Genomic DNA, 72,089 nt, shown 5'->3' with positions numbered 1-72,089 from the left:
CCTGTTTCTTTTACTCTCATTAGTATTTTCTGCCACTTTTTAGATCCAGAAGGGAAAGTGGTAGTAGGTGATGTTTTTGATCATTGTATATTAGAAACTCTGGTTATTGTTCACATATGAGACCTACTTTTGTTGTATGAGGGACAACCCACTGGCTAACTGGGAGTCAGATCCAACTCCTGTTGAAGTAATTGGTTATCTTTCCATTGGCTTCATTGAGTTGGGTCAAGCGCTTACTATAGAAGAGGAGGGAAAGGGGCAGTGGGAAATACGTTAATACATTGGTGATAGCCTATTCTCTGTGTGGTTATGTCTAAATGAAGAAAATAGGTAGTTAACTAACATGTTTTTAAAAGACAGATATAGACAGAGTTTAAAAACCTTAAAACATGTTAGCTGATCATAGGCAAGCCCTTGGAGGTTTGAATTTATATTGGTGAAAACATGTTGGCTAATACACTTTTTAGCATGACTTACTTTTAGCCTAGATAAGGCCTATGAGTGCTGCTTTCTCATCTTTTCTGTTTACTGTTGCTTCTTTATTCTGTTTAAATGAAGCTTAAATTGCTGTATCCATACCACCAGTTTGCTCTGCTAAATCACCCCCTCTGGATATGTTCTCTGAAAGGAACACATTACTTTGGGAAGTGTTGTTTCATTGTGGTAATAAACAGCAAATTTCCCTCCAAGAGCAAAAGATGGGCTAAGTGGCATTGATAGGGAACTTTTAAAACTTGCAGTTGTCTTCTATGCCTGGGGTTCTTATTAGGTATTCAAACAGAATTCCCTGGGACACTCCCAACCCCTTAAAAAAAGCAAACTGGGGAAAAAACAGTAGGCACCATGATATTTTGCCTCATGGACTTGTTCTGGCATTTCAAAATGGAGATGCCACTCCATGGCATTTGGCAAATTTTAAATTCTGAACAGCAAACCTGAAATTGCAGCCAAGATGATGAGTATTAATAACAATTCAGGGCAGAAGTTAAATTTCCCCCCTTGTTTTCTGAGTGGCATTGAAGGACTGATACAGCAAACCACAGATGCTAAACTTTTAGCTGTTGCTATGTCTTTCCTGAAGTAGATCAATGAAAGTTAAGTAAATCCTATAATAGTAATTTCCTCACCTAATTTCCTCATCTAGAATGGGGGGATCTTTTTTTTTTTTTTTTTTTTTTGCCTTTTCAGGATAATAAATCAGTTGAGTGTGCCATTCTAGGAAATGCTTATTTCCTATGGGGTTACTTATATCCTCTAGATTACATATATTTTCCCTCTCCTCTCCTTTTACCTGAGGCTGAAAGTATCATGCAGGCTGGGTAAGAAGAAAGGGATATTTATTCTGTGCCTGTAACCATCACATCCACATGTCATAGCTTGACAGATGAACTTCCATTTAAAAATAATCCTTGCAGTTTGAGCCAAGATATGCTTATTTGTAGGGCTGTCAAGCGATTAAAACAATTAATTGCGATTAATTGCACAATTTTAAAAAAATAATTGTTTAATCGTATTGTTAAATAGAATACCGTTTATTTAAATATTTTGGATGTTTTCCACATTTTCAAATACATTTATTTCAATTACAACACAGAATACAAAGTGTACAGTGCTCACTCTATATTTATTCTTGATTACAAGTATTTGCATTGTAAAAAAACAAAATAAATAGTATTTTTCAATTCACCTAGTAAAAGTACTGTAGTGCAATCTCTTTATCATGAAAGTCGAAGTACAAATGTAGAATGATGTATCAAAAAACCTGGATTCAAAAATAAAATAATATACAGTTTTAGAGCCTGCGGGTCCACTCACTCCTACTTCTTGTTCAGCCCATCGCTCAGACAAACAAGTTTGTTTACATTTGCAGGAGATGCTGCTGCCTGCTTCTTGTTTACAAGGTCACCTGAAAGTGAGAATGGGCATTCTCATGGCACTATTGTAGCTGGTGTTGCAAGATATTTATGTTCCAGATGCTTTAAAGACATATGTTCCCTTCATGCTTCAGCCACCATTCCAGGGGACATGGGTCCATGCTGATCACGGGTTCTGCTTGATAACAATCCAAAGTAATGCGGACCGATGCATGTTCAGTTTCATTACCTAAATCGGATGCCGCCAGCAGAAAGTAGATTTTCTTTTTTGGTGGTTTGGGTTCTGTAGTTTGCGCATCGGAGTGTTGCTCTTTTTAAGACTTCTGAAAGCATGCGCCACACCTCGTCCCTCTCAGATTTTGGAAGGCACTTCAAATTCTTAAACCTTGGATCGAGTGCTGTAGCTTTAGAAATCTCACATTGGTAACTTCTTTGTGTTTTGCGAAATCTGCTGTGAAAGTGTTCTTAACATGAACAACATGTGTGGGTCATCACCAAGACTGCTATAACATGAAGTATATGGCAGAATACGGGTAACATGGAGGAGGGGATATAAAATTCTTGCCCAAGGAGTTCAATCACAAATTTAATTAATGCATTAATTTTTTTAATGAGCTTCATAAGCATGGAAGCATGTCCTCTGGAATGGTGGCCGAAGCATGGAGGGGCATACGAATGTTTCATATATCTGGCAATGCAGGCTACAAAGGTGCCATGCAAATGCCTCGTTCTCACTTTCTGGTGACATTGTAAATAAGAAGCGGGCAGCATTATCTCCTGTAAATGTAAACAAACTTGTCTGTCTGAGCAAGTGGCTGAACAAGAAGTAGGACGGAGTAGACTTTGTTTTGTTTTTGAGTGCAGTTATGTAACAAAAAAAATCTACATTTGTAAGTTGCACTTTCATGATAAAGAGATTACACTACAGTACTTTTGAGGTGGACTGAAAAATACTATTTCTTGTTTCATTATTACAGTGCAAATATTTATAATGAAAAATAATATACACTTTGATTTCAATTACAACACAGAATACAATATATATGAAAATGTAGAAAAACACCCAAAATATTTATTAAATTTCAATGGGTAGTCTATTGTTTAGCCATGCAATTAAAACTGCGATTAATCACGATTAATTTTTTTAAGTTAAGCACATGAGTTAACTGCGATTAATTGGCAGCCCTACTTATTTTCATTGTGATAATGCTGCCTGGGTTTGGTACACTTTTTAAAAATAAATTTAGGCAAGTGATGTTTTCAAGTGTCTCAAATACTTTTGTCAACTTTTTTTTTTTCTTCTCTCTCCTTCCAGTATAGTGGAGATGTTCAGCAGGAGTATCCCTTTGTGACTGTATGGTTTAATGGGAGGAAAGGGGGAAATGTCTGTTTCGTACCACCATTCACCTGCAGGGGAGCATATCCTGATCAGGAGGTGAACCCATTCAGACAGTCTATGTTCTCGAAAGTTGCTGTAGTCGATTCCCTTCCCTCTTTGATCCTCGCTCTCTCGGTATGACACAATGATTAGAACCTTTGGAGCTCAAAGTTCTGAAGCAGCATGCTGCCTGATCAGTGGATGCTTTGGGTCTCCTTAAACTTATGATAACATGAGCTACCTTAGATGGATGGGAATAGAGCACTTTCCCTTAGTGTGGTGCAGGACCTAGATTCCAAACTAAGCAGTGTTCTGTAATCCCTAAAATAGGTAGGTTGATTAGACAGAAACTGGAGAGTGAATCTCCAAAAGACTGGATGTAATGGTACTCCACACCTGGAGAAAGATTGAAATCAAGATAAACTCCTAATTCGTCAAAGTCTTTGTGCCCACTGGAGTTCTTGGTAGTTTATAGCATTGCTGAGATCTCAACTCTAGCAATCTAAGTATTTAAATACCTTATTTTTAAAGTTATTTTTAGGTTAATAAAAAATTAACTTATTTTTGAAGGGGCAGGTTCTACTTCTTTTAAACACCTTCAATGCCTTGATTTTTCTCTTCGTACAAGAAGGCCTTCTGGATGGTACCACCCTCATCCAGTCTCTAAGAAGTCAGGTGTAGTGTACATGCCAGTTTTGGTTCATTTAAAGTCAGATTGGCCTGGTTACTTTGATTACTCCAGGTTGCAGTCTGGACACGACTTCCCTATCAGACCAGACACATATGCTCTCTTCTGGCTTCCTCATCATGTGCATTGCAGCAGGTAGCATTTGGCATGAGATCAGAAATCAACACTTGATGTGGACACAGCTGCTTACTCTAGACAGCAAAAGGAGGTGCCAGAGAGGTCAAGTAAGGTTACCCTTGTTTGATTAACTAACCAGCAAAGACCGGTGGGAAGATTGGCATGGACAGGGCATACACAGAATGATCCATTACATAGCTTGTAGAGGACTTTGTTGTACTTTTTCAGAGACAGCTGAGAGGAGAGAGGACTGGCAGGACCTCTTATTCTGCAAAATAACCACGGTTAGATGTGACAATCATGTTAAGTCCTTGACTGGTGGCAGAGCCAAAATACAATACACCAACAAATTTAGGAACAGTGTCTTAATCGTGGTATCTGTCAACATAAACTACTCTTGGAGTCAGCCTCGTCATACCCTCGTTACAAACCATGGGAAAAAGCTGTAGTGTAGACGATTCTTTTGTCTTTATATAGCACCTGACACGATGAAGGCCCTTAATAAGAAACATTAATAATTGCTTGTTGCAATACACTACTTAAAAACATAATTAAAATGAAAGGCAAAACACTCAGGAAGCTTATGCCTAATGGGAAATGTGTTTGGACTATTATTGCAATGACAACAAAAGTCTAATATTAAATTGCCATTTAACTTCTTGCTCCATTTCAAATTAAATTCCTGAGCCTAAACATTTGTATTACTTATTGTTTGATGCTTTCTATAATTGGTGCTGCTAAAATCTGAACACTGGTGTTTGCTTTAAAATGGCTACACAATGCATCTAATCTAGAGTAGTTTGAATGTAAGTGACATCAATATACAAATGCCATTTGGTAACTTGGCATCAGATGCCTTCTTCCAGCTTAGTAAAAGTTGTAAGGACTATGATTAAGTGTTGACATTTCTATTCCTCATTTGCTGTTTTCTTCTGAGGAATCTCAGTGCGGTTATCCCAGTGTTATTTGGCTATGCTGACCCATAGGGCTTTCTTAACCTTTTTGTAACTTAACTGCCAATCACGAGGCTGGATATAATTACTCTTTGATGATGAAGTAGACCTTTTTTTCCAACTTTGAAGGCCAAAAGATAGCCTTAGGTGTTTAGTTAACTGCTTGAACTTTTCTAATTGGTACAAACTATCACCCAACAGCTTTGCTATTTTAAATTTATGCACTTTTATACTAATGTTATTCACTGATATATGATATCAGTATATGAGCACTGAAGCTCAATAAGATTGTGAGACATCCCTTGAGGCCATAGAACCAAAATTATATAGTAATAAATAACTTGGTATCAATGCATTTAAAGTTTGTGATGCATTGGCCAATTTAATGCTTAAAATTGGATTCTGCTGTGTTCCTTTTAAAATGCCACTGAAGTGTTATCACTTTCACCTTACCAGTTCATATGAAAACGTATTAGGGAGCTCTCTGTTAACTCCACAGTTGCAAGATAGACTTGAAATACAGAAAATGTCACAAAAAGATTAATCTTTGCTATAGAACTATAAGTGGTTTTTATTTAAATGATGCCTTCACTTAAATATTGACTTTTTTCAGTCCTATAATACATACTTCATTTAGTTAATGACAGTAAATATGTAATTATTGATTAAAATAGGTGGAATGAAGAAGGATCACAGGCTAGTAATTTTCTGCTGCAGGAGGTGAAGCAGAGATGTTAATAGAAAATAAATGTCAAGGCAAAGGCTAGGTATTTATTTTTCAGTTCAAGAGACATTGATCCTGTGACAACATTCTATTTCAGTGACTTTATTTTTATTACACCGAATGATTGATCTGTAGATGTAATATGAACATGGTACATTGTGATACTTTTTATTGGATCAACACATGCCAGTAAGTTAGAGTATACAAAAATGATCTTTGTATAATATACCTATTCTTTTTGAATAGTAGTGAAATGCATTTTTACAGAAGCTTTATTCTACCTTTCTTCCTTTGCTAAACTCTGATTAACATAGAAAATAGACTTATGTGATTCAGCAATTGGAGATTATTTTACCCACAGCAGTTTTGAAGTATGATTACTTGTATTAATCAAGCATACTATATTCTTAAAAGAGGGAGGCTTTTCTTATGGTTCGTGCACTGGACTGGGACTCAGGAGATATGATTTCAGTTCCCTGCCACAGGCTTCATGTGTAACATGTGTATCATAATCATTCTGTGTTTCCATTTTCTGTTTGTAAAATGAGGATCCCACCCGCTTTTTATGTAGCCTCCTTAGCCTCTGATACTGCAGGTGTCCGGAGCCCCATAGGCTTCAACGTGGCACTGCAAGGGCTCAGGAATCTGCGTATGTGGAGAGTTGCAAGATTGCGAATCAATCTTGAATTCTAGTCAAGCGAATCATGCACAGATAAAGGCAGAACAGGAGTACCTGTGGCACCTTAGAGACTAACAAATTTATTTGAGCATAAGCTTTCGTGGGCTCCAGCCCACTTCATCGGATGCGTAGAATGGAACATATAATAATATTGATATACATATAGATCTATATACACACACATACAGAGAATCATGAAAAGGTGGGAGTTGCCATATAAACTGTAAGAGGCTAATTAATTAAGAAGAGCTATTAATTAATTAATTTCCTCAGCAGGAGGAAAAATAACTTTTGTAGTGATAATCAAGATAGCCCATTAAGACAGTTGACAAGAAGGTGTGAGGATACTTAACATGGGGAAATAGATTCAATATGTGTAATGACCCAGCCACTCCCAGTCTCTGTTCAAACCCGAGTTAATGGTATCTAGTTGGCATATCAATTCAAGCTCAGAAGTTTCTCCTTGGTGTCTGTTTCTGAAACTTTTCTGTTGCAAAATTGCCACCTTTAAATCTGTTACTGAGTGGCCAGAGAGGTTGAAGTGTTCTACCAGTTTTTGAATGTTATGATTCCTGATGTCAGATTTGTGTCCATTTATTCTTCTGCTGAGAGACTGTCCATTTGGCCAATGTACATGGCAGAGGGGCATTGCTGGCACATGATGACATATATCACATTGGTAGATGTGCAGGTGAATAAAGAAAAGGAGTACTTGTGGCACCTTAGAGACTAACCAATTTATTTGAGCATAAGCTTTTGTGAGCTAGGAATCATAACATTCAAAAACTGAATAGCTCACTTATGCTCAAATTGGTTAGTCTCTAAGGTGCCACAAGTACTCCTTTTCTTTTTGCAAATACAGACTAACACGGCTGTTACTCTGAAACCTGTGCAGGTGAATGAGCCCCTGATGGCGTGGTTAACATGATTAGGTCCTATGATGGTGTCACTTGAATAAATATGTGGACAGAGTTGGTATTGGGCTTTGTTGCAAGGATAGGTTCCTGGGTTCATGTCTTTGTTGTGTGGTGTGTGGTTGCTGGAGAGTATTTGCTTTAGGCTGGGGGGCTGTCTGTAAGCAAGGACTGGTATGTCTCCTAAGATCTGTGAGAGTGAGGGATCATTTTTCAGGATAGGTTGTAGATCTTTGATGATGTGCTGGAGAGGTTTTAGTTGGGGGCTGAAGGTGACAGCTAGTGGCGTTCTGTTATTTTCTTTGTTGGGCCTGTCCTAAAGTAGGTGACTTCTGGGTACTCTTCTGGCTCTGTTGGTCTGTTTTTTCACTTCAGCAGGTGGGTATTGTAGTTCTAAGAATGCTTGATAGAGCTCTTGTAGGTGTTTGTCCCTGTCTGAGGGATTGGAGCAAATGCGGTTGTATCTTAAAGCTTGGCTGTAGACAATGGATCGTGTGGTGTGTCCTGGATGGAAGCTGGAGTCATGTAGGTAAGTATAGCGGTCAGTAGGTTTCGGGTATAGGGTGGTGTTCAGGTGACCATCGCTTATTAGTACAGTAGTGTCCAGAAAATGGACTGCTTGTGTGGATTTGTCTCGGCTGAGGTTGATGGTGGGATGGAAATTGTTGAAATCATGATGGAATTCCTCAAGGGCTTCTTTTCCATGGGTCCAGATGATGTCATCAACGTAATGCAAGTAGAATAGGGGCGTTAGGGGACGAGAGCTGAGGAAGCATTGTTCTAAGTCAGCCATAAAAACGTTGACCTACTGTGGGGCCATGCAGGTACCCATAGCAGTGCCGCTGACTTGACGGTATATATTGTCCCCAAATGTGAAATAGTTGTGGGTGAGGACAAAGTCCCAAAGGGCAGCCACCAGGTTTGCCGTGACATTATCAGGGATACTATTTGTGATGGCTTGTAGTCCATCTTTGTGTGGAATGCTGGTGTAGAGGGCTTCTACATCCATAGTGGCCAGGATGGTGTTTTCAGGAGATCACCGATGGATTGTAGTTTCCTCAGGAAGTCACTGGTGTCTTGAAGATAGCTGGGAGTGCTGGTAGCATACGGCCTGAGGAGAGTGTCTACATAGCCAGACAATCCTGCTATCAGGGTGACCATGCCTGAGATGATGGGGCGTCCAGGATTTCCAGGTTTATGGATTTTGGGTAACAGATAAAATACCCTTGGTTAGGGTTCTAGGGGTGTGTCTGTGCGGATTTGTTCTTGTGCTTTTTCAGGTAGTTTCTTGAGCAGATGGTGTAGTTTCTTTTGGTAACGCTCAGTGGGATCAGAGGGTAATGGCTTGTAGAATGTGGTGTTGGAGAGCTGCCCAGCAGCTTCTTGTTCATATCCCGACCTATTCATGATGACAGCACCTCCATTGTCAGCCTTTTTGATTATTGATGTCGGAGTTGTTTCTGAGGCTGTGGTTGGCATTGTGTTCTGCCTGGGGCAAGTGATGCTGCTTTTCCACAATTTCAGCCTGTGCACGTCTGCGGAAGCACTCTATGTAGAAGTCCAGTCTGTTGTTTTGACCTTCAGGGGGAGTCCACGCAACATTCTGCTTTTTGTAGTGTTGGTAGAAAGGATTCTGTGGGTTAGTATGTTGTTCAGAGGTGTGTTGGAAATATTCCTTGAGTCGGAGACGTTGAAACTAGGATTCTAGGTCACCACAGAACTGTATCATGTTTGTTGGTCTGGAGGGACAAAAGGAGAGGCCCCAAGATAGGACAGACTCTTCTGCCGGGCTGAGAGTATATCTAGAAAGATTAACAATTTTGTTGGGTGGGTTAAGGGAACTACTGTTGTGGCTCCTTGTGGCATGTAGCAGTTTAGATAGTTTAGTGTCCTTTTTTCTTTGTGGAGAAGCAAAGTTTGTGTTGTAAATGGCTTGTCTAGTTTTTGTGAAATCTATCCATGAGGAAGTTTGTGTGGAAGGTGGGTTATTTTTTTTTATGAGAGTATCCAGTTTTGAGAGCTCATTCTTCATCTTTCCCTGTTTGCTGTATAGGATGTTGATCAGGTGGCTTTGCCGTTTCTTTGAGAGTGTGTGGCACAATCTCTCAGCATAGTCTGTGTGGTATGTAGATTGTAATGGATTTTTTTTTACTTTTCATCCTTTTGGTATGGTGTCTATCTGTTTCCATTTGGAAAGGAAGATGATGTCTGTCTGTATCTGTACGAGTTTTTTCATGAAGTTGATGGATTTCCATTCCATATGGCTAAATTCAGTGCCTTGCATAATGACAGGTTTTAGAGTAGCAGCCGTGTTAGTCTGTATCCGCAAAAAGAACAGGAGTACTTGTGGCACCTTAAAGACTAACAAATTTATTTGAGCATAAGCTTTCGTGGGCTACAGCCCACTTCATCAGATGCATCACCTTTTCATGATTCTGTGTGTGTGTGTGTGGAGCAGGCGGGCAGTGCAGGTGGTGGGAGCGCGGCAGACGCGGGCAGAGGACTCGGGAGGAGCACCAGGTGGCCACGCACCCAGCCGGGGAGAAGTGGCACTTTGAAGGGGAAGCTGCCGCTTCTTTCCGGCTGCAAGGCTGCTCCTGCTCTAGCACATCTACCAATGTGATTATATGCCATCATGTGCCAGCAATGCCCCTCTGCCTAAATTTGGCCTCCAGGGCCTCTTTCCTATCCTTCCCTATGTCATTGGAACCTACGTGTACCACGACCACCCGCTCCTCCCCTGCACTACACACACATCTATCTAGATGTCTCGAGAGATCCGCAACCTTCGCACCAGGCAGGCAAGTCGTATATATAAAAAGGCAATATATACAAAGCACTTATAGAAATAGGATTTTAAGTCGGTCTACACTCATGTCTATCTTCCCTTAAGTCTTAGGGCAAGTCTACACTTAAAACACTGCATCGCCACAGCTGTGCCTTTGTGGCCCTTTAATGAAGATGTTCTTAACTGATGGGAGAGAGCTCTTTCATTGGCGTAGATAATCCACCTCCCTGAGCGGCAGTAGCTATGTTGGTGGGAGCTCTCCTGCAGACCTAGCACTATCTATATGAAGGCTTAGGTCAGCATAACTACTTAACTCGGGGGTGTGGATTTTTCACACCCCTAAGTGATGTCATTATACTGATATAAGTCTGTTGTGTAGACCAGACCTTACTGTTCCTTGATGGTACATAGGCAAGCCTAACTTATTCAGAATTCCCCACTCCCCATATTTCTGTTTTGTTCCCTCCAACCTACTCATTCTCCCACCCCACCGCCCACCCTTGAGTGTTTTAAAAAGAGTTTTTTGATCTATAGTGTGGGACTTTTCCTGTCTTGATTCTTAACCCACTTCTCAGTAAATACATGAGTTGTTAACTTGAGCCATATTTTCCTTTTCTGCTTGTTTTGCCCAGTGGTCCCTTATTAAACTAAGCAAATATATTCATACAGTAAACATCCCAATAAATACAGCAGTCAAAGTATTACAGAGCAACTCCACTTCTGCTACAATATAATCATTTCATTAAAGGTTAATGAAAGTAAAAACCATAAACTGAGTTAATATTAGTTAGCTACTGTTTAAAAAGAAAGAGAGAGGCAGATGGGTCTGTAAATATTAGTTTAGACCATTATTTACATGCTATATTGAAGTTTTCACACAGTGCCAAAGTTGTGAAAAAATCACTTCTGTTGGCAGAATGTGGAAAATCACTTGGAGACACTTTTGTTCATGAACAGTGTCAAAGTGCATGTCAAATCAGTCACTTTTCTCCATGACACAGGATTAAAAATGGAAAAAGCATCCCTGTTCCTGCTTTAATCATTGATATAAATAAATTGTTATGCCTTTTGAATAAAGAGATTAGCAGAGGGACAAGCCAAGGTTTGGAAATGACTGTACCTGGAACTGTACAAGTTGAAGGATTGTGACAGAGAGAAGTGATGGTTCAGATGTTTTCTGGATAGAAATAGACCTTAGAACAATGGAATTAAATTGTGGTTACAAATAATAATAAACATAGTTTGTATTAAATCTAATACAGTGGTTTAATGTGGCCAGACATCTGTAACAGTGATAGCTTCCTTCTCTAAACTGAGCTCCAAGTAAGGAAAGAAGTTTAGTGAAAGGTCAGTGTCTTCTACAACAGTGGCATGGATCGTGGAGTAGTTCATTAGCTCTTACTCATTGCACTGAAAACAGGATCCCATTTATATCAATATCTGGTCTATAGGTCATACTTTTTTTGTATTGGCAGATAAAAGCTAATTAAACACTTCTTTGAGTTCTGTGGAAGAAGGCAGAACTCTTTGTGTCTATACACGCTGCGCTACACGATACATTAGGACTCCTTGGCAGTCATTAATCTGTGTCCAGATGCTGACTTGTTTGCACGATATATCACAGCACATACATAATTAAATATGGAAAGGAGATGAAGCCAGAAGTTATCACTTCTGTGCAACCAACAATTCTTGGTCTCCCCCACCCCCACTTAATCTTTTACAGCTCTAGATAAATATCTAATACTCAAAAGAAAAATAATTTTATATGCAATTTGTTACACCTCTTTCTAACTGATTGCAATACCCACAGCTGCTACAGAGGCATAAGTTCACAGCTTCTGGAGCAATACTACTGTTGGGTCAAATGGTGTTTCACAGGTCGTAAGATTCTGTGTTCATACAAGTGGAGGGAAATCATGACTCCTGGTCTCCCAATGAATTATAAAGCCTGTATTAAGTATCTTAGTCCTGGAGAATTTCAGGAGCTTCCATTCATGTGACTTTAGAAGATATTTGTGGTAGATGATGGATTTAATCAGGCAGGATCTGAAATTTGCACGTGATACGCCAAATATATTGACTTTAAAATTCTTTTCTATTGGTGTGTGTGTGTGTGTGTGTGTTTTAAATTGAGCATTCTGGTTTCATTAATTGCACACTATCTGTTTGAAGCTAGGTGTAAATGAACTAGAACTAAGAAACATGTTCAAACTTGTACAAAAAGTATAGGTCATCTTGATTGGGGAGATTATGTCAATACAAATGTTTGAATTTATTTCTACATAACAGGAAACTTTCATTTTCTGTGCTCCCAATCGTTCTGTGTTTAGCAATATAACTGTTCTTGATCTTGTTTTCTGTGCAGTGCATTTTTAAGACTCTGTCTGTTGTTGGCAGCTGCTATTGTGTGTTCGAGTCAGATGCACCCCATTACAGAGAGATCACGTTGTGCTCTCTCATGGAGACTTTTGTTCTTGGTTGGTTTTCCCCTAAATCCAAAACAAATAAATTTAGATTGTAAGCATAGTAGAGGTGCAGGTTGCTGCACACAACCCTACTGGGTTCAACTAACAGTTTGACTAGCTACGGCCTCAGCTATGGAGCAAATTCTTCCCAACCATCTGTGGTCAATGGAAACATTTAAGCCAAAATGTCAAACTTCTTATTAGCAAAAGTGATCATATATATTGAATTCAGTGAAGAGAGATGAGTTTCTTAAAAGAATATGAAATTTAACAAGTTTCAGCTGCTAATCTAGAGTTCCTTGTGGGACGATAAAACAAATACCCCTGTGCCCCTCCCCAAAATCCCCCCCGATCATTGTGGTTGTCTGTAGGAAGGAGCTCCACATTTTCCTACTTAGTTCCAGATTTGTCCCACTATGGATGGTATCAGTGACAGGAGCATGACTGAGCTTCACAAAGTGTCGAAGGTGACTACAATCCCATTTCTTAGAGCCTGTGTCAGTGGAGTCCTTCCTCATGCACCAGTCTGGATTGGCACTCACTGACAGACAAGTTACTCTCTTCAACTGCCATGAAATCTTGACTCCACTCAATCAAGCATGCTCATTATATAGCGCATGCTTGCTCTAGTGTGAGCTGTCCAAGAATATGACCAGTCCCTTTCCCTACAGTTTAGTGGAGGAAAGGGGTGGGAGTGGTGGTGAGTAAAATAGCTTGCAACGGCTCTGTGAATATAGAACAACATCACATAAACATAAATCCTCTTCCAGATCCAGCGCAGCTTGAACTTTGACACATATCTGAGGACCAAGAAGTTTAATCCACCACCTGCCTACCTAATTACTATTATTAGTAATGGGAGTAACATAGTATGTAAATGGATTACCACACTGGACATATGAGATTTGAGCAAACCATTCCTATGACTCATTTAATTGGTGTGATTTCATGCCCCTGAGTCCTGTCAAACTCTGGAAACTAGCAAAGCTATACAAAACCGTGTTCACAAACTGTTATGATGCAGTCACTTGAATTGGATGTCTTTACTTGAAACTGGGCCCAGCCTCTTGATGAAGCCAAGTTTTGAGTGTGCATTGAACCCCCTAAACTGTAAAATTTCACCTGTTTTTTCTGCTTTGTAACTAAAGTTTGTTTGCAGCTTTATTATGTATGAATACCAATGGTGGCCTAGATTCTTTTACTTAGTTTGGTCTTTTTAGGTATATATGGACTAGAACATGTTTTGAAACAACTTTCAAAAAAGCTAGTTTATACCTTGGTTATATTTTCTGTAACGATTCCAGAATGCTGAAGGATTTGGGAGCTCTCTGGCTGATAAGCCTTCTCTCTCCTTCTTTTTTTGGCTTTGGACAGTGCTGTTGTCTTCTAAAAGCAAATGCACACACATTGTCTGGATTATTTGACAGTGCATCTGCTCTTTTCAGTTCCTGCAAATATTTATATAAATCTTAATGATTCCCTGTTCACTGTAAGATTCTACTTGTTTGCTAATCCTGATTACATTTCTCTCTCTTTTATGTCTTTCAGTTCAGGGTATGAAAACATAAATAGGGAAGACAAACACTGAACATTTCAGATAGATTCTTCCATCTGTTTCATTTTGGCTAATGCCTGAGAAAAACATCAGCTAATGTTTATGGGCTCCAACACCTTAGAGAAATACTTAAAAGGCCTAATCAAACCCTCTTTCTGTTACTTCTGTCTTGAGTTAGTCATCAGATGGGACAGAACTGTCCTGACTGTGAAGCAGCTATCTTTTACTAAGCACTCATTGTTCACAGTATTCAAGCTTTGCTATAATGCAGCTGTCATCAGATTATTCTGAGTTTTTAGTTTTGGAAATTATAAAGTTCAAAGTCTGCTTGGACTATCTTCCTTTTGCTATTGCAGTATATCTCCTCCCTCCCTGCCCCCCCACCCCGCCGCCGCCCTTTTTACCATGTACAGTGCCAAAGTGCTTTGAACTGGAAACTATAGTGGTGATGAAAAGCCGCTATACTACAGCTATAAGCTTCTCCACAGAGATGCCCCTTAGTGTGCATTCTTACCCACACCAGCACTTTTAACTAATTAAGTTTTATGAATGCTGTCTTTAAAACCTGAGATCTTATCTTTGTCATGCTGTGGGAGGGGGTGAGAAAGGTCCAGACCACATCACTTTAAAAAATGCTCTTGAAGTGTGTACTTTATGTTTAACAAGAGTAGGTCTTCAGTAGTGGATATCAGATGCTATTGAATTTCTGTTCCTGAAGCTTTATGAAATTATGTTCAAAAGAACTTGAATTAAATTGAAACAGATGTGTCAGTCTTTAATTACGGTGTAACAAGTCCTGCAACTGTAGGCTTCTTATCAAACAGTGCACTCCAGCCTTTATATGGTAACAGGTCATGCAATTTCTAAATAATCAAAACACAACGTTCTGCTTTATACATGCCACTTTAGGTTTCCAATTGGGTTTAATTCATGCAGGCTATAATGTGTAATTAGTGTCATGTTGTTGCCTTTGATGCCCTCTGAAGTCTAGAGAATATAAAGTTTATGCTCTGTTCTGAATCTGAAGTAGTAGCCAAAATCCATTTCCGGAAGGGACAAATATCCAATTCAATGAGACAGTATTATCCAGGGGGTGAGGCACTGGAGTGGAAGCTAGATTACCTCTGTTCTATTCCAGGTTCTGCCAAGGAATTGATATTTGTTCCTCAGCAAGCCGCTCCTGTGCTTATTTTATACACAGGGAAACTGGGGTATGACAGGAGTGGAGTGCAATGTAATACTATGAATAATGAGATGTAACAATTTTATGAATTGTGTATATGACCTGGCCAATGAGTGGAGGTTACTCTATACCAGAATTATAGGATTTCCCTGAGTGAATGCCTTGATCTAGCGAGAGAGGGCTCTGCAAGGAACAAACAGGGAAGCAACACAATGACTTCCCACATAAGAATATCTAGGTAGACACTTGAAAGAGAGTGGGGGCTTCAAAGATCTTGTATCTAGTTTCCAACACACTGTAAGCCTTGCTTTGCCTGATTGGGGAGCTGACAGATCAAAAGCGCTATAGCTAGCATCCTGATTTCTGGGAAGATGGCAGTGGGAAGTGGGAGAATGGGCTGAGTTGTCAAGGTGTTGTCAGTAAGGTCTAACAGAGAGACAAGCTGACAGAGGCTCCACAGAGGGAGTCTAAAGGAATTGGGCCTTTCAAGATCCCAGGAATGGTATGCGTTGGGGAAAAGCTAAATGTACGTATGGTGCATGGTGTTTTTAAGGTATTTTGTCTCTGAAATGCTTTAATGTTAAGTATGTTGCTTTAAGGAGGTTTTCATCACTGATTATCTTTCATTGCCCCAGAGGGAATAGCACTGTGGGGTCTGTGCTGAAATCGGACCTGCTGAGGTAACTGGTTATTGCCCCAGGACTGCAGCCAGCGCCCAGTCTGAGTGGGAGAATTGCATGATACTGCTCTAGGCCTGAGACTTGTGGATGGGATGTACACAATGAGACCATGAGAGTCTGTATGAATCTGATTTATGATGGCTAGCATTTACTCAAGTGTTTTATACAGGTATTTGTTTTACTAAACTTGGGAAATAATTTGTTACCATTTAACTTCCATTGTTTCCCTTCAAAACCTTTTGGGCAGATATTAAATTGTGTTTCTTGTGATCTCCGATGTCCTGACTGATGAATACATAGATTTGCAATGGCCAGGACAGCCGTTAGAGGACTAATTACCCTCTTTGTAATCGCACAACCATAACTTCTGTTCAGATGTTGCAATGATGTGATTTAGGCTCGGTCAAGATTAACCTTCGGAAGAAGCGTGGGACAGCAGTCACAAGTCATAGCATGACTCTTTCTTTCATTTATGTTGTTGGTGTGTATTACCAACTTTGATTCAGAGAGCCAGAGTCCATGTAAACTGAGTTCCACTGAAGTCAATAGAAGTATAACTGACACAAACTAAGAATCTGACCCAGTGTGTCTTGGAGTTGTGTTCGAGGGAACTGTTGATTTTAAACACAACGTTTCCCTAGTGAAGACAAAACCCTGTAAGATGTGATAATTTGAATCTCAGGTACCCATGCCTACCTTTGAACACTGGTGTCTTATTCCTTCCACTGTAAATAAGCAGTTTTTTCAGTGGGTTAATATATTTCCATCTGGAAGGTGTAGAACGGGGTGGCAAAGGACATCTCGCTGTTTGAGTGGCAGCTCTAGCAGCCTATGCTGCTCCTAGGTTGGCATCTCATCTTCAGGGACTGTATGAGCTTTGAACTGGAATTTTGTTAGGCGTCTTGTGTGACTTGGTATGTGTTCCCAGGTGATGGAGTCAGAAGAATGCATGAGAATCTTGATTTCATTTGAACAATCTAAGTAAATGTCTAGCTTTTTTTAACTGTGGAGAAAAGCTTGCAGATGTGATCCAACTGTGTACCCTGAAGTCTCGGAAACCAGAAGGGAAAGAAGGAATCCTGAATTTATTTAATATCTCATGATTTGGGGAGAGGGTCCTGATGCATATTTTTCAAATGTTTTGGGTGAGAAAACTGGTTTTGTTATGCTGCTACCTACATGTAGAAACAGTCTATCTTCCCTCCCCCCCCCCCAGTTAGTGACATAATTCTGATGGGCAATGCTCTAGCAGTATTTGAGTGGTTTTGCTTTTAAAAATCCTATGAATGAAAAATGGAACAGAAGCGGAGAAAGATAGTGCTGTACCTTTTATTGCTCTTCCTAACAAATCAGAAAAGTAGCGTCGACAAATTTTGTGAAATCAAACTCTGATGAGTGAATTCATTCTAATACTCTGGTTGGCTCAAGTTGCTAGAGCATAGAAAGGAACAAAAAAGGATTCAAATCTGTTTAAAGAAACAAACCAAAGTATAAACATACTCCTACAATAAATATATCTTACAATATCCTGTAAACGCCTTTAGTGTTCCTGAAGTTAAAGTTCTTTCATTTCATCAGTTCTTTCACATTTTTCATGGTCCTGTAGCTGAAAAACATTCTTTTGTTAACATAACCTCAGTGCTAAAGTAAACCATGCACAAAGCCCCTCGTTTTACTGTAGCTCAGGCAACAAACCCAGAACACACTAGCACTGATTTACCATGGTTCTAATCAGCATTTTGCACATGGAAAACTCACCATGTGTCTCAGAACCCTTTGACACTCATCTCTTTCTAATACAACTGCCTGTTTCTCCCTCTGCTAGTTTCAGAATAAACGCCTTGTCAAAAAAAGAATTAGATTTTGACAGCTTTTTTCCTATGGTTAATTGAGGTGATAGATACACTTGACATTTATCTAACCGCAGAAAAGTAGATTAAGACCTATTTTTCTACATGCATTCTCTGTATTAGAGGAGGTCACTTTCTGGGGTCTTTTTAATATGCCTGTGCAATTAATAGTGGTGATAATTCCGCTTCATATCACAGCGTCTTTAAAGTTCTCTTTCAAACTGACAGATAAAACTCTCTCTTCTGTATATAGGGCTTGAATTTGACTAATCTTTTTCAAGTTCGCCCTCCAGGCCTTCCCCTTCTCACAGTCCTGAAAATTAATACTGGATGAAAAATACAAAAGATAGTGTGTTAACTCACTCACTTCAAAGAAAATGGGAAAAAGTCATATTTCAGATTTATTTAATTATTCCCACTAAATTTTTGAGGGCATTCCCCTGAATTGTAACTCTTACAGTAATGCAATTAGAACGTTCCATGTGCTAAATGTCCCTTCATATTGTGTAGTGGTTTCTGTTCCTTACAATGCAGAGTGGCTCTCTTGACTTTCTAAGAAGTTACAGTATGAGTGCTACAGTTCAGATACACTCAGCTTATGTAATATAGTTATATAATTTCCTAAATACAATTAATGCATTTTTATAAGAGGAAATTATTCATTTATACAGAAAACCTTTATAAGCAGAACTGTTAAAAGATCAAAGCCAACAAACTGCCCTTTCAAGCCCTCAGAGAATGCAAAAGTCCTCTAGGTCTCAAAATTACGCAAATAAATCTTCGGGTTAAGCAGACCAGAACCTGCTATGTGGCTGATATTAATATTTTAAACTCCACTTTAATATACAGTCTTATAGTTTCTTTCTAGAGAACTGTTTTTTTAATGAAAAAATGACATTTAATTCTAAGATGGGTGTTGTATACTTTCCAGTTTTCAAGTTCTGACTTCAATAACGTTCTCCACTTTTGAATTCTATTTTATTCTTGTTGGTGTCTTTCATTTTGGTCCGGTGAAAGAGCCTGTACATTTTAGGATGTTGAAGTGTGCTTCCCCTAGGATATCCTGTCTTCAGAGAGTGTAGACAAATTGTGTGGTTCTTTAGTTCACTGTGTAACAATCAATGTCACAGCATGCAGTGTCCAAAGAGCTCGGATTTTTGGGTATTGTTTTTTTGAAAGGACCACTCAGTGCAACAAAAATAAATCTATTAAGATTGCAGGTTGGGAACTTGCTGTTTGATTTAGCTGTGTCACAAGAGTGTTTGTAAGGGCAGTGTGGAGCATGGCTGTCCCATAACGCTGTGGGTAACCTAGTTGTGGGTAACCTATCGTGACCACTTTACTACAGAGGGTATGACTTTTATAAATGCAGTTCAAATTTGTTCTAGTTTCCAAGGGTTTGTAATGCACCCATTTGTTTATATTGAAAACTTGTTTTTGGTAAATGAGAAATTTTGGCAGCCGTTTCAAACATTTTCAATTTGGGGGCGGAAAAAAACTGCTGTGTGTGGACCGGTTCCTGCCTGTTTGGAGTAGGAGGCAAATACCTCCTCAGCACTCTCCTGTACCCACTTCTATAGATGCTCTGTGTGGAGAGGAGATGGCCAAGGGTTGGAACGCACATTTAACCACCCCATTCCCCGGCTCTGTACAGAAGTTCTTCAGACTGTAATACTCTGCCGGAGGCTCTAATTTTACATTTAAAAACGGGTCGAGACTTTAATGTTGCTAAGTCTTAGACTCTAAGGACAAGTATCTGACTTTCACAATGCAGATTGTAACACCTATATTTGATGACTGATATCACTCAAAGTACTGTAATGTTTTCCCACATGAAACATATTTAATTGTTGTCGCACTGTATGTGACCAGTCACAATAAGAGAGCAACAAGCATTGGAGAGACAAGGATTTCAGCATCAATACGTTGTCACCCAAACTTTTTTCTTTTATCTTTCATTGTTTAACTACTGTTAACTTAATTTTGCCTGTCATGTGGAGTTTATAATCCTTCTTCGTTAAGGCCTGGAGGCAAGGAAACACTTTAGGTGTATGCTTAGATTCATTCCTATTCAGGATGGCACTGAAACACATGTGTAAGTCCCTCTGATTTGAAAACTACTTAAGCACATGCTTAATTCTGAACATGTGCTTAACTGCTTTCTTGAACTGAGGCCTTCAATTATGTCTTGTATTAAGACCTGATCCTGCCAACCATTAGCATTGAGTATAGGGCCTGCTATTATGAGTAGTCCCATTGAAGTCAAACTCTTATTGGTTCCATGTCTCAGGTCCAAAGTGGTTTTTTAACATGAAATGGGATGATAGTTAAGCTTATGCTCAAATAAATTTGTTAGCCTCTAAGGTGCCACAAGTACTCCTTTTCTCTCCGCAATAGACACTGTACTGTGTAGTAAGTGCTGGCAGGATTGGCCTCAGAGGTGGTGTCTTCACTAGAACTGCTGCAGCTCTTCAAGGTAGACACACATTACAGCAACAGGAGGGGTTCCCATGTTGCTGTAAGCAATCCACCTTCCTGACAGGTGGTAGGGAGGTCAACGGAAGAATTCTAGCTGGTGCTCTCTACACTGGGGCTTAGGTTGGCTTAACTATGTTGTTCGGGAGTGGATTTTTCACATCCCTGAGCAGCATAGCTGGGTTGATCTATCTTATTCCAGAACAAACTCCGCTTAACTCACTTTGAAGAGAACAAGGCCTTCATGACCCATAATAAGAGCTTCCACACATGGCATTATTCAAGAACAGCTATTCTGCTTCAAATTCACATACAACCTTAATTAGTATTAACTTTCAAGTGGAATCAAGTCTTAACTTGAATTCATCCTGTCTTGCTAGCAAACTATCATCCCATTTCATGCTCTCAAAAGAGCATCTGACCTGAGAGATGAAACTAACAGGAGTTTGCCACTTAGCTGCTGGTCCCTGTTTCCATGGAAATGGAACTTCAAATCAGGGATAATATATGAAGATGTTAAAATATAGATGTCATCTTTTTTAAAAAAAAAAAACAAAACAAAACAAAAAAAAACCCTCATGTTTTTTATGGAGAAAGGGGACTGGATCAGCAATTCTGTTCAGCAGTTGATGGACTGCTGGCAGTCAGTGGCTGAGACTGAGAGCTCTCATGGCGAGATTTCAGTTGTTGTCTGCCTGCTAAAACCCCGGAAGAGATGGCTTCATTATAATAATAAAGGAAACCCATATTGAACAATGATTTGCAAGAACAAAATAAATTGTTTTAATACCATTCATTAACATATGCTGACATATTTTGTAATAAATGCATTTACCCGCTTGTAATTTAGTTACAACACACATCCACACTTCTGAAGGCATTTGGGCATACATTTTATGTACTTTGGTGCATCTGACCCATGAAGGGTAGTGGTTCTCAACCAGTGGACCGGGGCCCCCTGGGCAGCCATGAACAGGTTTCAGGGGTCTGCCAAGCAAGGCCAGTGTTACTCACTGGGGCCCAGGGCAAAAAGCCGAAGCCCCACTATGTGGGGCTGAAGCCCAGGGTCCTGAACCCTGCCATCTGGGGCTGAAGTTGAAGCCTGAGCAACTTAGCTTTGCAGGGCCCACTGTGGTGTGGGGCCCTGGGCAATAGCCTTGCTTGCTACCCCCTCACACCAGCTCTGGTTTTTATATGCAGAAAACAGTTGTGGCACAGCTGGGCTATGGAGTTCTTATACCATGCTGGGGAGAAGGGAGGGCTCAGAAAGAAAAAGGTTGAGAACCCCTGATATAGGGTATATGATGGGAAAAGCAGGAGTGGCAGCAAGGGGAGAAAAGGAGTGTGAATTTCCATTCTAGAAGAACTACTAGAGTTTCTACCTAACTTGTATTTTGGAGACTTCCACGCACACCTAACATACTAAGCAACTCTAAGCAAGGGCAGAATCAGCAGTTGTACAAAGCGGTGGTGTCATCTGTCTTTTCACTACTCCCAGAAACCAGTGACTACATGGGTAAGGAATGTCCTTTACCAAATTCAGCCAGGATGATCATGATCGCTATCCCTCCCTGCTGGTACTCAGTGGTTTGAGCATTGGCCTGCTAAACCCATGGTTCTGAGTTCTATCCTTGAGGGGGCCATTTAGGGATCTGGGGCAAAAATTGGGGATTGGTCTTGCTTTGAGCAGGAGGTTGGACTAGATGACCTCCTGAGGTCCTTTCCAACCGTGATATTCTATGAGACAGTGCTGGTTCTCAGATCTAATGACTGACTGTCTGAATTAAATATCCAATTAAATTGTCTTTTCACCCATATGTGAAATCCCCAAAACAAGAACAGATTTTCAATCCAGATCTACCTTCCTTGCACCTCATGACATGGATGCTGGCTGGTTAACATCTGAGGTACAAAACACCTTTACCCACAGTATAGAAGACTGTACTCTACTCAGCCAAGTGGAGAAGATTCACTGTCTGGGCTCAAGATCATCCATAGTCTCCATTTAACATCTAGGTATCTGACACCATTTAATAGTCTTTCTTAAGAGAACTTTGGACTAGCCGTGAACTCCCTTGAGAGGGTCCACCTAGTAGCAATCTTACTTTCCACCCTCCAATTTAGGGGTATTCCACTTTTCACATCCTAAGACACCCAGGCCCTTCATGTATTTATATCTCCTAGTCAGAGAGCCTCCCCCTCCATGGGATCTCAACATTTTACCAACAAATTTAATGGATCCATGCTTTGAACTTCATGTTGTCTGTTCCATCCATCAAAAACAGCCTTTTTGGTAGCAATAACATCTGTCGGAAGGTTAGGGGAGATAGAAGATCTTGTGGCAGAAACTCCACATACGGTTTTTCATAAAGACAGAGTAACCCTGAGACCTCACCCGAAGTTCTTCGCGAAGGTAGTCCATGTCAACCAAGTAATATGTCTACCTGTTTTCTTTATGAAACCACGTTCTAGCAAAGGGGAGGTTAAACTTCACACCTTAGATGTTCTTAGGGTATTCTCCTTCTATCTCAACAGGACTAAGCAATTAGGGCATCTCCCAGATGATTTGTATTTTACAGGAATATGCCATACCTTTCATCCTGTCAATGCAAATACTTTCTAACTGGATTTCTACATGAATTATGTTGTGCTATGAAATAGCCAACTTAGACTTGCCATTGAAAGAGGCCACTCCATGAGATCTCAAGCAGCTTCTTTAAGAAACGTTCCAAATACTAGAGATGTAAGGCAGCTATTGGGGATCAGTGCATATGTTTACTGAGCACTTCTCCATAGCAGAACCATCAAGATTTGAGGCTCATTTTGGTAGGGCTGTCCTACAATCATCATTTAGGTAGACTTCTTGCATCCACCTCTGGTGATTGTGAGTAATCAACAGTGGGATATATATGGATAAGCGCTCAAAAACAGTTACTGACAATGACTGTAGTCATCCATGATAATTATCAATGTTCCTGTATTTTCACTCCATGCATCTGATGAAGTGGGTTCTAACACATGAAATCTTATGCCCAAATAAATTTGTTAGTTTCTAAGGTGCCACAAGGACTTATTTTTGTAGTTGTCAACATATTCCACAACCCACCCTCCTTCCTTGCTACTGTGGAGTCCCATAACGCCTGAGTTCGGTGTTGGTTAATGAATTTATAATGGCTGGGATTGCTCCACCTTTGAAGCACAAGGGCACTCAGCACAGGAGTAGCCCCAGAGGGCACTGCTGTCCAAAGGAATCCAAACTTGAGTGCATATGGTGCACATGCACCATCAGTGGAATATATGTGGGCAACACATCTCAAAGAACTATTCTTATTGTATGGTAAGAAACACTTTTTTTCCCTCCTGTGTGTGTGTGTGTGTCGGACAGATGTCCATCCCATCATGAGTCATTAAATAATGAGTGAAATATTAAAAAAACCCTGGTCCAGTTCTATTGCATCACCAAAGGGATGGAAAGAAGCTGGATCTGGCCATCTGAAAATTCCCTTGCTGTTGCAGGAGCTCTCAGGTGCTGCATATCTGGTCACAGCTAGACAAGTGGGGTGTGGCCAGAGCCTGTTGCATGTTGGCTATGCTCCTCTATCATATGGTCCCTTGGAGATCATTGCCAACTGGCATAAATTAGTCCAGATTGATTCTGTAGGATTAACCGAATGAAGCCAGCCTCTGCTATGACTTTCTGAACATGAAGTATACTATTTAGGAGATGAATTTAGCAGCCTTAAGGCTGCTGTGTACACTATGTACATGACCCTGAAGCTCCTTGAAATGAAATTGAAGGGGATCAGAGGGAAACTCTGTATAGAGAGTTTGGGAAGGAGCTGAGAGGGATCAGAAGTATAATGGTTCTTCTTGTATTCAGCAGCATAGAATGGCTGCAAGAGAGCTGGAGCCTTCGTATGAGCTTAAAGGTTGTTATTTCTGAAGAGGTGGATTTGGCAAATGAAGAGATTTCAGAAACAAGAGATGCTCTGATGAAAGAGCTAGGAGAGAAGGAAAATAGGAAGCTAAGGCTTGTAGGCATTTTAGTTGCCCACAACTGATTTGTCAAAAGTAATAGTAGTAGGATTTGTGGCCAAACCGAGATGAAAGATTGAAACTCTTAATGTTGAGCGCTCATAAAGGTCCTATCTTGCTCCTATACAAGTCCATCTGTCACCGTTACAGGGAAAATTACACCATCGACTCTCTCTCATCCCTCTCAGGTGATGAGCCTGGCTTCCTTCATCTGATTCTAGGTGGAACTGTGTAAGCCACTGTGTAAGCTGAATCTCTGGGTTGCAGCCCCCTTATTTTCCAACCTAAAGCAGCGAGGTTGTTGAAGAAACTGAGTTACTTGAAAACAAAGTATTGTTTGTTCAATCGCCCATCGGTACAGAACACAGAGGACAAAAAGAGTAGAGGTCTATGTACGTGTTTCCCTTTACCTAACCCTTAATCTCTCCCTGCAAACATGTACGTTTCCATTTAGCCAATCACTTCGATCTCTGGGTTGTGAGAAGCAGACTGCCCTTGCCTGCAGTGTGTCCTGGCCAGCCCGTGAGCTCTCTGAGCAGCCCCTCCACCCACTCTTCCTTAGACCAGCATCTTTAATGTTTAGGTTACCCTTTGATCCAAGGGTTAACCTTAGGGTATGTCTACATAGAGGTTTTAGTTCCAGCTCAGGTAAACAAACCAACACTTGCTGTGATTGAGCTAGTGTACTAAAAATAGCAGCACAGCTACTGTAGCACTAACAGCCGGAGAGGCTAGCCACCCAAATATGTACCTTGGGTTTCAGAAGGGATCGTATTCAGGCCGGCTAGTTCGTCCCACCACTTGTGCCACTGCAGCTACACGGCTAATTTTAGCTTGTTAGTTTGATCAGAGCTAGTGAGGGTATGTCTATCCAAACTGGAAATTACATTGGCCAGCTCCATTGTAGACATACTCCTCTGTCATTGTCTCGACTTTGTTGCTTGGTTTGTTTAACAACCCCTTTGACTTAACTTTATGCCTTCAAGCAGGAAAATACCACACAAGTAACCTGATGGGCATATGATATTTCCCCTGCACCCCCCCCCCCCCAGAAAAAAGACACCCAACTTCCTTATCTCTATGCCATCTACGGCAATACTCCCATTAATTTAATTATTTCCTTGGTCTAGTTTGAATCAGGAGGCGTTAGTTTTTAAAGTTACTGGAGCACCATCATGCAGTTAAAAAATAAAATAAAGTGAGGTCTGACTGTTGTGGTGGGAGACAGCCATCTCTTTATTTTTAATCTCTGTTCTCAGGGCCTTTAATTCCAAAAGAAGTTAGAATAAAATGACCTTTAACTTCCTGCCTCAGTTTCCCCATTTGTAAAATTAAGGCTACCTCTCATAGGTGGTGTGAGAATTAATATTTGTAAAGGGACTTCAAGACAGTTATACAAACAACCAACTTTGAGGGAGATTTTAATATCCCAGTCTAGTAATAACAGTAATACCTTGCTCTTCTGAGGATGACAGAGTGCTCCACAAACACTACGCCTCTGCCAGGCAGATATATAATATTATCCCACTTTCACACCTGGATAAATTGAGGCACAGAGTACTGAAGTGACTTGGTCGAGGACACATGGTAAGTCTGTAGCAAAGTCTCGAATCACGGCTTCCAGGCCCAGATTAACCAATGTTTGCTTGGTGCACTAGCCCAGGGAGGGGATTGGAATGTTGAGCCAGCGTGGTACCAGTGAGTGGACAGGAAGGGCCTGGGGGGATAATGGAGGATGTTGGGGGTGGGGCTGCAGGGGGTGGGATGTGTATCAGGGCTCCTGAGATATGTGAGGGAGCTGTCAGGATAAGTGGGGCTAATGGAGGGTTGGGAGGGGCATTTGGTGGTCTGTGTGGCATGGGCTAGGGGCATTCTGGTGTCTAGTTAACTGACGGCCGAGGCCACCCAAATTCTTATCAAAATGTAACATCTATGTATTTAGGACAGGGTAAATGTTAGTAGCACACTTTCTTCTGGAAGAGTGGTTGATGAATTTCCTACATTGGCTAAACACTCTGCAATGCTTGGGACTGCAGTGCCATCTTTCTTGTTTATTAAGGCATGCTGACAGATAAAGTAATGAAAGGCATAAAATCTTTATTGAAAAGCTCCATAATTTGATCACAAACAGCAGAATGTCTTTGAATAGCTTAGAAAGACAAGGTAACAGTGACTGATTTGAGAGCCTGAAGTGTGTGACTGACAGTTATTTTAGGGAGTTAGTTTACTGCATCACAGCTTGTGCTCTGATATCACTGATATGCTCAATTTAGGTTTTATTAGGATGATCATGTGAAGTGTATCAGCGTGGTGGTGATCATAAATGATAAATTAAGCAGATACAGCAAAGACAGCCATGCTTTAAAATTATTTTTGTAAAATTACTACCATTGATCAATAACCAAAAATAGATGGGTAGGTTTTTTGTTTGTTTGCTTTTTTTAAGGCCTGGAGGGACTACCAGGGTCATCTAGTCTGACCTCCTGCATAACTCAAGCTATAAAACTTCACCCAGAAATTCTTACATCAGGGCCAATAACTTGTGACTGAAATAGATTGTGCCTTTTAGAAATTATAATCCCTGTCCCACCTTGGTGTCTGTTGGCAGGGTGAATAATCAATGTGAGCTAATATTTTGTAGAATAGCTTTTGCTTTGCATATCTTGCAAGTTTCTTATTGGAAGTGTGATGATTTGGAGAATAGATACAATTCATTAATTTGGTGGGAGATTATGAACTCTGTGTGTATCTTTATCAGACTGCAAACTCCATTTTGAAAGCACAGCCCTTTTTGCCGCCTTTTTCCTTTCACCTCTGCACTGGACTGACATTCCCGGGGGTAGTGGCACATAGCTAACAACTGTTTTTTAAATTGAAGTGGTTCACTGTTCAAATATGAACATCCTAGATAATAAATGGTATCCCTTGCAGAAGAACTGGTTTGTAGTGGAGAGACCACCAGGTGATGAAATCACCTGGTTAGAGGTCTGGGATCACCTGAGGAGGCTGATCAGGGAGTAGAAAGTTATAAAAGGTCAGAAGCTGATCTATTTGGGGTCTTTGGCTGTTTTCACCAGCTCAGACCAAGGAAAGCCACTTCAGGAGCCTGATGAGGCAGGAGTCTGGGGAGACCCTCACTACCTTAACACAGAGGTGGCTCTCCAAGGAGAGGGCAAGCTAGAGTGAGGGGCACTGCGTTCAGGTTGTGTGTTTTTCTAAACCATCTGTTCTCTCTCATGCTATTGAGTAAAGAGGAAAGATGTTTTAGAATCCTATGCAAAGACTGTGTTTATACCCATCATGTACCCTTAAAGAATTATCTGTGGACCTAGAGCACCCATGTGGCTGGAGTTCTGGGACGGGGAGGTCAGAACTTGTGATCCAACTCTCTAGTCACTGGAACCAAGGTCTCCACTTTCAGGAGATGGTGCCAGAAAGAAGATCTGAACCTCTAAGAGCATGCCTAGGACCCTAGCTAGGATAGTACCTGGAGTCCATTCAGACTTTGGAGGCTTAAGGAGCATTGGGATTCAGTCCTTGGATTCCCTCACAGCAGTCTGAGACTCCAAGAGGGGGCATGTAAGCAGATATGTGACAGCAAACAAGTGCAGATAGATGCCACACAGAACTGTGTACTTGCTGTCTTGCTTTCTAAAGTGGATCAACAGCCAAGAGTATCTTCCTTGTGAGGATGCTGCAGCCTCTGTAGTTCAGGAAACCAGAGTGAGACCAGGGATATAAAGTCTTTAAAACCAGAGCTCTCTTTATTAGATACTTAACAAGATGGCTCCAATGATCTCTGAGCAGTCAGACCCAGTGTGTGTCTGCATCATGTGTGAGACCCCCCCCTTAAAATTACATATGATAAATTTTGAAGAGACAATACCACAATATGCTCCACTTGCCCAGGGTCAGCTCACTGTTTCCGTGGTGAATGCCAGTGGGGCTCATGCTGCATTGTCCTGCTCATGACTTGCAGAATGACAGCATGTCTCAGGCACTGAGTCCGGTCTCCTAACTGGCAGTTCCTAAAGGACCAGGACCTTTATGAGTTCTGGGTGTTCATCCAGAAAAGCAAGACATGGTTTATTTCACTTAGATGGAGGTGCCTGTGCTGGTCAGTTCTGTCCACCACAACTTCCTGGAAACTTCCAGACCTCTGCCAAAGCTTTCATCACATAGAGCAGCGTTTCCCAAACTATGTTCCGCGGAACACTGATGTTCTGCACGATGTGAATAGGTGTTCCATGAAAGAATCTAGAATTTAATTTTGACTCTTGCACTTGATTTTTGTACTACTTTATACACACTTTCCAGTTAGAAATGGTTAGTTCAAGTTATTTTAAATTTGTATTTTTGCTTTTGTTTTATAAAATAAAATATATTTGAGCATAAATAACACAATTTTTTATTAGAAAACCAAATGACTACAAAATATTATAAGTGTTCCGTAATAAGCTAAAAAGTGTTCCGTGGCCAAAAAAGTTTGGGAAACGCTGACAGAGGCTGCCTCCATAGTCTCTTGTCATGAGCTGCCTCCACTTCATGGGGCCTGCTCACAAAAAAAAGAGGCCTAGCACTCCTGCATCACCTGGGTCACAGTTCTGAACACCTCTCTGGAAAAATTAGCCATCCCCTCTGGACTGGGTCTAGTAAGCCAGCTGTCCCAGAAACCATCATTAGATGCAAATGCCAACATCCCAAGAACAGTAGAATGCTTTGAGCACTAGCTGGCAGTTATTAAAAATCTAGGTTGTGATCATGAAGTTGCTGCACAAAATGTAGGTTTTCTGGGAGCAGAGAAGAAAGATGGGATTTCTTTTGTCCTAGCCAGCCAGCTGCTACTCTAACTAGTCTGAATTTTTTTTAAGCAAAACTGTTTATTTCAGAAATTGATATTGTCATTTTAATAACCCGAGTCTTTTGCAACTTAATTCCCTGTGCCTGATTATGAATTCCTACTTCAAAAACAAGTTACTCAAGCTAGTCACGTCCACTGGGCTACTTTGAGGGGAATGCAGGCCTCTATGTTCCAGGATCCTATGTTCCTGAGTGAAGTACAGCCACTGCCCCAATCTTGGGTCTCTAGGCACACTCTGAGTGCACACAATGGGAGCAGCTGGAAGCGGCGCGGGCCGAGGGACGTACTGGCTGCTGCTTCCAGCAGCTCCCATTGGCCTGGAGCGGCGAACCGTGGCCACTGGGAGCCGCGATTGGCCGAACCTGCAGACGCGGCAGGTAAACAAACCAGCCCGGCCCACCAGGGGCTTTCCCCGCACAAGCAGTGCAATAAGTTTTGGGAATCACTGCCCTCGCCCTTGGGCACAATGGTGACCCTTCAGACTCCTCTGCACTTAAATACACCATCTTCCAGCACCCCTCTCTGAAGGTGTGAAGCTTCTGGTTTACCGCTCAACTCTTTAGAGACATGCAGTAGTTGGAAACATTTAATACATAGAGACACACTTTGCCCTTACTTTCTTTTTTTCCATACATGGTGGTATTAAGACGGACCATTCATCTCCCAAATATTTCTTCATTCCATTTAACTGAGACTGTCTCCTTAATATCTGTTTGACCCAGGCAAAAAAAACCAAAATGGAAAACCTCCCACTTAGACTCTCTTATACTCCTGGAATTTCAGGGACACTATTAAATTTACGCAGGTTATAACTACTTCCGTCCTCAAATTGGAGAATCTTTCTTTCTCTGTGTTGGCAGATCAAGGTTTTGAGCTCCGCATAGTGCTGACCAACAATTTTCCAGGCCTTTTTTAACAGAAAATTGGGGTTTTGACCAAAATTGTATTGTGCATGGAAAATGTCTCTGAATTTTTATTTGAAAACCTAAAAATGTGTTCTAATTTTCATCAAGGTCTCCTGCCTCACTAACAGTATAAAGATTCTACTGCTCTCTAGCAGATACTTGTATACAATAGAACTTATTTTTCAACTCGTGTCAAGGTTCCTCCCCCACTCTGAACTCTAGGGTACAGATGTGGGGACCTGCATGAAAACCCTCCTAAGCTTATCTTTACCAGCTTAGGTCAAAACTTCCCCAAGGTACAAAATATTACCCCCGTTATCCTTGGACTGGCCGCTACCACCACCAAACTAATACTGGTTACTGGGGAAGAGCTGTTTGGACTCGTCCTTCCCCCCAAAATACTTCCCAAAACCTTGCACCCCACTTCCTGGACAAGGTTTGGTAAAAAGCCTCACCAATTTGCCTAGGTGACTACAGACCCAGACCCTTGGATCTTAAGAACACTGAACAATCCTCCCAACACTTGCACCCCCCCTTTCCTGGGAAATGTTGGATAAAAAGCCTCACCAATTTGCATAGGTGACCACAGACCCAAACCCTTGGATCTGAGAACAATGAAAAAGCATTCAGTGTTTCACAAGAAGACTTTTAATAAAAAATAGAAGTAAATAGAAATAAAGAAATCCCCCCTGTAAAATCAGGATGGTAGATACCTTACAGGGTAATTAGATTCAAAAACATAGAGAACCCCTCTAGGCAAAACCTTAAGTTACAAAAAAGCTACACAGACAGAAATAGTTATTCTATTCAGCACAATTCTTTTCTCAGCCATTTAAAGAAATCATAATCTAACACATACCTAGCTAGATTACTTACTAAAAGTTCTAAGACTCCATTCCTGTTCTGTCCCTGGCCAAGACGACTACAGACAGACACAGACCCTTTGTTTCTCTCCCTCCTCCCAGCTTTTGAAAGTATCTTGTCTCCTCATTGGTCATTTTGGTCAGGTGCCAGCGAGGTTACCTTTAGCTTCTTAACCCTTTACAGGTGAGAGGAGCTTTCCCCTGGCCAGGAGGGATTTCAAAGGGGTTTACCCTTCCCTTTATATTTATGACACGCCCCCCAAATCTCAGCTAGGGTGAAACACTGGCTGGGATTTCTTCCTGGAGCTCTAGGAAAACAGAGTTAATACGACACATGCATCTCTAAATATACTACCAAGTACATAAAGACTAACAATATTTTCCACATCTCAAGGACTATTTTAACCAGTTGATTCTGGGAAACTTTCACGGGAGAGTGCATCAGCCACTTTGTTAGAAGCTCCTGAGATGTGTTGGATGTCGAAATCAAAATCTTGGAGAGCTAAACTCCACCGAAGAAGTTTTTTGTTAGTTTCTTTGACGGTGTGAAGCCACTTTAGTGCAGCATGGTCGGTTTGCAGGTGGAAACGCCGTCCCCAAACATATGGGCGTAGCTTTTCCAGAGCGTAGACAATGGCATAACATTCTTTTTCAGGGACTGACCAGTTGCTTTCCCTCTCAGACAGTTTTTTGCTGAGAAACACTACAGGGTGGAATTCTTGATCAGGTCCTTTCTGCATTAAAACTGCTCCCACACCACGCTCGGATGCATCTGTGGTTACTAGGAACGGTTTGTCAAAGTCTGGGGCCCTTAGTACAGGGTCAGACATGAGTGTCGCTTTAAGCTTGTTAAAGGCCTTCTGACACTTTCCGGTCCACTGAACAGCATTTGGCTGTTTCTTTTTGGTTAGGTCTGTCAGTGGGGCAGCGATTTGGCTGTAGTGCGGTACAAATCGTCTGTAATAACCGGCCAAGCCTAAGAAGGATTGAACCTGTTTCTTTGACTTTGGGACAGGCCACTTTTGGATAGCATCCACTTTGGCCTGTAGGGGGCTGATAGTTCCTTGACCCACCTGGTGTCCAAGGTAAGTCACTCTGTTTAGGCCTATTTGACACTTCTTAGCCTTAACAGTTAGTCCTGCCTCCCTTATGCGCTCAAGGACTTTTTGTAGATGTTCCAGGTGGTCTGCCCAGGAATCCGAAAATATGGCCACGTCGTCAAGGTAGGCGACTGCATATTCTCCTAATCCCGCTAGGAGACCATCTACAAGTCTTTGGAAAGTGGCGGGTGCATTTCGCAGCCCGAAAGGGAGTACATTAAATTCATACAGCCCGAGATGTGTGATGAAGGCTGACCTTTCCTTGGCAGATTCATCTAGCGGTACCTGCCAGTACCCCTTGGTTAAGTCCAAGGTAGAGATGAACTGGGCCCGTCCCAGTTTCTCTAATAGTTCATCTGTGCGTGGCATTGGATAGTTGTCTGGGCGAGTTACAGCATTTAGCTTACGGTAGTCCACGCAAAAACGTATTTCCCCATCTGGTTTGGGAACTAGAACCACTGGAGATGCCCATGCACTTTCAGAGGGGCGGATTACACCCATCTGTAACATATCCTGGATCTCCCGTTCTATAGCAGTTTTAGCTTGAGGAGACACCCGGTAAGGGTGGACCCTAATTGGGTGAGTATTACCTGTGTCAATGGAGTGGTATGCCCGTTCAGTCAGTCCTGGGGTGGCTGAGAACGTTGGCGCGTAGCTAGTGCACAGCTCCTGGATCTGCTGTCACTGCATACGCCCAAGGGTCATGGAGAGGTTCACCTCTTCCACACCACCAGCACATTTCCCTTCGTAATAGACACCTTCAGGCCACTCAGCGTCGTCTCCTCCCTGGGCTGTAAACTGACAAACCTTTAATTCTCTGGAATAAAAGGGCTTTAGAGAATTAATATGATACACCTTAGGCTTTCGGTTGGAGGTGGGGAATGCTATGAGATAATTAACAGCTCCCAGGCGCTCCTGGACCACGAATGGCCCTTCCCACGATGCTTCCATTTTATGGGCCTGGAGCGCCTTTAAGACCATGACCTGGTCTCCTACTTTGAAGGAACGCTCTCTGGCATGTTTATCATACCAGGCTTTTTGCTCTTTTTGAGCATCCTGTAAGTTTTCTCTAGCAAGGGCTAAAGAGGTTCGGAGGGTGTTTTGTAGGTTGGTTACAAAGTCCAGAATGTTAGTTCCTGGAGAAGGTGTAAATCCCTCCCATTGCTGCTTCACCAACTGCAATGGCCCCTTAACCTCACGGCCATATACAAGTTCAAATGGGGAAAACCCTAAACTGGGATGTGGTACAGCTCTGTAGGCAAAGAGCAACTGCTGCAATACTAGGTCCCAATCATTGGAGTGCTCATTTACGAATTTACATATCATGGCCCCCAAAGTTCCATTAAACTTCTCCACCATGCCATTTGTTTGATGATGGTAAGGAGTGGCAACCAAGTGATTTACCCCATGAGCTTCCCAAAGGTTTTTCATAGTTCCTGCCAGGAAATTAGTCCCTGCATCTGTGAGGATGTCGGAGGGCCAACCTACCCTGGCAAAAATGTCTGCTAGTGCCTGGCACACACTTTTAGCCCTGGTGTTGCTTAGAGCTACTGCTTCCGGCCATCGGGTGGCAAAATCCATGAAAGTCAGTATGTACTGCTTTCCTCTGGGTGTCTTTTTCGGAAAAGGACCCAGAATATCCACAGCTACTCGCTGAAATGGAACTTCAATGATGGGGAGTGGCTGGAGAGGAACTTTGACCTGGTCTTGGGGTTTTCCCACTCTTTGGCACACCTCACAAGACTGGACATAGGTAGAAACATCCTTGCCCATTCCCTCCCAGTGGAATGACCCCCCCAAACGGTCTTTGGTCCTGTTCACCCCAGCATGGCCACTAGAGTGATCATGGGCTAAGCTCAAGAGCTTGGCCCGGTATTTAGTTGGAACTACCAACTGTCTCTGAGGATGCCAGTCTTCCTGGTGTCCCCCAGAAAGAGTTTCCTTGTATAAAAGTCCTCTTTCTACAACAAACCTGGATCGATTAGAAGAGCTGAGAGGCGGTGGGTTGCTCCGTGCCGCCGTCCACGCTCTCTGGAGGCTTTCATCTGCTTCCTGTTCGGTCTGGAACTGTTCCCTTGATGCTGGAGACATCAGTTCCTCATTGGATTGGGGACATAGGCTTGGTCCCTCTGGAAGCGATATAGGGGATGGAGCTGTTTCTGTTGACTGTGAACCGCTCTCCGCTGGTGTACTATGTTGGGATTCAGGCTCCGGCTGAGCCTCTTGTGTAGGGTTATCGGCTGCTGCCAGTTCAGGTTCGGTGGGGCCCTCTGGTGTTGAGGTTGCAAGTACTGGATTCAGTGCTGGCACGGGGTCTGGTGTTGGTTGTTTGGCTGGTTCCGGTTCTGGGACTGGTTCCGTCTGGGTCTCTGGGACTGGATCCACTACTGCTGTTGCAGACATTGGCCTGGGGTCCGGGTCCATCACCTCTGACCGGGCCCTGATAGAAGTTTCCGGAACAGAGCTAGGCCCCACGGCTTGTTTAGCCTGGCTGCGGGTGACCGTTCCCACCCTCTTGGCCTGCTTCACGTGATTGGCCAAGTCTTCCCCCAACAGCATGGGGATGGGATAATCATCATAGACTGCAAAAGTCCACATTCCTGACCAGCCCTTGTACTGGACAGGCAACTTGGCTGTAGGCAAATTGAAAGAGTTGGACTTGAAGGGTTGAATCGTCACTTGGATCTCTGGGTTGATTAAATTGGGGTCCACTAAGGAAGCATGGATAGCTGACACTTGTGCTCCGGTGTCCCTCCACGCGGTGACCTTCTTCCCGCCCACACTCACAGTTTCCCTCCGCTCCAAGGGTATCTGGGAGGTATCTGGGCCTGTGGACCTCTGGTGTGATTCCGGTGCAATGAACTGTAATCTGTTGGGGTTCTTGGGGCAGTTGGCCTTTACATGCCCCAGCTCGTTACATTTAAAACATCGTCCAGCTGACGTGTCACCGGGGCGAGGTGGGTTGCTGGAGAACGGGGTGGTGGGACGATAAGGGGTCTGGAGGGTTCTTTGGGAGGTAGGTGGGGCTTTGGGCGGCCACCGGTAATAGGGTGTGGTCTGGGGTGGTCCCTTCTGGTCTCCGCTCCAACTGCGACCAGTTTTCTTCTTCTCTGCCACCTCCACCCATCTGGCTCCAATCTCTCCTGCCTCGATTACAGTTTTGGGTTTCCCATCGAGGATGTATCTTTCTATTTCCTCAGGAACACCCTCTAAGAATTGTTCCATTTGCATTAGGAAGGGCAAATTTACTGGAGATTCAACACTTGCTCCTGATATCCAGGCATCCCAATGTTTCACAATGTGGTAGGCATGTCGGGTAAATGACATGTCTGGTTTCCACCTTAGGGCTCGGAACCTCCGACGAGACTGCTCGGGTGTTATCCCCATTCTGACTCTCGCCTTGGATTTAAACAGTTCATACTTGTTCATATGTTCTTTAGGCATTTCAGCTGCCACCTCAGCTAAGGGTCCACTGAGCTGCGGCCTCAGCTCTACCATGTATTGGTCAGTAGAGATGTTGTACCCAAGGCAGGCCCTTTCGAAGTTTTCTAAGAAGGCCTCAGTATCATCACCTGCCTTGTAGGTGGGGAACTTTCTGGGATGGGAAGTGGTACCTGGAGAAGGATTGCTAGGGTTTGTTGGTATATTCTGCTGGGCCTTTATCCTCTCCATCTCCTCCACATGCTTCCTTGCCTCCATTTCCCTCTTGTGGGCAGCCTCCTGTACCTCCTTCTCCAGCCGCATGAGTTCTATCTGTCTTTCATGTTCCCTTTGTTTTTCCTCAGCCTGAAATTTGGCTAATTCCAGCCGTAGTCGAGCCGAGGATTTGGCCATTCTAACCTCTCTGTTTTTAACTAACTTTACACCCGAGGTTTAGAAATAAACAAACAAAACTTGGCTGTAAAATTTTGCTGTGCTGGAATAGAATACCTATTCTCTGATAGTGATTGTCAGCCTACAGAAAAAGACAATTCCCTTGTCTCTGCTCTGGGCCCAAATTAAAGCAAAAAACCTCCAACTACTTGGAAACCTGCTTACCCAGCCCAAAGAAAAAAAAAATTTCTTTTCAAACCTGTGCTCCTTGTAAAACAAAAAAAAATCAAAATCCTAAAAAAAACCCTGCCACTTTTGTCTCCAGGCAAATGGGTAGAGCACACACCCCCTATTTACTTTTAGGAAGAAAAGAAAAAAAAAACCCTCTGGGTTGGAAGACTGTGAATTTCCCTGCAGGAGTTAAGTACCCTGCCTCCAGGCAAAGAAAACCTGCAATTCACAAGATAATCCCCTTTTGTCTCTGCTTGGCCACAAAGCAGAGAGAAACCAAGCTGCTTTCAGTTTCAAAGCTGCTTTCTGGACTTCCTAAAAATTCCTTTTTAAAATCTGTATTTCTAGTTCAAAAAATCTCAACTGGATCTCAAAATGATTTCAGGTTAATCCCACCACTGTGCCACCATGTCACGGTTCCTCCCCCACTCTGAACTCTAGGGTACAGATGTGGGGACCTGCATGAAAACCCTCCTAAGCTTATCTTTACCAGCTTAGGTCAAAACTTCCCCAAGGTACAAAATATTACCCCCGTTATCCTTGGACTGGCCGCTACCACCACCAAACTAATACTGGTTACTGGGGAAGAGCTGTTTGGACTCGTCCTTCCCCCCAAAATACTTCCCAAAACCTTGCACCCCACTTCCTGGACAAGGTTTGGTAAAAAGCCTCACCAATTTGCCTAGGTGACTACAGACCCAGACCCTTGGATCTTAAGAACACTGAACAATCCTCCCAACACTTGCACCCCCCCTTTCCTGGGAAATGTTGGATAAAAAGCCTCACCAATTTGCATAGGTGACCACAGACCCAAACCCTTGGATCTGAGAACAATGAAAAAGCATTCAGTGTTTTACAAGAAGACTTTTAATAAAAAATAGAAGTAAATAGAAATAAAGAAATCCCCCCTGTAAAATCAGGATGGTAGATACCTTACAGGGTAATTAGATTCAAAAACATAGAGAACCCCTCTAGGCAAAACCTTAAGTTACAAAAAAGATACACAGACAGAAATAGTTATTCTATTCAGCACAATTCTTTTCTCAGCCATTTAAAGAAATCATAATCTAACACATACCTAGCTAGATTACTTACTAAAAGTTCTAAGACTCCATTCCTGTTCTGTCCCTGGCCAAGACGACTACAGACAGACACAGACCCTTTGTTTCTCTCCCTCCTCCCAGCTTTTGAAAGTATCTTGTCTCCTCATTGGTCATTTTGGTCAGGTGCCAGCGAGGTTACCTTTAGCTTCTTAACCCTTTACAGGTGAGAGGAGCTTTCCCCTGGCCAGGAGGGATTTCAAAGGGGTTTACCCTTCCCTTTATATTTATGACAACTCGCATAGAAAATTTCATACCTACAACTACATTGAAAACTGAGCAGAAGATTCAGAAGGTAGCTGTTTTGTTGAAGGCACTGGACTGGGACCCAGAAGGTCCAGGGTGTTTTCCTGCATCTGCCACAAATAGAGCTGGTCAGGAACTGGAATTACAGTTCTGCAGGAAATTGACATTTGTGGGGTGAGGAATTGTTCCCGTCCAGATAAATTGAATAATGTCAAAACCTCTTGTTTCAAATTTTATTATACTCAAATAGTAAATTTCATATAGACATTATATATAAACATAGTATATTATTAAATTACTATTTCAATATAATATAGTTTGAAATGATTTCTCTTCCTATTGAAAAAATCATTGAAATTGATTCCCACAAAATGTTTTGATTCAACAAAACTGCATTTTTTGACAAAACTTCTGTCAATTTTTTTTTTTTTTGGGATCACCTCAGGCATTGGTGCACCGTAGTCCTTCCTATGCTTTATATGTGGACCACAATAGTTAAATCCCCTGATGGTTCCGATACTTAATCCAATCCAGATTATTGGGGTTAGTACAGGGGTAAGTGAGTGGGGTTTAGTGTCCTGTGATATACTGGAGGTCAGAATAGTTGACCTGCTGGTTCCTGCTGACCTTAAACTCCTATGACTCCAGTTACAAACCCTAAATAAGTCATGTTAGGCAAGTCAATGTCTGTGTGCCTTGGTTTTGCGTGTGTCAAATGACTACCATGATACTTTCCAATCCCAAAAGTGTGTTGAGGGTGAATTCATTAATGTTTTGTATGGCACCTGGATATTGTGCCAGTGAGTCCCATAGAAAAGCTACAGTGAGAAAATACTTCACTAGTGCAGTTTTTGGATGTTGTGCAGTAAATAAGGCATGGCACCTCATGCTGTATGATGATGTTAAATAATATTGGACAGCAATCTCATTCACTGACCAATATTCATCTTGAACACCAAGACAAAGATCCTGAAGAAAAAGGAATGTGATAACTTAATAAGACGGTCATAATGGGTTTGAATTAAGGCCGTGCAGTCTTAACTTTTTTCCATTTCCTAACTTTCGAGTGTTAGATTAGAGATGAGTGAATAATCTGATTTTCCCCACCCCCAGTTTGCTGGCTATTCTGAAAAATTGAAGGTGCGGGAGGAGGATTAGTTTCAGGTGAACACAAAAATGAACTCTGAAATCTTCAGTGAGTTGAAAGTTTGTTTGTTTGTTTTTTTTAAAAAGTCTGGTTGAACAAAATGTTTCATTTGACCCGAAACAAAATATTTCATGTCCATTTTAAGCACTTTTTAAGTGTTTGCATTAATAACATTGAAGGAAATGCCAAAAGGAATTACAAATAAAAAAATAAATGTTCAATTTGTTCATTTTTTTCTTTATAAACAATTAAGTAAAACTGACACAAATTCAGGAAATGTTTCATAGTCACTGAATTTTCATTTGTTGCTAAAAGACGTTTCAGCCAAAAAATGTCACCTAGCTCCACACTCGAAATTGCAGATTTTAATACTCTCTTTTAAAGTGGCTCTTCAAATTTTATTTATTTATTTGCTTCATTTAGGAAAAATAAAATGAAGAAACAAATTCTACCATGCTCAAATACTTTTTATCTGGTAGAATTATTATTAAATGAGCAGAGTGTCCCTTGGAACCAACCAGGGCGGAAGCAAGGTGCTTCAGGATATTAAGGAGAAAGGAAACCCAATCAGTTTCGTTTACCTTAGGGGATGACAAAATTAATGTTTATAGTAAACAATTTAAAACATGGATTTTTTTAGTAATATTAAAAAAAAAAAAAGCCAATGGGCCAAAGTCGGGTATGAAGTAAGCACATGACTTCCTATGGACTTCAAAGGTAGTTATGCATGAACCAGGTCCAAATTTGGTCCATAGTTGGTCTGTAATTGTGTTGTTCTCTTCTAACTTTTTGGTTAAAGCCCCATATGCTGCCTTTAAAAGTACTCCATAAATGTACAATGTTTGATACCAGCCATATAAAACATGTGATGGACTGTTTTGTGTTGTGGAGCTACTTTTCATATATCTTTCCTTCTCTGTAGGAAAGGAAAAGGCAAAAGAGAAATTTTATGTGTCAGTCTCAAAAGGAAGACTTTACATAAAATAAAGTAGTTAATTAAAACCTATTTTTTCTGCTGCCATCTAGAGGAGATGGATTATTTAATATCCTACTTAAAAGCACAGGAAATATCCATTATAAAACAGGCCAGCTATCTTCAAAAAACCCTTGATCATCAAGTACCAGTTGAAGAGCTGTAAGTGGCCTGTAGGCAATGCTATGCCTCCATGCAGTCACTGAGCTGTAGTAAACTGTACTGTCCTGGGATTTGAGCAGTCTGCATGTTAACAGGAGCTCACTCCCTTCTGTTTTGATGTTTTTGTGGTTTCGTGATTGGTACCAATTTCCTGCAGCCAAAACATAAATTTGTCATAACTTTAGGCCTGTGAAAACTAATTGAAATAAATCAGCCATGACCACTCAGGGCCAATTGTGACAGTTAGAAAGGGGTAATGGAACATTATAATTAGCTGCCTTTATACGGGTGCTCACCTGAAATTTCTGCACAGATTTGGGCACACTGGATTGCTTAAGTAAGTATTTGCACGCAAACTAGTGATATTTGATCCACCTCAGTGTCAAGTGCCTCCATAACTTAAATTTTTAAAGAAGCTGAGAGTCTCAAGTGGATTTCAGTCAGCAGTTGGATTCAGATTTTATTATCAGCAATGGGTCTATAATAAGCATGAACTGTCCTCTCAGATTAGCTATGCCTCAGCAGCTACCCGCTCCACTTCTCCCTCCTCCCCCTACCTTTTGCTGAAAATGGAAGAGGCCTTTTGCAGGCTTTGACTTGCTATTCAAGCTGGCTGCTAGGAGTCTCGATTGAACAAGGAAATACATGTGCCTGTCTTCACACAATATGATCAGTCTCTTACGCCTGACATTTCCCCCCCTCCTGGGACTGTAAATACTAACTAACAGTGGGTGTAGCGATAAATAGGCAAACATGAAATTTAGCTGAACGATTGAGCTCTTCCATTAAAAATCCGTGGTATTTGTTCCATAAATATCAGCATGAACCGTAATAAGGGGTTTTAACTATAAAACCCCTTCCTTACACAGTTGCATATATTCAATTTGTTTAGCAAAAATTACACTTTTTAGCACACAATTTCATCTGCTTTAGTCTTAATGGAGAATTTAACAGCTTAGAACTAGACTGGCATGTAGAATTTTAAATGACTCATTTAATAGTCCAAAACCCATTTTCTTTGTCTAGATGTATTTTATCTTCCGGAAGGTTAATTACTCCCATGATTAATCTCTGGTGAACAGTCAGGAGCTTATTTTTAATTATCTGTTATGTGCATTATCAACTTTTTACACTGCTCTTAAAGTATACCCACTAAACACTAAAATTAACAATTGGTATAATCAAAACTGATAAAAGCAGAAACAATATCCAGCTTCCGCAACAACTGTAACAGCAGTGACACGCTGAGTTCCATAATGACAGAATCTATACCAAGATTCTGAGCCATTGCATGGTATAGGAGAACTTGATGTTGCTGAGGCAGTGAAATCCCTTTAAAATGATTAAATCAATAAATCTTTGGGAAAATGGGGGAGTCTCCAAATGTCTTAATGCACTACATAGCAAATGACAGAAATTCTGATTTGAAATGGTATCTGTGTATCAAACATAATTTAGAACTTAGCCTAATTTTTGTAAGAATTTTTTTTTAATAGCAAATTGTGATTCACTGAATATAAAGGGAAGTGTCTCGGCTTAAGTGGATGATCATAAAGATCCTTCATTAGAGAGGTAGCTATCATCAAAACCCTGCCTTTTCAAGCTTCAGCTTGGTGAGAGCATACTGGGTAAAACTACAGATGTCCTCCAGGTGGTATATTATTTCTGGAACTTTTTAAGGTCATTATGTAAAAAGAAAAATGTTGAGAACAAATATGTGGTAGTCTGATATCACTGTGCCATAAAACTTCTTTATGTAACACGAGTGGATATAATTTAAAGATGTTATCACTCATTTTGCCTCTGTGGGTTTCAATAGTTTGCAGTATGTAAATGGTAAATTAGTAAATGTGGATCAGACTAAATTAAGAGATGCTGAATTGTTTTCATTTCAGCTAACTAACTCGTAAGGCGTTAAAGGTATTTTTCACTTAGAAAAACAAATCATAGTTTATGGAAAAGAAGTCTACAAGGAAAAACCATATTATCTAGAATGTAGGTTTATGCTAAATTACACATTTTTTTAATATGTGAGATAAAGATTTTCAACAGTTGATTAGTGGCTTCTGGGTTTTCAGTTCCAGACATCTTAGAAGCCTGATTTTCAAAAAGTGCTCAGTACCCACTCTAAAAATCAGACTTCTGTGAAGGGGGTACCAAGTATCAAGAGTTAGTTCTGAAAATCTCTGCCTGGAAGAGATATTGTAGATGTTCACCCTGTTTCCCATTGATTAAACATTTAACCACAAATTATATTTACAAGGTCCTTCCTTCCCTCTTCCCCCCACCCCCCAAAAAAAATCCGCACCAACAAAACAGTATATTCTGAAAAAGCAAGATATATATTGGTTTTATTTTAAAGCAGATGCTAAGTAAAGAAAGCTCAAAAGCTTAGAAACAAGAACAACAAGGAAGAAAGCAACATTGGAATGTCATCTTTTAAAAGCATAACAGAAACCAAACAAAAACCCCCATGAAATGGTATATTTCATCTGCATATTAAGACAGTTTAAACAATGAAAAGTCATGAGGCCTATACAATATTGGGAAAGCTTTGTATGTGGCTTTGATACAATTATTGGTGTTTTAAAATGTATTTGCTGCCAAGACATTCTGTATAGTACACTAAAGAACTATTAGTCATTTATCACCCTAACGCTCTTGCTACTACATAGCTCATATGTCTGCTAGGCTCAGATGGAAAGCTCTAGATCTGAATGTGGATATAAATCCCGTTCCATTCATTTTGATTTTGTTCTTTTGAGCCTTTATTTTACTATTAAAAATACATGACTAGGAAGCTGCTGTTTCATCCTACAAACTAGAATAAGCCTTTTTTATTTTAATTTCCAAATTAGCCAGTATTTCTTTTTTTGTTATTTTGTGTATGTTAATGGTCCTTAAGTGTGTGGGTTTTTTGGAAAAGCAAGGCAGGCAAATACTTTAGAGCTCCATGCCTGTCTTGCTGAACTCTCCCTGGTTTACTGCATTATTAAATATTACATAAATTATTCAATGTCCTTTATATCAAAACATACTTCTTGCAAACAGACCCAGCTGAACAAATGGGTATGAAGTAAAACCCCCAGCTAGAAATGAAGTGGCATTTTCCCCCCTCTTCCCTATGAAGAGCCACCTCTCCTTTATTAACATCCCTGAAACACTGGAAGAAAAAAAATGGTGACAGAACTACAAGAACCATTCACTTTGTGTGATGTTAAAACACCTCCTTTGCCAGCCAGCATCCAATACAGTTCATTACATTCACTGGAATTATAAGTATAGGACGGAAGGACTGCATGCCACTTTGTCGCCGGACTTGTCAAGTGTCTTAATTGCCTCAAGCAGATGAGGTTTCCCTGTATTTTCATCTTTTGGCAGGAATACATCATTTAATACATAAGGAGCCTAGCTAGCTAAGAAGCAGCAGGAGAATCTGCTGTAAGGTGGAGAAACGGTTCCTTGGTAGAAGAGGGTGATGCAACACAGTAAATAATCTGTCCATAGATGTATGCATGTTTGAATCACATTAACATGTTAAAACCAGAGAATAAATATTGCGTGCACTTTGTCTATTCTCCTTGGTCCCAATCCTGCAAACATATAGGCATTTGAGCAACTTTACTCACTTGAGCGGTCCCATCAGTTTCACAAGGATTACTCTTCTGAGTAAAGTTCTTCTTGTGTGCAAATATTGGCTGGTTCAGGCCCTACAACGTTGCTCGTATCTAAGAGGATTTTGGAATGGGGGGGGGGAAGTAGAGAATAGAATTCAAGTGCTTTTAATGGTGTGTGTGTGTGTGTGTGTGTGGACAAAAAGGGAAGGTTCCTTGTCTGAGCACTTGTGCTGAATATTGCGTGGTCCGATTAGCCATGCTGCACTGAGCAGTTTAAGGAGGTCTGGGAACGTTGCAATATTTACCTCTCCTCCATCTTTCCATCCCCTCCCAATCCCTCTGCACCTCCTCCTTCCCAAGCAACAGCGAGGAGATGAACTAAAGAGCAGGGAAATAAGGAACCAAGGATGAATAGTGGCCCTTAAGTCTAGAAATGAGGATTTCTGAATGCATTATTGAGCTTTGTGCATCTGTGTTTTTCCATTTAAAATAATTGGAAATATGTGCGGGAATTGGCGGGTCCGGGGGACAAGGGTTATTCTCTAGGTTTTAATATTGGATTTTGGTTTTTGTTATATTAGCTCTTTACATACGAAATAGACTGGTGGTTGAAAATTCTGATGTCTGATATGCAAAGAGCTGGAAAAGGAAGTCTCAGCTTATTAAAATTCTCTAGTGTCCCTTTTTTCCTTTACAACAAAGGTGTCTATTTTAGAAAGGGCTAATCTGTGATCTTTGTGGAAAGTATTTTATATTTTGTCTGCTCTGTAGTGTGACAATCTGAATTGTGCTATAGTTTCAAACACACTTTTATAGATGTTGTGTTTTTGCTCGAGGGAGCGGAGGGCTGATTTTAAAAATAGCTGAAAATATGCAGGGTACTCCACCACCAGTGAACCTGTGTAAACTGCCAAAAGATGACATTTGCGATCAACAACATTTATATTTGTGGCAACAGAAGATGTAAATGAGGTATTGTCAAAACATTAAATATTGTGCTGCTGTTCAACATATTAAAAAATAAAAATGACTGGTAAACAGTCATCTTTCTTTTTTAAACATACTATTTATTTCCTTAACTATAGTTACTCTTATCAACAGACATTAAATAATAGAAACGTTTGCCTTTGTAAATAATGTTTAATTGCGGTAATGTCCACAGGTTGTGATCAGGAATGGGCCCCCATATGGCAGGCAGTGTACAAACACAGATGAAATCATAATTTGGCAGACAGTGTATAAACACACAGGAAAGTTTACAATCTTCAAGTTTTAAGTTCTGTTGATTTATCCTGTAACTATCTAATCCTAACCACAGTTTGAATATACTATCGTTTCAATTAGCAGTTTAAGGGCTTTACAAAATCGTTGTGATTTGGAGTAATTTCCAGCAGAATACCACATGAAAGCTATTAATGATTCACATTCATTTCCATGTGCTATCAATACTAGATTTAATGTAAAACAATAACACAGCAAAAAGAATGGGGTTTGGGTGGGTAAGATTTTCAAAAATAAGCATCTAAAATAGCTCCAGAATATGGATTTAGGAGCTTAAATAAGTGGCCTGATTTTCATAAGTGCAGAACAGTGGGAGATGTTCAATGCTGAGCGTTTGTGAAAATAGGCCACTTATTCTGTGCTGCTTAAATGTGGGTTTAAGAGCCAAATTTGAGGCACTTATTTCTAAAAGTCTTGATCTCAATGAATTTTGTTGATTCAGTTTTAGTACTGCAGTAATCTCAGATCAATATAGGCCTGACCCTACATTCTGTGGTTACCCCAAACTCACGTTTATTCCAGGTGATTTCCCACTAATTACAGTTTGGCTTTGTATTACATCAGTGGGGCAAGTTAAGGGAACAATCCTAGGTAGAGGGTAAGACTTTCAACAATCAGGAGTAAGTAAATTCCATTTTCAAATTTGTGCTCTGGAGCAGAATACCTCATCTAAAACAGTATAAATCTGGAGTAACCCCAAATGAAATGGGAAAGGGCCACTCACAGATGACCCAGGATCCTTGAGGTTTGGGGTGGTTACCATAACCTTTGCTGTGGTCAGGGGGAAACCCTAAATCCCAACAGGACACAGTGGTAGGATCTGGCCCAATTTATGTGTTATCACCTTAACATGACATTATTTTGTTAGTTTTTTAACCAATGAATATAAGCCACACACAAAGCTTCTTCGATTATTTCCAGGCACTTCAATTCCATTTGGAATTCTTTTGCTTAGGGAGATAGATCTGTGGAGTGAGGAGGAGAGTCTGGTTTCTGCAACATCAAAGGTCAAGAAATGTATGCTAGACGTTTTTTATTTAATTGCACCAGGTCCTCAGTTAAAATCTTTCAGATCACATTGTCTTCTAGCTAAAGGGCATCTGAAAAAATTAAATTTCTGTTCTTTACTTTTCTAAGTTAAAAACAACATAATTGATTGATTTGCTCACTGACTGAACTGCTTCCAAAAATGGGTTGATTTGAACAAGTTATTAATCATTTGCAATTAGGGGATTATAATGGAAATGCTGGAATATATTTTTAATATCCTTAAAATATTACCAAATGTTGCTGTACCCAAAATATTAGTGTGTTTTTTTTAATCCCAAATTTTCACTGTGTACATTTACAGTGAAGCTTCTATTGATTTATTTTTAAAACAAAAAACATGTCCAGGCTTCCATGATAAAAACAATAGTTTAAAACTATTTCACCAAATCATGGGGCATATTTTTTTTCATTGTATCTTGTGGTAGTTGCACAAATGTAAGTACAGAATTTATCCTCTATTTTCTAAGTGTGAAAACAGGGGAATCTGGGAGGTTTTTTTTAATAAGAGATGATATAGAGTTGAACCAGACCTTAGCAATACGTTTGTGCATGTTAGTTAATTAAATCAGCAAAAGTAACAAGTTAATCTAATGATTGTGCTTTTATAGTATATTAACAAATAACCCAATCCTGCAAGTGTTCCATGCTCAAAACATTTGACTTAATGGAGATTGTGCATAAAAAGTGCTTGAAGGATTGTATCCAATAATCGGTATGTGACATTAATAATTGTACTTCTACATAACCGTATACTCAATATGCTGAAATATACATGTAGTAATTCTTTTAGCTTCAACAATGATTTAGAAGTCCCTACAAAAACTCTAAGTGCCCTAACAATTAATTAGATTTAAAATCTTGGGGCTCCATTCCTGCAAGTTGTTCTGCGTGTGCAAGCCCCTTGCGCCCACACTGAATAACTTGCAGTATGAAGTCCATAATAAACACACAGCAGCATAAAAATGATCACGTAGAGGAAAAATTGTTACAACATTCTATTTAAATTCTGTATCTTAAAAAAAATCACTGATGTACTATTTATGCTCATCAAAACAAGCTAATATATAATGGAGTATTAATTTGTTAGGCTCCATTTGGCAGAGGGAATAAATCTCATGTATTTTTCTAGTGCTTACGGATTTCAGATTTTTGCAGCTTAAATAGTTCTCAATTTTTCCACACGTTTCTTAAGTCCATTAATTTTGCATTGTCAGCATTTTAGGAGTAACTGCAGTTGTGGTTCAAGGAAAGTATGTTCAAAATTTTGTCACTTTCATTAATGGTATTAAAAGATGAAAAACTCAGCAACTGCCCATTTGATGATTGATTAGTTTTGACTGTGTACCGTTTTTATAAGAAAAATATCCAAACTTTTAGTTACATTTATTACTTGTTCCTCATCTCTCATTATTCCTTAATCTATAATCTTTTATTCTATGAGAACAGTTCCTGCACTATTGTTTCCTTAGTAGAAACCTCCCATTTTTATCTTCAGATGGTGGACTAATGGGAATAAGAAAATAGCTTCAGGAATTTGATTTAATTACATTATATCCGCATGAACACCAAAAGAATTTACCATGATTAATGTTGTTAAGGCATACTAGGGTCAGTAACAATGGTTTGACACTTATTTGACAGTGATACAAATTTTTTTATTTGGTCCAGCTTTGAACCAACTTCCTATAAAAATGCATGAAGTTGGAATACTTAAATTAGCATTTGTGTGGTCAAGGAAATAAAAATATAATAATTTTAACTTCAGAATACTATCAGACATACCACAAATTAATAGTGGCCAGTGACAACTCCAGTTTAACTCCATTGTGGAAGAAGTTAGAGGCTGCTGGAATAAACTGGAGAATTATGGGGTAAATTATCTTTTTTTTCTCTGTTTAGATTAATCTAAAGTAAATTACTCCAGATTTACTCCTCTGTAAATAAGCAGAATTTGGCTATTAAGAAAATATTCTTTCTATGGCAGTCTGTTCAAAGGAAAGGCAAAGCAATCATATATGTTACATTTGTAATGGGATTGTTTTTAGATCCATCATGATCCACTAAACAAGAGAAGCCTAAGCACACTCAGATATTGCCATTGTCATAAATAAATGCCTGTTAGTGACATGTAATGCCAAATTCTGTTCTTGGGTGTGGGTGATGTGTATCTGGATTTACATCAATATAATTGATAGAATTGGGCTCATGAACACACTGTTCTTGATGCTCTGTGAAATGTGTGGAGTTGTTATGTCTCTCTGTACGTGTATATATTTATCACAAATTACTACTCAAATGATATTTGATTTTTATTAATGAAGAATTTGATTGAAATAGTATTCATAGCCAGATCAATAGCTGAAAACTTAATTTTTTGTCACATGTAACACAATTTTTTGTCACATATGAGTAGAATTGCGTTTTTCCACTTTAGTACCACTGGGTGACAGCAGTTCTTCCCTTTCCTGTTGGGATAAGCTATTTAAGTCAAGAGGACATTTAAGTATGTGCTTATGTGCTTTCCAGAATCAGGGTTTTAGTTTCCAACTTCACATTCCTTACTCAAGCAAAAATCCCATCAAAGTGAATGGGAATACTGTGTCAATAAGGACTGCAGGATTTGTCCCCAAATGCTTTTCTCCCACTTCTCACAGAGCATATATGTAAGGCAAGCATATGTTTAACTGTAATGAATTAATTATTATGTAAGGCATTATGCAAGGCAATGTTGCTAATAGATGCTCATAATCCAAGGAGTCCTAGCACTTAAATACTACCACAATTGGGTGCTTTGTTAATATATAGAAAAGTATTACTTCTCTGTATTGCAAGGTACTGTCCTACTGACAACAATCATGCATGTTACGTGTGTATTTCAATCTTTCTTTTAGTAGAGGTGTTCAGCCTTCTCATTCATTAGGGTGTGGTTTCACCTGATGTTGGGTTGATTTTATTTTTGTACTCCTGTTTCTGTAAGACTCTAATAAGCTTGAGAGAGATTTTTATTATTCTTAACATTTGTTAGTTCACATTCCCTTGTCTTGGAGAGTCACGGTCTGGTCCTACCATCTGCCCCCTATATCCTTGTTTCTCATTTTAGAAGTGATAGGAATTTGCTGTACAGAGGCTATTAAACATAGCTCAGATCCAGTCAGAATATGGACAGCAGTAGCATTTAAAAAAGAAATCTGATGAAGTAGTTGGAATTCCATTAATCACTTAATCATGATGGGGCCATGACCGAATCTGAATGGTCTCCATCTTTGGTGAGATTGGGTAAGATTTCTTCTTATACTGTACTATGCATTTTATTCTATAAAGCAGGAGTGGGCAACTTTAAGGCAGTAGAAGGCCATAGTACCCACTAAAACCTTTGGTTGGCCAGTGTGATGCATGGGAGAGGGGGGGTTGGTTCTGCCCCAGGGGTTGGGATTTCAGCTGAAGTTGGGAGTGCTCAGCCTTTGCAGGGTTGGGCCCCTAGAAAAATAGGATTAACTCTGTTGTAAATTGCTCATATATGTTAGTATTGCATCATTAATCATGATGAATTCTTGACTGAATTTTAATGTGGAAGAGAAAGTTCTTCTATGAGGTGCATGGTGTATGTCTCGTTTTTTTTAAAAAAAGTTACTATAAAAAGGCACTCTGACAATAAAGCTTTTTTATTGTTATTGCTTTTCTCGAACACAGAAATAAATGGAGAGAGACTGTGATGACTAGTGCCTTTGTGTTGCCACTGGTTTTGTTTAATTAGCTGTTAAATGTACTCATGCCTTCAACCTCAGTTTTTATTCATTTGTGGGGGTTGGAACATGCTCACAAGTCAAGCAGCCCAGAGACTTTATTCACCTTGCAAACTGTAATTTGACTCGTTTTAGACGTGTGTGGTTTTTTAAAATGTGCTAGAGTTGGGAAGGTGCTGTACCGAGGCACCTATCTGAAACCCGTATCAGCAAGTGAAGTGTAGACAGGAAACTGACCCTATTCTGGTTTCACCACAAAGTTGCTGTCTAGACTGTCTGGGACAGGAACTGTGAAAAGCCATCTTTTTTTGCCTGTGCTTATTTTAATGAAAAGAAAAATAAATGTCCATAGAAGGAAATTTCCTTACTTGTGCCATGAAAAGCCACGTTTGCAGCTTGAAATGATGTTCTTATTTTTGAACTCTGTACCGGAATGAAATAGGCTGTATTATATTGTATTTCTTTATTCAAAAGATACACATTCACTTAAATTGGTTATCTTGTGGTATGTTAGTATCAAACCTTAACACCTATCAAATTAATAGGAATTGCAACTGTGAACTTCTCAGTGAAGTGAGCTACAAATGTTTGTGTTACCTGGAAAGAAATACTTTGAGACATTGATTAATCCCAAAAAATTTATATTTAAATTGGGGGTAGGATGAATAGTTTCCATATAGTAAGATGCTGTCTTTTGCCCCAAACTACTACTCCATCACTTGCAAGTTTGACTGTATTATCTCTGAATGTATTCTATTCCTATACCTGCGGTATCAATCGGAGCTGAAACCCAATTGTGCTGGTCAGAAAATTGATGTAATCAAATGTTCATGAAAAATGAAGTTTTTCAGACGTTTTTATGGTACGTTTTCCTCCCAGCTATTATAAGTAGTCAAAACACTTCAACAAAATTAAATTTCAGAGGAATAAAAACTTAACAAATTTGCACACATTCCCATCTTTCCAACTACTTCCTACTAAAGAAATTCAGGGGGGAAAATGCAGAGGTTTTAAAGATCCTATTTTGTAGTGTGAGATTTGGGTCAAGGTATGGTACTTGTAGGTGCTTAACTCAACCTCTCAACTCTGAGTTTCACCCAACACTAATGTAAGTAACAAAGGTTTTGTCACTAGCTGACATAAACAAGTAACTGAAACTTTAGGCCACTTCATGCTCTTGGGGTTTTTTTTTTTTTTTTTTTTAAATGAGCACTCTCCTATATTATCAGTGGGAAGTTCACAGATCTATAGCACAATGTGGACCTCTCATTTAGTGGGGGTTGCTAATTCCTTGGCTCACCCAGCTTGTGCCTAGGTAGTACAGTATACAAGGGACCAGTTCCTATGGTTCTTTCTTAGTTAGAAATGCCTAGAATTCTTGCCTCAGTAGGGACTGCAGGGCTGATTTGGTTTAGTACTAAACTTCATGCATTGATCTGACACACAGTATTGTCATCTCCGAGCATTTAGAAATCATAAATCAGGTCCCCAGCATGAGACTGATTTAGAAAACAAGATTTTAAAATAAACTTTTTTTTATTTACCTTCTGCTTCTTGAGCTTCTAGGATTCACATTTTCAAGCTATTTCCTGAGGACCATGAGGGTTGAACAACTTAATTTTTATTAAGATGAAAGCTGAGATTCACCGGACTCTAGGAGCGAGGCTTTAAGAAAACATTAACCATTTTGAGAGAATGATCAGAGTTGGCAGTACTGGTGTGCAAATGGGTGGGTGCACTTGGGGAAAAAAAGGGTAGACTGTGTAGCAACATACATGGAATTTGGAGGGAGGAACACAGGTTGCAAGAGTCTAGAGGAGGCACAAGGAAGTCAGCCCCTGTGCACATGGCTGGAATGCTAGCTACAGTTGTGACATCTCTGTAAATTGTTTACTAAAGTAACTATCAGTTTAGTTTTACAAGCATGGAGTCCTTTCATGTTATTTACCCAGCAAGTGGTACATGAAAAAGACTGCAAGCAAAAGGGATTATTCGCATGAGCTAAACAAGACTGATTTGAGGGGCAAGCAGTGGTATTTCTCCTTCCTTCCCTTAAGAGGTTCTGCTGAAAGGGAGTAGCTATAATTTATGGCTGGGTCTGCTCAGGAGATGTGCGGGGTGACCTGATCACACCTCCTTCTCTAACTGGCAGACACCAAGCAGGTCTTCATGTGTAAGAATGGGCCCTTTTAAGTGAGTGAGTGACAAATTGCCATTCAGTTTGTATAAGAATAGTGCCATTTTGTGGTTACACATATTCACTCAATAGTGCTCTATAAACTAATACAAGTACTAGATAATAACAGGGCTCTTTGATCTTTCATTGGTGACATTGCATTCAATCCCTGAGTCCTATAATGCATGACACATCCATCTCCTAGGATATTGCTGAGTGCAGCCACCAGATGGCTCTGTAGAGTGTACCTATCAAATAGTTATGGTTATCCATATATGTTCTAGTTTCACTAGATAAAATATATGCCATGAATCATTTTCATATGACCTTTTCAAAAGCACTGTTTAAATGTAATGTAAACTGAGATGTGGAAAAACATTTGTTTTTATACCAATGATATTGTGAAGATCAGAGAGACAAACAAACGTGATATATCAGTGAGCACGAGAAGCAACTTCTTAGTAATCAAACACTGGAAAAAAGTGGTTTTGTCACACCCCTGTTTCAGGTGTACTTGTAGTTAGTTATACCTGTTTACCCATTTCACCCACAGAGCTGAGAAATGGCTCCCTCTGAATTGTTATATTTCTATTTATAAAGAAGTAGCTTGAAAGTTGTTGGCTGGTGTGTCCACACCTCCAATTTGGGTTATATATATGGTTACCTAACTTGCCTTTGCGTGCATAAGGCTCTTGCATATTTAAAGCTTGGGTATTCAGGGATTATCTGTCATGCTTGTTCTTTTTGTTCTGATCACGCAAGGAGAGGTTTTTAGCCAACATAACGAGAACAGGATTTCTTCCCCCTCCCCCGCCCCAAGCTTTACTAGTGCTACACATCTTGCTAAATCTTGCATATGGGGGAAAAATATTTCCGGTTTACATGGGATTTTTTTTTTTAAATTATTATGTCTGCATAGCACTCCTGCAATAACACTTATGAAATGTTTAGCCTGAAGGTGCAATATTCCTTTTCAATTGGCCCTTGTCAATTAAACTGGAGGAGCCTTACAGAAAAGCTCATCAAAGCCGGAACACATTTGTGAACAACAGCTAATACGAGGAAAAGCAAAAATACAAATAGAATTCAAGGGATACATGGTCAGAAAATGTCTTATGGTGCAGTGGTAAATTAGAATTTTATGCTTAAATGTGTCTAAAAAGAAGAGCTAATTTTTCTCTAGAAAAGCTACAGAAATGGAAAACACAGACTAGTGTGTAGCAATATTTATCTGCATGAGTGAGTCCTTAATTCTTCATTTCAGGTTTGCTGCTCCAGCTATTTCTTCTAGTCTTCAAAATATTATATAATTACTTAAAAACTGCACATAGTCCACATCTGTAGTCATGTCAACCTTACTTTCAGGAGATTAGTAGCAAGTACAGTACTGAGTGATCAAACTGATTTGAAGAAGAAAGTATTTCTCTTATAAACACAGCTTAATTAATTTGTAATTAGCCTACAGTGCAGTTCCTGTTCTAATTATTCTATGCCTCTTGGTTTTTAATCAAGGTAAGTTTAATTTCATTTTTTCCAAATGAATCAAACTAAATTAAAAATACTACTCAATTGTCTTTTTTTCCTCCCAATATGTTAAACTATTAATCCTATTTTGAGAAACAGCAGTGCTAATGGTTGTTGACAGTAATTATTGTGTGTGTACTTTGATTCAGGAAAATCAGAGTTTTAGAGATAGATATCACACCAGTGTTCTTCGTTGCAAATGGTTGGCAGATGAAAAGAATTGGGAGACTTCAGTCTGTGGATTTAGTCCGCATACTTATGTCAGAGATTGAATAATAAACTTGATTGTACAGAAATCAAATATCCTTTAAAGATTATTCCCACTAGCTGCACTTGTCAAAATGTACTGTGAATAAAGGACTATTCAAGTTGTGATTGCAAATAAAATCCGGATGTGGTAAGGTTTGCTTTGAATTTATTTCTAAGAATTCAATAATTTTGAGCATAAATATATACTTAATTTGGTTACAGTCCACCTAATGGATTTGATGATTTTGCAGTAATTGAGATACTAAAATCAAATATTTCTGTTTAAAATCTGTTACATTTCACAAGAAAACTGTGTAATTTCTTTCAAGAAGGAGCATACTATATTAGATTCATTTATAAGTAAATTTTGGCTTTGCATACTGCATTACATAGATGTGCAAAAGCTAAGCATAAAGACAACAAAAATAAATGTTGCTTGTGTGCTCTGTAATGTCAGCATTAATAACAATTGCCTTTCTCCTGATTACACAAAATGTGAGTGTTAAAATGTCAAAGCAGTGTCAATTGCAGCAAGGGCTTCGTAACTCTGTGGATAACTAGATAAATTAGGTTAATTTGGATATTTTACCCTATGGTACTCAGTCCCACAGCTTTCAGAGTAGCAGCTGTGTTAGTCTGTATTCGCAAAAAGAAAAGGAGTACTTGTGGCACCTTAGAGACTAACCAATTTATTTGAGCATAAGCTTTCGTGAGCTACAGCTCACTTCATCGGATGCATAAAAGTGGAAAATGCAGTGAGGATGTTTTTATACACACAGATCATGAAAAAATGGGTGTTCATCACTTCAAAAGGTTTTCTCTCCCCTCACCCCACTCTCCTGCTGGTAATAGCTTATCTTAAAGTGATCACTCTCCTTACAGAGTATGCATCCGATGAAGTGAGCTGTAGCTCACGAAAGCTTATGCTCAAATAAATTGGTGGCACCTCAGAGACTAACAAGTACTCCTTTTCTTTCTCCTTACAATGTGTATGATAATCAAGGTGGCCCATTTCCAGCACAAATCCAGGGTTTAACAAGAACGTCTGAGGAACGGGGGTGGGGTGGGAAGGGGTAGGAAAAAACAAGGGGAAATAGGTTACCTTGCATAATGACTTAGCCACTCCCAGTCTCTATTCAAGCCTAAGTTAATTGTATCCAATTTGCAAATGAATTCCAATTCAGCAGTCTCTCACTGGAGTCTGGTTTTGAAGTTTTTCTGTTGTAATATCACAACTTTCATGTCTGTAATCACGTGACCAGAGAGATTGAAGTGTTCTCCGACTGGTTTGTGAATGTTAGAATTCTTGACATCTGATTTGTTTCCATTTATTCTTTTACGTAGAGACTGTCCAGTTTGACCAATGTACATGGCAGAGGGGCATTGCTTGCACATGATGGCATATATCACATTGGTAGACGTGCAGGTGAACGAGCCTCTGATAGTGTGGCTGATGTTGTTAGGCCCTGTGATGGTGTCCCCTGAATAGATATGTGGGCACAGTTGGCAACGGGCTTTGTTGCAAGGATAGGTTCCTGGGTTAGTGGTTCTGTTGTGTGGTATGTAGTTGCTGGTGAGTATTTGCTTCAGGTTGGGGGGCTGTCTGTAGGCAAGGACTGGCCTGTCTCCCAAGATTTGTGAGAGTGATGGGTCATCCTTCAGGATAGGTTGTAGATCCTTGATAATGCGTTGGAGAGGTTTTAGTTTCGGGCTGAAGGTGATGGCTAGTGGTGTTCTGTTATTTTCTTTGTTAGGCCTGTCCTGTAGTAGGTGACTTCTGGGAACTCTTCTGGCTCTATCAATCTGTTTCTTCACTTCAGCAGGTGAGTATTGCAGTTGTAAGAATGCTTGATAGAGATCTTGTAGGTGTTTGTCTCTGTCTGAGGGGTTGGAGCAAATGCGGTTGTATCGTAGAGCTTGGCTGTAGACAATGGACCGTGTGGTACGGTCTGGGTGAAAGCTGGAGGCATGTAGGTCGGAATAGCGGTCAGTAGGTTTCCGGTATAGGGTGGTGTTTATGTGACCATCACTTATTAGCACCGTAGTGTCCAGGAAGTCCCACAGCTGTCTCAGATTCTCATTGCAAGTGTAACCTGGAATGATGCACTTTTGGCTGTAAAATATTGAACACATCAAATGTGTATATTTCTTCCACTTCAAAATAATAGCAAGGAAGATAGGAGCAGCTCTCTCCTCTTATATTGTCTTCATTCCTTTCTCCTACTCTCTCCATATTGTTAAAAACATTTTTGATTTGCTCACTTTGCATATATAGCTAAAATAATCACACTCTTGTAAAATATTGACTTACATTTGAAGTCGATATATAATATTTTATAAGGGAGAAATTATTGTTCCATTGCTTGGATAAAACTCAACAGCAGTTTGTTGCTTTATGTTGTACAGACTGTGAAAAACAAGGATTTGATTGAATCTCATTCTGGCCGAACCCTAAAGCGAGCTAATAAAGAATGGCATGAGTTCATGTTTTTGCTGCAATACCTGCATTTAAAAAATTTTTTTTTACAGTGCTGTATAGTCTGTTTCCACAAAAGGCATACTACTAGTGTTGTATTTGTAAAGAAACAAGGATTCTAGAGAATTTTATTTTATACACTGGTTGTGTGTTGGCAGAATCATTTGGTATTTAGTAACTTGGGTGTCTGGTTCCAGTTCTCGTATACTGTAGAATGTGCCAGCTGAAATTATTTGCAAAGAATAATCTTTGAAAACGTTGGCTGGAAGATTTGATCAACTGTCTTTATTGTATGTCAGTGGCATCACGCAATATTCTCACATCTAGCAGTGTAAAGTAGACTGTATGAATATGTTATCTGCTTGTTGCAGTTCAAGGTCACATAAATAAAAACCATGACCTTTTTAAGGAGGAAAGCATGACACTTTGGTAGTTGTATATCACAAAGGGGACATGCTAATCTGTGCTGCATTTAAATATGGGTTCAAATGAGATTAGAAATCTAGACAATGCAAGAGAGATTTTCAAGTCCAAAAGTCAGAAAACACACTGAGATAATAGGAAGGATGCACAAAAGCTTAGATAGTTGGAAATCTACTTCTCCTTAAAGTAATCATTCTAGTCCACCAAGACGGTGTTGGCCACATCTTTGGTCCCACTGATAGTTGAATTACAGACTGGCAGTTGGACTAGAAAGGCTATAAATCCCTGTTACAAAATCAAAAATAAAATACAAACAAAAGCTATCCTTGAAGTTTTAAAACATAAAAAACCCCCAAACCTTGGCTTGTTGAGAACTGATGAATTGTACCTCTTAAAGTAGTATAGGTCTGAATGTCTTCTATCTTGTGCTGGGGTGAATCAGGAGCAACTCTGACACATGCGGCGTAATAGTGATATGTAAAACTAAAGTATGAAGGAGAACCAAACCCTATACTATCATTTAGTAGAGAATTGATCCGGCTCTCCTGGGTCCTTGGTGAGTGCCCTAACCCCTATCTTAATGCTTCCAGTTTCTCAGGTACTTTTTCCAGAATGCTTGAAGTGTCCTGGGCTTTCATTTCAACAGCCATAAGGCTTAGCAATTTAGCTGCTAGAGATGTTCAGCATTAGTTATGGGGAAAGTTTTTTCCAACTGAAAAAACGTTTTTTACTTAAAGTAAAGAAACTTTTGTGGGGAAAAAGGGAATTTTGATTTCTCCCTCCCCCCCCCCCATCCTGCCCCAGGACATGTTGAAATGGCACTTTGTTTTGACATAAAATGTGTTTTCGTTTCATTTTTAAAAATATTTTTAGTTGAAGCAAATGAAATTTTTTTTCAAAATGTCAGTTTAAACCAAAATTTTCATTTAAAATCGGCCTGAAACTTCCTCCATGAAAAATTTGAATTTTTGATGAGATGTAATATTTCTACAAGATATAATGCTATATGGATTAGCATCTATTCTGTGTTGACCAAGACCAAAAAGTACAGTGGAATGAGTGCTCGGTGTGATTAACAATAGAGTGGGTAAAGAATTTTATCTCAATATTTTTCAATGGAAATTGTGGCTTCCATGAAATGTACATTTTGAGGGGAAATGTCAGTTTGGCCAACTCCTTCCCCCCCCCCCCCCCCCAATTTTCTTGATGGAAAATTGAAACAAAATATTTTGGTTTGGGTCAGTTCAACAATAATCTCTCTTAAATTTATCTGCTGCTATACTTCAAGGGACCTATAGTTTATGTAATTCATGTCCCCATAATCTCTTATGGACTGGACTGCATCTCCCATGAGGCACTGCAGCTGCTCAGGCAAATGCAGATTAGGGTTGACGTGAACCAGAATAGAACACTTTTTTTTGTTTGTTTTCAGTTGACAAACTAAAACATTTTGACATTGTGTTTCATTTTGATGGCTAATGTCAAAAGAAAATATTTTGACGTTCCCAAATAGAAAATTTTAAAACTTTTTTCATTCCACAAGAAGTTTTGGTACTTGTTTCATTTTGGGAGGAAAATTGTCAAAATCATTAGGGTTTTCCCTAGAATGGAAATTTTTTTTATCAGCTCTAATGAACAGAGCTTGGGGTGAAGAGAAAAGTCAAACAAGTGTGCGTTCTATCAGAGCTATTCTTTTATTCAGTGAATGTTACTGACATTACTTGATTGTTTCATGATAAACTCATTCAGAACAGTAAATTACTGGGGGGAGGGGGAATCCTCCACTCCAAGAAATAGATCCTGTTTTGCCATCAAGTTGGCAACCTGGCTGTAGTAGTGTTAGTATTCATTTTTTTAAAATGATAAAATCGAGGGGGGAAGTAGGTGGCTGAATCAGGCCAGAGTGATTAGTGCCCTGTAGGATTGAACATCTCTTCCTCTCCCGCTCCGTTTTAAAACATGCAGCTGGAGATTCTGGAACACAAGACAGCAACTTGGTAGAGGTGTCAATATATTATACCACCACATACTGGTTGATCCAAGCCCTGAAAAGAGTGCCTTTCTGTTATTTGTATGATTTTTTTCCCACAAACCTAAAAATTGTTGCCACAAAAGTATCTCCTTTTTATGTTTTGAAACTATGATCATCTTAACCAGACAAAAGAGGAAAGCTGTTCCTCATGATTCTACCCAACCTTGTCCAGAACCACTGAGTCCCTGAAGCACAGAGGTGTTAGGTGGAGAAAGTTGCTCTTATCCCATTTTCTCTAGTTCCTGCTATGCTTCAAATCCATGAAACAAAATGTCAGTCTCTCTCTTGCTTGCTCGCTTGCTCACTCCTTCTTTTTTTTTTTTTTTTTTTTTTTAATAACACACTTAATATAACCTTTAAGTGTTGGGATCATGTCAGTGAAATCACAGTTTATACCCTAATAATCACTTAAAGGAGAGGAAAAGAATGTTTCCTGGCTTTGTCTAACCATTTATTTCAGCAGCACTGGCTATTATCAGGGAGCAAACTCAGATCCAATTAGCTTTATCACTTAATTAGAGACACATTTTAGGATTCATGTCTTTCTGGCCTGAACTGAGTTGAAACTACAACATGTAACTTCTGAAGAAGCTCATTAAGTCATACCTCTACATTCATTATTTTGCACTACTTTGTACCATTAATTCCATTGTATATTGAGTTCTGTCAATAATGTGGTGAATCAGGAGTGGACTATATTTTGCTGGGTTCTAGGGATTCACAAAAATGACTTCACCTAGCAAAAACTATTGTGTTTTGTAAATTTTCCTTTCAGTTGAATTATTTGCTGACTGGAGAAAGAAGAGGGAAAATCTGGTTAGAACATCTTTCCTCATTCTTCAAAATCTTCAACCACCTTCACTATTTTAAAAATAACTAACCTTCCAGTTTTTCAAATTTTCTTAAATGTTAGTTGTGAATGTTACATAATCAAGAAACTATGATCTAGTCTTCTGAAGCCTTTTTTTCTTGTGTATTGCACATTTACAAAACATAGGAATTGCTGGGATTGGTTGATTTTATGTTAAGCTATTTCATCAAGCATTGCCTTTGTCTTTTAGTTGTGATTGGAACAGCTCAAATAGAATATTCTGATGAGATACTAAGTTTGGCTTTTAGATTAACTTCTCATGAAAATTTGAAATGGATTCTCTTTCAGTACAAACAATAAAGTAATGTCAACAAATTCACTGGGTATCTTAAGAGAAATTCCTAATAAAAAAAGAAATTAGGACACTTGGCTGTTTAGTGTAAACTAGAGACTAAATAGTGGCTCTACAGAAGTCAGCGAGAGCTTCGCTGTTTACTTCATTTGGTTTAGGATGTAGCCCTGCTACTTCCCTCTTTTATTACCCATCTAAAGTTGACTTTTTTTAACTCAATACTGGAACTGTATGAAACTCAATGGTTTTTGATTTCTGGGCTTGATGTGAACCTGTTTAATTTTGATTCAAATTGGTTTGTTTTTCAGTTTCCCTTGGAAAAAGTTGAAAGCTTATTCAAATCCCCCATTCCATCGTATGGTACTTAACAGAGAGATTGCTTGGTGAATGTTTACAACCTCATCTAACAAGCAGGGGTAGGTGTGGGGCAAAGCCCTGCAAGCCAGGGAAAGGAGGAGCTTTCTCTTTGCTTTTAACTGATGAGAGAGCCATTTCCACCCCGCGCCCCCCCCCCCCCCGCCCGGTACCCATAACTTCAATTTCTTTCAAAAACAATGAGGAGTCCTTGTGACACCTTAGAGACTAACAAATTTATTTGGGCATAAACTTTCATGGGCTAAAACCCAGTTCATCAGATGCATGGAGTGAAAAATACAGTTAGCAGTACAAATATATTATAGCGCATGAAAAGATGGGAGTTGCCTTACCAAGTGGTGGGGAGGGGGGCAGTGCTAACGAGGCCAGTGCAATCAAGGTGGACGTCACCCATTTCCAATGTTTGAAAAGAAGATGTGAGTATCAGCAGAGGGAAAATTACTTTTTGTAGTGACCCAGCCACTCCCAGTTTTTATTCAGGCCTAATTTGATGGTGTCCAGTTGGCAAATTAATTCTAGTTCTGCAGTTTCTCGTTGAAGTCTGTTTTTGTATCAAGAGTGACTGGGGCACGGTGCATGTGACGTGAGTGCATGGATAAAAGAGAGAGCTGGGGAGCAAGTGAGGGGATGGCAAACTGGGGTGTCTGATTCATAGAGCAACTGGGGAAAGTGATGAGGGGGGAGACATCAAGGAGTGCTGTTTATTATTTTCTTCCTCCCTTGAAAAGGAGGCACTTGACTCTGTCACATTCGTGTGCCTGCCATGTTGCCCCTACGACAGTTGTTTTACCTGGCTTAGAAAAAGGATGCAAGCTGGGTTTTGTTTTATAAGGCCCAGGGGGTGCAAGTGAAGAGGGACTAGAAACAGTGAGAGGAGTTGGGAGGAGAGGGGAGAGAACAAAAGGGCAAGTGTTGAGGGGAGAGCTGCTCCCATTTGTCCTGGTAGATGATAATCTTGACTGTGGCCTGATAATCGTAGTTGTATGGTACTACCCATAGGGATTCTTATTTGAAAATCAAAGCAATTAGGATGCATTCTTAATGTCTGGTCCAGACCGACTTTGTACTTTGGGGAAGTTGGGGTGATGAAGGTCTGTTGTTCACCAGAACTGTGCGCCCTATTCCTTTCCCCACCTTTGCTCACAAAACAGTTTGAGTATAAAGATGGCAAGAGAAACAGAATAGAGTGGAATTTGGGATAAAGGAATGTGAGGTGACTAAAAAAGGAGAGAGTGGATGGTATGTGGCAGGCACCCAAAACCATGAACATAGGGACAGAAGAAGAGCTTTAACAGTGAGGCGACTCGACCTTTGGTAGCAGTACTGGTCAAATTGAGAGAGACAAAAAAGATGAATGTGTGCACTGTCCCTTGGAAGTTAAGAAGGAAGAGACAGTTGCTTGGAGCATCTAGGCTGGAATAGATAATCAAATGCATAGCTGAACAATCATACCGAGGAGATTTGGCCACCCTAGAAAGGGGCCTATGATTTTTAAAGTTTAATTGTTGTGGTTTTTTTGTTCTGTTTTTTCTCCTGATGTGTGAGAAACTCATCTCTTTAAGTAGATGAACATGTTTCAGTGCCCTTCTGAGTAGTTCCAGTTAATGAGTCTCCTGGCAGTCCTTCAAAATCCATAAGCTTGTTGGTTTAAAGAAATTTTTTTATTCACATTTTTTTAATCACTTTCTGTTGTTTTCCATCAAAATGCAGAAAAACCACATTAGTAAAAAACCCCTTAACCTCATTTTGCCAGCTGCAGAGTTGGTGTGTTAATATGAAATATGAGACTGACAGCTACATGAATGTATTAAACATCCTTACAGAATCAGACCACTATCAGGGTTCCCGCTGTTACAGGAAAAACAATAACTCTTTTTAGTTTCTTATATTCTGGCATGGAACTTACAGTTCTTTAATTCATTCACTGTAGAAGTAGGACAGCATTTTTAAAAGGATGTACTGCTAACTAAAAGGAATGACTAAACCAATGGTAAGGTCCATGTGTAACCAATTAAATTATCCATGATTTAGACTGTGTTCTCACGTTTTACACAGTAAAATGTCTATTGTTAGACATGCAATGTAATCAACAGGTTCCCAAAAACGTAATATGGTTCTTCATGAGGTTCTTCTTATTGTTTGCACAGCTGCCAGATGGTGTGCGGCATATCCCATTTCACCACATTATTATTATTTCTCTCTAAAGGTTGGTGAGTGCTACAAGCAGTATGGAATTTTTCACACTTTATGCTCATTTGTGAGTTTGATCCATGTGTAATGCAGATTGAACTTCTGAAAAGCTCCAGACTGTGTGAAAAGTTCTTGTACATTATTTTATGAAGAGTGTAAGTTCTCTGGGGCAGGGATGCTATCTTCAAATCTGTCAGTAAAGCACCTAGCACATTACTAATTTCACTCAGCCTCTCTTATTCTGAGCCTCACTCGAAGTAAGTTCCTTCCCCTGCCATTACAAGTATGCTGAGGTATCTATATCTTTTTTTAAAAAAAGTCTCCCTAAAATCCACCTCATCTTCAAAGGATTGTCCACTCTCCCATCTCTCCTGCATCTACAAATGCTGTCTGCAGTTCTTTTCCACAAGTTCCATTCTTTATCCTCTCCAATCTGGCTTCTGCCTTCTATACTCCATTGAAACTGCCCTCACTCTACTGAAACTAGCCACCGTCTGTCCAAATCTCAGGGCCTCATCTTTCTTGACCTCTTGGCAACTTTTGATACTATAGTAGACACTTGTTTGCAGCAATGCCTTGTAAAAGCAAATGCCACTTATGAGCAACATTTCCCCTGGGAACACTTTCCTTACCATGAATTGCCCACTCAGTACCAACAACATAGCCGCTGCATAAGAGCAACCTTTGTGACATCCTCTGCTTCCTTGCATCATTCTTTTGTGGCAAAAACGGACCAAATGCCAAGAAGTCTCCCCCAGAAAGAAAAATGTCAAATTTTGGGGGCTTTTCAAAACAAAGTTGCAGTCAAGGGGGGTTGCATACGTTGGCTGTATACAGAATGTGAAAGCAGAAGGATAAGCTTCTGGCTAAATACAAAGACGGAGAGTTGAATAGCTCCCATAAGCATGGATGTGAAGGAAAAGCTGCTGAGGCTGACCATGGTTCAAGAAGGCGGCGGCGCAGGGAGCTCTGCTTGCTGGACCTGCAATCAAGGAAGAAGCCTTTCAGCTTTCCCCTTTGCTTGGATTGAATGATTTTAAGGCAAGTGATAGTTGGTTTACCAGATGGAAGAAACGCTTCAATGTCACTTACAAAAAAGAGCATGGTGAAAAACAGTCAGTGGACGAACCAGCAGCTGAGCAGTGGCAGGGCGAAATACTTCTTCACATTCTTGGAAAGTATTTTTCCTGGCTGACATCTACAATGCTGATGTAACAGGACTTTATCTGAAAGAGCTCTGACAGAGGACGTGTAGGGGGAAAAAAATGAAAAGCTGGAAGGGAGGGAAAGCTTCAAAGGACAGAGTAAGTGTGCTCATCTGTGCCGAACGCCCACTGTTCATGATTGGGAAGTCAAAACAACCCAGATGCTTTCCAAAGGATTTCAGTAAACTTCCCCTCAATTATGTCAGTTCAGCGAATGCCTGGATGACAGGTGAGATTTTTGTCAACTGGCTAAAACAGTGGGATTGTCAGCTTTGCTTGCAGAGCTGTAAGATATGCCTCTTGTGGGATAAGTGCTCTGCACACCCTCAAGGAGTGGTCCTCACTAATATTCAGCACGAATTCTTTATGTTCACTGTATCTTTGATGCAACCTGTCAAGGTTCCTCCCCCACTCTGAACTCTAGGGTACAGATGTGGGGACCTGCATGAAAAACCTCCTAAGCTTATCTTTACCAGCTTAGGTCAAAACTTCCCCAAGGTACAAAATATTCCCCCCCGTTGTCCTTGGACTGGCCGCTACCACCACCAAACTAATACTGGTTACTGGGGAAGAGCTGTTTGGACGCGTCCTTCCCCCCAAAATATTTCCCAAAACCTTGCACCCCACTTCCTGGACAAGGTTTGGTAAAAAGCCTCACCAATTTGCCTAGGTGACTACAGACCCAAACCCTTGGATCTTAAGAACAATGAACAATCCTCCCAACACTTGCACCCCCCCTTTCCTGGGAAATGTTGGATAAAAAGCCTCACCAATTTGCATAGGTGACCACAGACCCAAACCCTTGGATCTGAGAACAATGAAAAAGCATTCAGTGTTTTACAAGAAGACTTTTAATAAAAAATAGAAGTAAATAGAAATAAAGAAATCCCCCCTGTAAAATCAGGATGGTAGATATCTTACAGGGTAATTAGATTCAAAAACATAGAGAACCCCTCTAGGCAAAACCTTAAGTTACAAAAAAGCTACACAGACAGAAATAGTTATTCTATTCAGCACAATTCTTTTCTCAGCCATTTAAAGAAATCATAATCTAACACATACCTAGCTAGATTACTTACTAAAAGTTCTAAGACTCCATTCCTGTTCTGTCCCTGGCCAAGACGACTACAGACAGACACAGACCCTTTGTTTCTCTCCCTCCTCCCAGCTTTTGAAAGTATCTTGTCTCCTCATTGGTCATTTTGGTCAGGTGCCAGCGAGGTTACCTTTAGCTTCTTAACCCTTTACAGGTGAGAGGAGCTTTCCCCTGGCCAGGAGGGATTTCAAAGGGGTTTACCCTTCCCTTTATATTTATGACACAACCTATGGGTCAAGGTGTGATTAAGAACCTGAAGGGACATTACCAATCAAAAATTGTCAACTGGATTATTGTTCTTTATGTAGACCAGTGTTCCCTCTAATTTTTTTCATTCCCATGTGCGGAATGAATTTTGTTATGTGCAGCACCAATATCGAGGTAAGATGCGGATGTGCACCATCGCCTCCGTACTTCCATGGCAAGCCTTATCCCACCAAGAGCTCACAACATTGTACTTCTAGGACCTAGCTGGGTCTTTGGGAAGGTCTGTCTTCAGGTGATGTCTGCAGTAACACTCTGTTCATTCCTACAGCCTCCTTTCACACACTGTGCAAACTATATACAGAAATGCACCACTGCAATGCAGCCACCTCTGGGGAGGAAAGTCAGCAGCCAGCTAGGCGAAGAGCACAGAGAGCACTGTGCAGTAATTTGGAAAGAGAAGGGGAATTTTGGATAGGAACAACCTTTTTCCTCTTATGCAAAACCTTTGAGATATTAAATGTTCAGACAGGGCTTCATCTGTAAAGGTCTTACCTGAATGTAAAATATAATACCACAGTATTAGAAATCAAAGTAAATGTTTATTTTTACATCAGGACACTAAATTAAAATAATTTTAACAAAACTCAAATTCCCCTTACTACTATCCTTTTGTATTAACAATACAAAGCACTTTAAAAGTCTTATAGACTATTCAACCTTCCTGTTTAATTGTCCAAGCTGATCCAGTGTAAAGATATAAAGTAGCACAATCAAGTTCACCCTCAGACTCTCATGCACACATGCAATGTTCCAGTGTCTCAGTTATTACAGTGAAACGCACATAGCTGTGTACATTTACACACCACTTTACAAACATATCGGCTCAGGCAAACATTCATGTGACATGAAGTTCTCCCACTTCTTTCCATGAGGCCACTCACATGAGTAACCGCTACATGAGTAACACTTATCAGGATCAGGCCCCTAGATAAACCACATGTCTTCCTGCCCACAAAAAGCTTTGCAAACACTGCTAGGGGAGGTTTAAATCCACAACAGGGAATGTTGTCATTGGAAATCAGACAAAAACATTTCTATTAATTCTAGTTTTGGTAATTTCCTTTTAAAACACAAATCAAAAAGCCAACAATATTTGATATTTAGAAATGAAAAGCACAACGTGTTTTACAGAAGATCAGTATCTTTATCCCCATCTGGAAAATGGGGAAAGTGAAGCACAGTGTGGAGTGAGGGGGGATACAGAATAAACATCCCAGCCTGTGGCCAGAGCAGATACATACCCTCTTTGCAGTTGCTGTACCAGATCCTTTGATTCCTGCACACTGGTCTAATAACATTCCTTGCTATGCCCACTGGATACATGTAACCAGGGACTTTTTCCATTCCTTGGCCCATTCCTTGAGTCCCTTTCTGTAGTGGCCTATTCATAGCTAGTGTGGAACCCATCTCTGTCCGATGCAGGAGGTACGGTGTCTTCTGTGCAGCCACGGAAGTTACCTATTTACATGTAGTGTAACCACGACAGTTCTGCTGCACTGGGGGGACTTTCTGTGCCCATCTATGTTCCTTTCAACAAAAGTGTGCACAGCTGACATTAACCTTAATGTGGGTTGCACATGGCAACAATCAGACCCTATAGTTTTCCCAAGGGGAGCTCAACCGAAATAAACTTGTTTACCATCAGAATTTGTCTTAACTTTATTAGTCTTATCTGTTTGTCTTAACTTTATTTGTCTGACTGTTCCTTTGCAATCTATAAATGGGAAAGGCTCGCTCCTTCAGGCTGATACTTAAAGCTTTCATGGAATGCTTAATGCATGCTCTTACTTCTGAATTCAGAGCACAGTTCAAGTTGAGGGACAATGTAATATTGATCCAGTGACTAACCTCAATGCAAGAAAACTTCTGCCCGCTGATTCAAGTCATTCGTCTTCTATGCAGTGGTAAACCAGGGACACTGAAATACTATTTTTGCCATTTTGAAAAGCATGAGAAAAATAATGTAGATAGTGTAATGGAAAAAAAAATTAAATAAGTAATGGCCAAGAATGAGGTTTATAAGACCTTTACATGAAGTTAAAACTTATCAGCTGGTGAGGAGCTGCTAGAAGCATTTCTCTGGCAGACTACTGACTGTTTTATTGAGGCATTATGTCCTGGCTATTCAGATGGTGACAAAACACATTCTGCTAATCAAGATACTGTGCTAACCGGGGGACAGGAGGTCTCTCTCCCATCTCTGCTGCACGGGCTCCCGGGGCTGGGAGAGGGAGAGACAACTGTCCCATTGCCACCGCAGCCCCAGAGCTGGGACTGGGGGAGGGACAGGCGTCTCTCTTCCCTCTCCCCATAGCCCTGCACACCCCAAGCTCCCCCAAGCCCTTATAACCATCCCCCACTGCTCCCACCCACCCAACACATGCTCCACACTCACCTGTGCGCATGCCTACGCAGCCCTGGATGGCCTCCTGTGTGGCCGCGCAGGCACATGCCAGAGAGGGAACACAGATGTAGACTCCAACGCAGATGTTCAGACAGTCCTGAAAACTGTGCATTTGCTCGATTGTGCTAATCTTGTTGCTGAGGCCTGGCAAGATGTAAAGTCAACAACCATTTCCAACTGCTTCAGGAAATGCAAATTTGTTGAGCTAGTGGAAAGTGTGCAAGATGAGGATATAGAAGAGTTTGATGACCCCCTGAACAATGTTCTGCTTCCAGTCCATGTGGAAAAAGAGGACTTACTAGATGCTGTAGATGAAGATTTGTTCATGTTCAGAGAGCTAACTGATGAGGAATTACTGAGTACTGCATCTGCTGCAAGGCCTGAGAAATGAGCGTGTGTTGATAAAACATATCAAGAGAGTGAGAATGATTTTGATGAAGTTCCACCTCCAATGAATTTTGAGCTGTTGAAGGCTTTGAACACACTTTGGCATTTCAACAGCTAGTGGGACTTGGTGACAGGCTTTACAGGTCTCTTTGGGACATTGAATCCCATCTTCAAAAGAAAATTGTGATTGAGAGGAAGCAGAGCAAATTAAGAGTTCTTTCACCCAAAATGAGTGACTTTATCCATTCTTAATTTACAAGTGGATACTGTATAAATAGATTGCACTTTGTTGTGGAATAATACTTAATTTAGGTTATTACAGTATTCGTTTGCTTAGCAGACACCCTTAGCCAGGGTGACGTACAGTGCATACAATGTATTACGGTGAAGTGCGAGGACAAAAAATCTTTACAATAAGAGCAAGAGATTGACTTTGTTGTCATTGCTGATGTTTGATTGTGAAGTAGCCTCTGGTGTTACGTAACGTAAACCATTGGCTCCCAAAAACATGAATACTCAAAAAAGTTGTTCATTTTTTGTCAAATTGAACCCCTTCTTCTCCACTGCACCTCTCCCAAAACACCTTTCTTGCTCTCCCTTTCAGTAGCTCAAACCTATAACGCCAACTGAAAAAGGCTTGGTTGCTGAAAACTTTGGAAAAAAAAAGTTTCCATACATTCTCTTCTTTTGCTGTTTTCAGGTCAGGGAAACAAGTCTGGTTTTTTGTTTTTTTTTTCCTATTGGGTGTGGGAATTAAAATCCTGAAGCCTGTGTATCAAACTTGCAATCTAAAGCTTATGCTGAACTTCTGGAAATAACTGCCCCAGATCTTAAGTCATTACTACTGTTTTGTAAATGAATCAATAGCAATAATACAAGTTCTTCTATAGTGACCATACATAAAACACAGAAAGAATGTTCTTTAGTAACTGACTGCTGCTTTCTCTAGTTCTCTCTTCCAGCTAGTAACTTCTTTTAACTACTCAATATTTTCCCTTTCTCATTCCTGAGGGGAGAGCACATTCAGACAAAAGTTAATAAAGTGATACATCTGCATAGTAAACTGATAATAAATCTGCAACGCTATGGGGTGTATTATGCAGACATAGTTATGCAAGTGCAGCCACTTGTATTGGTTTCAGGTAGCCATAATCCTTACTGGGGTTGAGTGATGTAGCAATAATGTAAATATTAGTTCCATATACAAAACATATAAAAATAAAACCATGGTAAATCATCCTTCTGCTTTTCTGGAGAGCATCCTTAAAAGGCCACTGTGAAGCAGAATATGCTCTGAATATGACCTATCTTAAAATGAGCAATTTAGTGCCTGATCATTAAACTCAATGTGTCTTTCAATTGACTTCAGACTGACTTTTAATCAGACCTTGGTGGGGAGAGTCCCCTCCCACAGACCTTTGAAATAACTTGTTTTCTTTTCTTTTTTTATTTCCATCACTCTGATGCTGAAAAATGAATTAATTAAAAATAGCAGTCACAGCTAATGCATGACCCTTCCACATTTGTGGTGTTGCTGAAAAAAGAAAATGGGTCAACAGATCCCATACCGATAATATCGGCACATTGCTATGTATTGCTTTTCGCATGTGTTTAAGTACCCCAAAGTCATATGGATTTATGCCCTATGGGGGAAATCCTGGTCCCTTTGAAGTCAGTGAGAGTTTTGCTCTTGACTTCACAAAGGGGCCAAGATGTTGAAAGGACATCTCATAAGTGTTTCTCAAATAGAACAGTACATAAGTACAAACCCAGATCAAAGTTGCACTGGATTTACACCGGTTTAACTGAAATTATGAAGTTACTGGAGTTACTCATCTTATGCTGGTATAAGTGAGATGAGAATTTGGCCTATAGATATTAAAAAGGAAATGTTGGTTTTGAGTTTGAGAGAGAATTTCAAATAATAGAGCAGATAAGCAGAAAAACATCCAGAAAATGGACAACTCAAAAAGGTAAAGGGGCTAGATTATGCAGAGGAGTGATTTTGGGGAAGACAGTGTTTCATCTCTAGGCCACGGATTCAAATCAATAGTTTCCTAAAGTAGTTACCAGCTGATTGCTTTTTAGGTACCTGTTTCTGGTGGGCAAGTACTGGCATGAAGCTACCATTGTGTTTGGTACTATTTGGCACATGTGTTGGTAGTATGAATGAGAGAGAATCCAAGGACTGAATGAATACAGAGTGAGCCCTGGAAATGGTCCCTATTTAAAAAAAAAAAAAAAAAAAGTTGAGAGGCAGCTGTAGGGCAGTTTGAGGAAGCTTGGCCAACCACTCTACATCCTATAAGCTGTATTTTGTAATGTCTGTGACATTCTGTACCTTGGGGGAGCATCCTGTAACCCCCATATTCCTCATTTACATATAATTGTCATATTGCATACAAAGCAGGCTGTGTGAGGTATCAAGGGAAAGGTTATGATCTGCTTAAAGTCACTGTTCATCTAAATATGCATATCATTAATGCATATGAAGTTATGAGAATTTTGTTGTATGGTTGTCACTAAAATATGCTCTGTGTTTGGGAAGGGCCCAGATACTAGCTCTCCAGAGACAATGTCAAGGGAGGTAACCAATGCCTGAGTCAGTGCTGAACAGACATCACCAGTCATTGTCCAGCAGAGGAGTTACAATGCAATGGCTCACCTGCATAAGGCCACACCAGGGGAATTGCTCAACCTTCACCTTGTGACTCAGCAATGCCCACCAGACATGCCTGGACTTGTGCCCTCCAAGGACATGGACCAAAGGTATAAAGCAGAACAGAGGGGGACCATGCTTGCTTGGCCTTTCTCCTGCCTCCACCAATGCTGCATGCAACAAGGACACTCAGAAGACTGAAGACTCCCACAGAGGAGACTGGCCCAGGTTTCAGGGGTGAAACCTGTGTACTATGAACTGCAATATCCAATGGGGTGAGAAAAAACTGTTTAATTGAGACTTTGCCCAGTCTAAGAGGGTTAAAAGTTTAGACTGCATGCTTTTATTTTATTTTATTTATTAACCACTCTGACTTTTTGCTTCACTTATAATCACTTAAAATCTATCTTTTGTAGTCCAATAAATTTGTTTAACTGTTTCTTTACCAGTGAGTTTGCCCAAAGTGTTTGGTAAATCTGCTCAGGTTTACAAAGGCTGGTGTATATCCATTTGCCATTGATGAAGTGGTGAACCAATTAATAAATTTGCACTGCTTGTCTTGAGCAGTGCAAGACTATATATTCCTGAGGTACAGTGCTGGGAGCTGGGGGGATTTGTCTGGTGCCTTTCTCTGTGTGATTCGTGAGTGACTGTGGAGCATTCATGCAATCTAGCTGGGTGTGGGGCTCCACATACAGTTGTGCTGAGTGATAGCGCCTGGAGGGCTTGCTGCTTGTCGCTAGCAAAGCATTGAGAGAGACAGCCCAGGCTGGAGAGTTAAGGGGGTACAGTGGTCCCATAGTCCCAGGCTGCACTCCAGGGATCCCGTCACAATGTCCCAAAGGACCCCTAGTTTAGGCACTCTAAACTGCATTTTCCCTGTATTGTCAATTTGGCTGCTTTCACAAGCACTGAAAAAGAAAGCACTGCTTCAGAAAAGCAGACTTTGACTCCCTCAGGGAACTGATGGGCAAGATCCCCTGGGAGAATAACATGACGGGGAAAGGAGTCCAGGAGAGCTGGCTGTATTTTAAAGAATCCTTATTGAGGTTACAAGGACAAACCATCCCGAAGTGTAGAAAGAATAGTAAATATGGCAGGCGACCAGCTTGGCTTAACAGTGAAATCCTTGCTGATCTTAAATACAAAAAAGGAGCTTATAAGAAGTGGAAGATTGGACAAATGACCAGGGATGAGTATAAAAATATTGCTCGGGCATGCAGGAGTGAAATCAGGAAGGCCAAATCACACTCGGAGTTGCAGCTAGCAAGAGATGTTAAGAGTAACAAGAAGGGTTTCTTCAGGTATGTTAGCAACAAGAAGAAAGAAGAAAGTCAAGGAAACTGTGGGCCCCGTACTGAATGAGGGAGGCAATCTAGCGACAGAGAATGTGGAAAAAGCTAATGTACTCAATGCTTTTTTTGCCTCTGTCTTAACGAACAAGGTCAGCTCCCAGACTGCTGCACTGGGCAGCACAGCATGGGGAGGAGGTGACCAGCCCTCTGTGGAGAAAGAAGTGGTTTGGGACTATTTAGAAAAGCTGGACGTGCACAAGTCCATGGGGCCGGATGCGTTGCATCCAAGACTGCTAAAGGAGTTAGCAGATGTGATTGCAGAGCCATTGGCCATTATCTTTGAAAACTCATGGCGATCGGAGGAAGTCCCAGACGACTGGAAAAAGGCAAATGTAGTACCCATCTTTAAAAAAGGGAAGAAGGAGGATCCTGGGAACTACAGGCCAGTCAGCCTCACCTCAGTCCCTGGAAAAATCATGGAGCAGGTCCTCAAGGAATCAATTCTGAAGCACTTAGAGGAGAGGAAAGTGATCAGGAACAGTTAGCATGGATTCACCAAGGGCAAGTCATGCTTGACTAATCTAATTGCCTTCTATGACGAGATAACTGGCTCTGTGGATGAAAGGAAAGCAGTGGACATGTTGTTCCTTGACTTTAGCAAAGCTTTTGACATGGTCCCCCACAGTATTCTTGCCAGCAAGTTAAAGAAATATGG

Source organism: Lepidochelys kempii, chromosome 1 (genome assembly GCF_965140285.1).
Source record: "Lepidochelys kempii isolate rLepKem1 chromosome 1, rLepKem1.hap1, whole genome shotgun sequence".
Classification (NCBI taxonomy): Eukaryota; Metazoa; Chordata; order Testudines; family Cheloniidae; genus Lepidochelys; species Lepidochelys kempii.
The sequence above is the reverse complement of the archived record's forward strand: the minus strand, read 5'-3'. Positions refer to the sequence as shown.